This window comes from Sinohyriopsis cumingii, chromosome 7 (assembly GCF_028554795.1).
Source record: "Sinohyriopsis cumingii isolate HCF-2022 chromosome 7, ASM2855479v2, whole genome shotgun sequence".
Classification (NCBI taxonomy): domain Eukaryota; kingdom Metazoa; phylum Mollusca; class Bivalvia; order Unionida; family Unionidae; genus Sinohyriopsis; species Sinohyriopsis cumingii.
Genome location: NC_142967.1, coordinates 24,924,588 through 24,996,676, shown reverse-complemented (window position 1 = coordinate 24,996,676; position 72,089 = coordinate 24,924,588). Strand labels below are relative to the sequence as shown.

General features: G+C 37.5%; 1 protein-coding gene across 1 annotated transcript; it reads left to right on the top strand.

Moving 5' to 3' along the window:
* Positions 1-24,906: 24,906 nt before the first annotated feature.
* On the top strand, positions 24,907-65,356 carry LOC149794908 (mitoferrin-2-like). The gene is made up of 4 exons (XM_089964549.1): positions 24,907-25,181; positions 39,347-39,566; positions 56,519-56,575; positions 63,659-65,356. The coding sequence occupies exons 1-4, from the start codon at positions 25,059-25,061 to the stop codon at positions 64,213-64,215; spliced, it is 957 nt and encodes a 318-aa protein (XP_089820675.1). The 5' UTR covers positions 24,907-25,058; the 3' UTR covers positions 64,216-65,356.
* The last annotated feature ends 6,733 nt before the right edge of the window (positions 65,357-72,089 follow it).

Genomic DNA, 72,089 nt, shown 5'->3' with positions numbered 1-72,089 from the left:
CACTTGTGTGACCTTACCCCCTACTATAGAACTGGTTAGAACATTACCCAAAACATGTTGTACAGACACTTTTTTTTGTTCCACGTTAATGGTTATCATGTGCCTTTTATCCTTATGCTTAAGCCTTTGGCTTTTATGTATTTTTGTCTTTCGTATTCATGTTTGAAACATTCAATAAACGTGTTCTGAAAAAAGTATGTAAACTCGTGTCTTGTTTATTTTCGTGTCACAAGTGACATTTCTCACACTATGGCTACCTCTGCTGTCTCTGCTCCCTCTTCCTCTACTGTCAAAGTCATCGACGAACACTTAGATCGTGCCAGTTGGGAGGCTTTGTATCTTCGCCATCCCTTTAACATGCTCATTGCTGGACCTAGCGGTTCAGGCAAAACCGAATTCGTCAAACGTTTGATCGAACATAAACATCATTTGATCGATCGACCACCTCAACGGATCGTGTGGTGTTACAAAGAGTGGCAATCGGCGTACAGCCTCTTGCGAGAAAGTCAAGGCGATTCCATCGTGTTTGTGGAAGGCATTCCTAAAGAAGACGACGGCATCGTCTCTGACTCCCGTCAAACCCATCCTGTCATTTTCGACGACATGTTAGGAGAAGACGAAGAAGAAATTAAAATATGGTTCATGCCAGTGTCGTTTACATCACCCAAAATTTGTTTCAACAAAGTAAAGCCCATCGCACAATCAGTCTCAATGCGCATTACGTGGTCTTGTTTAAAGGCCCTCGAGATAAATCGCAAGTGCAAGTCTTAGCCAAACAGTTAGGAACGCCTTGGCTGACTCAGGCGTACGACGATGCCACTCAAGCGCCACACGCCTATTTACTCGTCGATTTGAAACCTACGAACCCCCGAGGATTTGCGATTTCGTACCCACTTGTTTCACCACTGGTGCCAAGGCGGAGGGCCTGTCCTGTACACGTCTCCGTCTTCGACTTAACTTCACTCCACAAAAAAATCTATAAAAACCTCAGACCTTTTTCGTCTGTCTCACACAACGTCAACATGACGTCCCTTCAGTCGCAACTTCCCGTCAAATTGATTCGTGCCTTGTATGGCATCAGTCGAGAAAAAAATCCACAAATACGAGCTCGTGTCTTAGAAGCTAGTCTCAAAGAAGTCTTACGATGGTTCACGGTGACGGCACGTCAATTACTCCAAGGAATCATTCAGATTCCTCATCAAACCAAACGCTTTTTCGATCGAAACAAAGGCGCTTTGACCCAACTGGCCGATCCCCGCATCGACACTCAAACCAAAAAGCAAATCATTTTGAAACCTGGAGGGAGCGGTACTCTAGGAGGGATCATCATTCGTTCTCTCTTAAGATGGGATCCTAATGCCCCCAAACTTCTCCCCAAGAAAAAAGTCAAACGAAGCTTCAAGACGAAAAAGACCAGACCCCCAACTTCTCCAGTGGCGGGACCCTCCTCTTACCAGACAGCCCCACCCCGGAAAAAGAAAAGAAGCCCCCAGAAAAAGAAACAGAGAAAAAGTCCCCAGAAAAAGAAAAGTCCACAGAAGAAAACTACTCGAAAGAGAGGCACTTCTTCTTCGGCCAGGACGCAAACTTACACTCGCAAACCACGACCTGCCACGGCGGTGACCGCGTCTCCGGTAGCCTCACGTTCATCCACTTCCCCGTTAATGACACAAAGAACTGAAGAGTACTTGGAGACGTTGATCACACCAAGAACTTCTCCGTTGATGACCCCAAAAAGAACTTCCCCAGTGGCAGGACCTTCCAATTTAGTGGCAGTGGCTGCTGCTCACAAAGTACCTTCTCCCAAAATCAAAGTCCAAGAAAGATCGGGCATGTTACAAAGTTTACTGGATTTGTCCAAGCAAGAACTGGCTCGATTTAGTCCGTTACGTACACATGCACGACGTGTCATGCCTGTCCTCAAACTGATACGACGTAAAGACAATCAGTGGCGACGCGTTCCAGTATAAATAAAAAAGGCCTGTGACCAAGTAGGGTATCAGTGTTTTTTTGGCACTTCTGAAGACTCAAAGATGTCACCCTCCAGAAAACATCCCTCTTCTAAACATCCCCAAGGAAAGAAAAGGAAAGGACTGCCTCCTCGTTTAGTCAAACATGGGGACATGTTATATGTCCTGTCCAAAGCTTCTCCACCTCTATGAAAAAAACTCATTCAATCGGCCTCCAATGAGGTCATCGATACCGTGTGCGAATGTTGTTTGAACGTCTTGAAAGGCACGATCCCTTTGTCCAAACACCAGAAACAATGCTTAAGCAAACATCGTCAAGTTCTTCGCCAAATGGTTCAAAAGAAAATTCCCATTCGTCAAAAGAACGTGGATGCATTTTACCCCTCTTGTTAGGTCCCTTGCTGTTAGGAGTCTTGGGAACCATGTTGGGAGGACTGGTGGGAGCAAGATAAAAAGACCCTCTGAAGTCCCAAGATCTCAGAATCGACCCCTGACAACCCCATGGAAGGACGAAAACTAGCTTTAGTGCCTTACAAACGATGGATGGAATACCATCGGTGGCAAGAACAACGCACCCCGCATTTACCTCCAAATCCCCATTTGAGCGAGATGTCCCAGTTACAACACGAATTGCAGTCCTTGATGGATCGCCAAGATTTGTCCGAAACAGAAAAATCTCAAAAGTACGGTCAACTCTTGCAACGACTGCAACTCTTTCACCAAAAAAGCTTTAGACGAAACAGCTCTACCCACTCTGAAAGATTTTAAGACCTTGATGAAAAGTCCAGCACCATCACAAGTACCAGTACCAGTACCACCACTACCAGTGACCAAGACAGAAAAAGGAAAAGAAGAAGAAGAGTTTCAAACTCCACCAGAAAAAGTACGCAAGTTAACAACACCACCTACCTCCAGAATTGGATGGATTAAAAAGATGATGGCCACCCCTTCTTCATCACAAGAGAAAAAGAAAGTGAAGACAGAAGTGAAGACAGAAGTGAAACAAGAACCGATATCCCCCTCTCAGACATCCTCCTCTTCGACACCTATTGCCGGTCGCACACGCAAAGCATTGCAATCCAAGAAAATACCCCAAGAGAAAAAGAGTAGCATCTTCCAAGAGTGGGTGCCTTATTAACACACAAACACACACAAAAAAAGAAAAAAATGAAAAAAGTCTTAGCCAGCATTTACTACGATCCCTCGCATCCTGCTGTATCGTGCTCCCAAAACTCGACTGAAAAGTCTCCGTTTACCTCAAGTGCAACGATGGTTACAAGAACAAGCTACCTACACTTTACACAAACCCATTCGACGCAAGTTTGCCAGAAGTCGCACCCGAGTGGAAGGCATCGATCATCAATGGCAAGCCGATTTAGCCGATGTCTCTCATTTGGCCAGCTACAATCGTGGCTACAAATATTTGTTTTGTGTCATCGACGTCTTTTCCAAATTTGCCTGGGTCGTGCCCTTGACTTCCAAATCGAGCAGCGAGTTAGTGCGAGCCTTGCAACGGGTGTTGAAACAAAGCGGTCGTCACCCTCTTCGATGGCAAACGGACAAAGGCACCGAATTTCTGAACCAAGCTTTCCCAAAAGAATTAAAGAAACGTGACATTCATTTTTTTACCACCGAGAATCCCGAAACCAAAGCCAGCATCGTGGAACGTTTTCAACGCACTTTGAAAGAACGCATGTGGAAATATTTTACGCATCACCATACTCTGAAGTACATCAACATCTTACCGCACCTGGTGCAAGCGTACAACCAATCTTACCATCGAAGCATCGGACGTGCCCCGCAAGACGTGACTCCCGAGAACGAAGTGTTGGTGTTTGAGCGCCTGTTTGGTACGTCCCCGACGAGGGCTGTCCCCAAGAAAAGTGGAGAGTTGGCCGTAGGAGATTGGGTGCGCATTTTCAAAACCAAACGCACTTTCGACAAAGGTTACTTACCTAACTGGACGACCGAATTGTTTCGTGTCACTGGACGAGTGCTAGGCCGTCATCCTGCCATCTATAAATTGGAAGACATGAACGGAGAAGTGCTCAAAGGAACGTTTTATTTTCCCGAGTTACAACGTGTCACCAAAAAAGAAGACGACGTGTACGACATCGAAATCATTCTCGAACGCAGAACCCGTAAAGTGGGCAAACGACGTGCCAAAGAAGTCAAAGTACGTTGGAAAGGATATCCACCCAGTTTTGATTCTTGGATCGACGCTTCGCAAGTCATCGACTATAAAAAGAAGTGACCATCATGCCCTTTCACACAGACGCAGCTACGTCGACCACTCCTTCACCTAGTTCTTCTCTGCAAGATTTACAAAAACAACCCTTGTGGGTGTGGTGTGGAGAACATGTGCCTAAAACGTAAATCGTCTTTTTCTGCCAAATCTTCGTGGTGTATTGTGTCATCGGGGCAGCCATTGCCAATTTGAGTTTGCAACAAGGAGACAAACAATTGTGGACCATTTTATTGAGCAGTTCCATCGGTTACCTGCTTCCCAATCCCTCCCTGAAATTCTCCTCGAACGGGAACCACGGAAACCAGTGCCAGTGTCAGTCACCACTCCAACAACAACAACAACAACCCCATTTTGGGCGGAGACACTCCTCTGACTTCCACTAACCCCTCGGACAGCCACAGAACTCTGGAATTATGAGTCACGAAAACCAATTTTACTTAACCTTACCCAGTGACAGTTCCATGGAGGTGTTTCCCAACAACACGTTGTGCTGTTACTCAGCCAAATTACCTCAGGCCATCCCATTAGATCACGAAGCCCATTTGGAAGTGGCTTTAGTGGAAATCATTCACCCGACCCAAGTCCTCAATGTCCTTCCCAGTCAAAATGTTTTTGATGTGGAAGTTCATGACGAACAATTGCAACAGTACTTGGATACCTATGGCAAATATGACAAGAAAGCCCCTGGCACAAAAAATCAAAAGTACACCACCTATCACTTGTTCATTCCTCCGGGCTATTATTTTAGTGGTCAACATTTGGTCAGCACCATAACCTCCAGGTTTAATGTCGTGTTTCTTAAAGCTTTGGAGAGTGTCAAAAAAAGTGTCACCATGGAATACCACAAAACAGCTCGTCGCTTTTTGATGAAATTTGACGGGAGTAAAATCCTGTCCATTTTTTTTTTGTTCTGAATTGTTTGACATGTTGGGCGGAGACATGGACATGAGAATGGCCATGATGAAGAAAACGAATTACCAATCGTTTACGATAACGAGTCTTTTAGCAAGTTATTTCGTGCCCCGGTAGAAATGAACCAAGGACTGAATTTGATGTTCGTGTATTCCGATGTGGTGGAGTACAACGTGGTGGGACACACCTATGTGCCGTTACTGCGTGTCATTCCTTTCAAAGTGGATTCTGCCACGACCGCTGACGAGGAAGGTGGAAACACTTATCACGTACACCGCGAATTTGTACATCCTCACTATTTGCCTGTCAGCAAGTCGTATTTGGACACGGTCAACATTGCTATGAAAGGAGATCTGGGACAAAATATTCCATTCACCAAAGGAAAAGTCACGGTGAAACTCCATTTTCGAAAACGGTTCTCTCACGACTCGTAAGTCATGTATCCAGTGTACCGAGGGGTTGCTCGACAGCGAGGACACGGTTTAGGAGATATGTTAAAATCGGCCTTTCGTTCGGTGGCCCTGGTGTTGAAACCGATGGTGACACGCGGATTGCACGCCTTCAAAGATGCGGCACTGACGCAAGGCAAAGAATTTCTCCAAAATGTCATCATCGACAAACAAAACCCTAAAGAAGCCTTCATGAGGGCAGGCAAAAATGTCTTGCTGCAAACGGGCAAAGACCTTTTGGGCCGCCGAGAAACACCTATAAATGCCCTTCACGCTACCGAGTCAGGCATTCAGCAAGGACAAGGCAGAAAGAGACGACGAAGAAAATACCCTTTCACCAGACTTGACACTTCTAAAGCGAGAAAGGCCAAGAAAAGAAGAACCGTTCGAGACTTAGACGTTTTCGATTATTGAGACACAGAACAAAATGATGCACCGAGAGTCTTGTGCTTGTTCCAAGTCTGAACTGGATCTCTTTGCCATGCCCACTACCATGATGACGATGCAAGGATCTCAGTGGGTCGAATTTCATCCCGTCTCCTCTTTGACGGAATCAGCTCCCATCGAGTTTGAAATCAAAGGACAACCCGAAGATTACATCGATCTGAATAGCAGTTACCTGTATTTGAAAGTGAAAGTGATCAAAACGGACAACACCAATCCAGGAGGCGATGCTAGAGTAGCTCCTGTCAACAATTTCATGCATTCCTCGTTCAGCGAAGTGGACTTGTACTTGAATAATAAACTGGTCAGTAGCAGCATGGATACTTACCCATATCGTGCCTACTTGGAAAATCTCTTGACGTACGGAAAAGAAGCCAAGAATACTCATCTGGATGCTTGCGTGGTATGGAAACCTGACACGGCAGGTGTAGGCACGTTTAGCGACACAGTCCTGACAGAAGATGACAATCCTCACAATGTGGGGTTTAACGACCGTCGTAAGAAAATTCTGCAAGGGCGAAGTTTAGAACTAATGGATCATTTGCATTTGGACATGTGGTTACAAGAAAAGTATTTGCTGAACGGGGTGGATATCCGTCTGAGACTGAATCGTAGCAGTGCCGCTTTCCATTTGATGGCCCATGCCAATGAATACAAAACTATCATTCAAGAAGCCCGACTTTACGTGCGTTGTGTGGAAGTGTTACCTAAAGTGGGAAACGACGTCAGTCAGACGTTGAGCAGAACGACCGCCAAGTATCCGATACGACGCGTAGAAGTGAAAACGTTCACCATTCCCGCTGGACAGCGATCTATGATCGAAGATCATCTGTTCCAAGGACAGTTACCCAAACGTTTGATTGGTGGTATCGTCAGGAATTCAGCCTTCAACGGAACCCACAATCAAAATCCTTTTGAGTTTCAGCATTACAATGTTTCCAAGATCGAAGTCAGTCGCGACGGCAAGACCTTGTGTACCCGACCCTTTGAGCCCAACTTTGGTGTCGCGAAGAATTATTTGAGATCGTACTTGTCTCTGTACGAAGCCACGGGACAGTTAGGAACCAACACCAGTCACGGCATTACGTACGAGGATTATGCAGGAGGCTATGCTTTGTGGGCTTTTGATTTCACTCCAGACCAAGGCAGCGACGAGGGACATTTCCACCCTATAAAATCCGGGCAGATTCGTGTGGAACTTCAGTTTGCAAATCCACCTCCAGATCACACAGTGAACGTCCTCCTGTATGCAGAATTCGACAATACCATAGAAATCAACAGTTTGAGAGAAGTCATTCTAGACTATTAGAAGCCATGGAAGACTGTTATCCCTCTTTGCCTAGTGGAGAAACTTTGAAGATGGATTGTGAGGAGACCGGGCAAGAAGAATCTCAAGACAAAGACGAAGAAGTTGTCATGATGAAGTCAAGATGGCCAGAACACAAGAAGCCCATTTAGTCTCCTGTTTTGCCAAACACTTGGTCGAAAACAATGACGGAATTGATCAAGAAAAATTGCTATGGATGTCAAAACGATCATCCCAGTCAAATTCAACACGATAAATGCCTAATGTTGAGTCAAGAAGAAAAATTGGACGAGTATCTGGACGAAGCTTGGAGTCTCATCTCGGACGAAGACGTGTTGCATCAGTGGTATAAAGACTTGCGTAAACATTCTTGTCCACCATTAAACACTCAAGAGATCCATCGTATCGAAGCTCTCCTGAATCAGAGTGAGGAGACGAAACGAAGAAACGGTTATTTGTCAGACATTTTCAAGCAAAAAGTCAGGATCGAATTGATGACATATTATTACATGTGAAGAAGAAGAAAAAAAAAACACACAAAACATGGATACCTGGGAACTTTATTACCTTTTGAACCACAGTTCGTACACGGCTTCTTGGAATCCTGTCGTCTGTGCTAAAGATGAACTCCCTCATCGCAAACCTCAAGACCATCTAGCTTACGTGATCAACACGGACGACAGTCATCTCCCAGGAACCCACTGGGTAGCCGTTTACTTTCCTCAAGAAGGATGTGTGGAATATTTCGATTCGTACGGATTGCCCCCTTTGGAAGACGATATCATCGACTTTATGAGAAGAAATGCTCAGACCACCCGATTCAATAATGTGAAATTACAAGGCACAGATTCCTTGGTGTGTGGACAGTACTGTGTGTATTTTCTGCATCATCGCAGCCTGGGCTATTCCTTAGAACATTTAGTGTCTCATTTTAATCCTCGTCATTCTTCTAGAAACGATGTGAAAGTAGATCGATGGTTTTGTGACCATTATGCTTATCTTTTGTCTCAAGCTAGGAAACGTAGTGTCCATCAATGGCCTAATGACTTCCAACAGTGGAAAACACAATTTCATTCACAACGTTGTCAGCCCTGTTTAAAGTAGACTGTAAATTGAAAATAATGTTTGTCATTTGAAGAAAAAATGTTTGATGTTATAATGTTGGATTATTGTTAAAATATGTTAGAGTAATTGTTGGTTAGTGTTAAGTGATTTTTGAATAAAAAATGTTGTATTTTGAAAAAAATGCCTTTGTCGTTTGTTTGGCTATAAAAATGTTTGATTGATGCTCTTTGACTTCTTACTATCCCTCTCATGTCACTCATTGAACGTTGCGGCTCGAAAACCGTGGAGGGATGTTTTCCTTCACGTCCGCGCTTTGACTTTAAGAACCGGGGCAGTTTTCCAGCCTAACCATCCATTGTCGACTCATCCTCCTACGAAGATGTGCTCCAAACTAGCTAAGCTAAACGAAGCCTACGTGAATTTGCATAGGGTCAGACACAGTCTGATACCGAAAGCTGAAGAGATAGAGAATGTGAGAATGCTAAAAGTCACTGAAGACCTGATAGAAGAGCTCTTCAGAGAAGAAGTGAACAGGGAGAAAGAAGAATGGACAGAGAAGTACAGACTTCAGAGACAGCAGCAACAGCAACATCAACAACAGCAGCAGCAGCAGCAGCAGGAACCTGAACCTGACAGAGGCTTTGTCGATTGTCGTATCGACACCAAAGAGTTCTTCTTCTCTTTCCGAAGAAGCAGACCTATCGTCAGAAAGTCTATCCTCAGAGGACGACGCATTCTTAGAAACTAAAAGATTGCCATAGCAAACAAAAAAAAAAAAAAAAAAAAAAAAAAAAAAAAAAAAAAAAAAAAAATCCCAGCCCTTTTCAGGGCTACCCAGTACTCTAGAAAAGAAATAACCATCGATTTGCCAATGTGTGTAGGTAGAGTAGTGTGAATATAAACACTAACTCTTTTTTTATAGTGTGAGTGTATGTGTTTGTGTATAAGATTGTGTGTTTGTAAGTGCTCACGTACGTTGGTGTGGATAGTAGATTAAGATCATGTCTTTTTTTGCTGTTAGAGGTGTAGGGAGAGTAGATTTGGGGTTTGATTGGATTTCTTTACGCATGTGAATAGTATATTGAAGTGATTAATGAAAAAAAATTTAGAATAGTAATGGGTAGTATAAAAAAGTGAGTGAGTGTTTCTTTTAGGTCCGCGCGTTGATTTGGTCATGATCTAGGTAAGATCAATTTTATGTTTTTTAGGGGATGTTTTCCTTCACGTCCACGCTTTTAGTATAAATTAAAAGTCACTCGTCAGTCCAGCTACCCTTGTTGATTGATCAACACCAGAATGAACACCAGACTAGCGAAACTGTTGGAACTTCATGTGCATTTGGAATATGCCAGGCGCCTGTTGAACGAACTGGCCGCGGAAGCCATTGTGGAAGAGGGAAGAATGAGAGAGGAGGAGGAGAGAAGAAACAAAGAAGAGGAGGAGAGAAGATACAAAGAAGAGGCGGAGAGAAGATACAAAGAAGAGGAGAGAAGAAACAAAGAAGAGGAGGAAAAGGAGAGAAGAAATTTCAGAATCCCAGAAACAGAAAATTGGGATTCTGAAGCTATTTATCCCGCCTCTGCTCTCTCCCCAAAAAAAGTAAAAAGCAACTGGAGAACAAGATGTGTATGTGGCGCCAGGCCTGGAAGGTGCCATCATTAACCAGGTGTCCATGAAGTTCCAAAAAAACCCAGCCCTTTTCAGGGCTACCCAATACTCTAGAAAAGAAATAACAATCAATTTGCCAATGTGTGTGTAGGTAGAGTAGTGTAAATATAAACACTGACTCTTTTTTTCATAGTGCGAGTGTATGTGTTTGTGTGTTTGTAACCGCTCACGTAAGTTTGTGTGAATAGTAGATTATGGGTTTGTTTATTGTTTCTTAGCGTATGTGGAGAGTATAGTTTGGGTTTTATTATATGAAATGAGAAAGTAAGGGGATGTTTTCCTTCACGTCCGCGCGTTTTAAGTAATGATCTAGGTAATATCAATTTTGTTTTAGGGGATGTTTTCCATCACGTCCGCGCTTTCACTATAAGAACTCACAAGGTTTGATGTTGGAACCATTCTACGGAATAAAGACAAGGAAGATGGTAGCTGTAACAGAATTATTTAACCAGTTGAAGGACATTTGGTATTGGATGGTGGATGGAGCTTATGCAGTGGAAAGGATTGAACGAGAATGGAAGCATGAAGTTACCCGAGATTTTGTCAGAAGACAAGTGACCAACCTGAAATTAGCTATGGATCTGGTGAAAGAGATGATAGAAGAAGAAGTAAAAAGACTAAGAGGCTTTATAGATCCAGAGTATGTAAAGACTGGTCACTTAAAGGAAGCCATGGATAATGTGATAGAAGTAAGGTGCTTTTTGGAAGACGTAATGGAATGGACAGAGTGGTCCTTTGTCAAAAAAGGCCTAGACCAGCTTAAGAAATCGGAAGAACTTATGAGAAAAGTAATGGAGGAAGAAGTAAAGAAGATCAAAGACAAGTGGAATAAAGAACGAAAGGATAAGGAAAACTTAAAGAAAAAAGATGCCTTTGACAAACTCAACAACAATTGGATCATAATACAGGAGAAATTCCGAGCAATAGGTCATCCAGACTGGATGCCAGAGAAGGAGAAGAAGAAGAAAGGAATACTGGTAAAAGTGAGAACTTGGTGGAAGCAGTGGAGGAAATAAAAGAAGATGATGATGAACCAAAGGCCCTTTTCAGGGCCACCCACATTTCTCGAAAAGAGAATGACTTTCAATTGCCTACCCCTTTTTTCATTTTTTATTTTTTTTTAATTTTAAAAAAAAAATCCCATGTTCAATTTCCCTTGACGCTATACAGTCCCACCCTGTTTAAATTCCTTTGACGCTATACAGTCCCCTATTCCCATGTTCAATTCCTCTTGAGGCTATATCGTCCCACGATTTTTCTCCATGTTAAATTTCCATTGAGGCTATATGTTCCCAGGGGGGGTCTGTAATGCTAATTCCCATTGAGGCTGTAGTATCCCCATTCACTACTGTCAATTATTACTCATTACTTCTCGTGGTATTCCATGTCTCGCAAAAACTGACTTTGTGTGTGTGATTACTGTGCTTGTTTGTATATTTTCTAACTTGGCGACTTCAAAATATCTGGAGCAAAAGTCTACTATCAAGACATAGTTGTAATTTTTCCACATACGTAAATCTGTTCCAACCATTTCCCATGGCGCAGTAGGTTGTGTAGACAACAATGGTTCTTGTTTATTTGACTTTCTGTTTTCCTGTCAAGTAGAACAATTCTAAACTGTGTCTGCAATTTATGCGTTCACGCCAGGCCAATACATAATGTCTTTTGCTCTTTGCTTTGTCTTCTCAATGCCCATATGACTTTTGCGCAACTCTTTTAGCATTTCTTTCTGAAGAGCATCTGGTATTACAATTGTCTCTCCTTTTTGAACTAATCTTTCCATTTATGAAAGTTCATCTCTGCAGTTCCAGACATTTCTGATTTCAAAAGGTACGAGATGTTTATCATTTTGTCATCCCTTTTGAATCATGTCTCGTAATTTGGTCATTTTATTGTCATGTTTAGTTGTATTCTATATTGCTTCTAACTGTGTATATGCAATCTGTACATGATCACGTGCACATAGCACTCTATTTCACTATCCATGTTCATCTCAGACGTGTTCTTCTATCTATATGCTCTCGACAACGTATCTGCTACAATTAATTCATTTCCTGGACAATACGTTAAATCAAAACTGTACTTCTGCAGTCTTAAAAGCATTCTTGAAGATTGATTCCAGAGACTTATGATCCTATTCAACCTGTACTTGGCGACCATAAGTATATTGATTAAATCTTTCAACACCAAATAACACAGCAAGCAGTTCCTTTTCGATCTGTGCATACATTGTTTCTGCATCTGTCAAAGACCTTGATGCAAATGCTATGGGTTTGCCTGACTGCATCAACACTGCTCCAAGTCCTGATTTTGATGCATCACAACTAACAACGACAGGCTTCTTAACATCAAAGTATTTCAACACAGGTTCTTTGCATATAAACTGTTTAATCTCTTCAAATGCATGATTCTGTGCAGTTTCCCAAACAAACTGTTTCACTTTTCAAAAGTGCTCTGATTGGCTTTGTCACTGTAGACATATTTGGGAGAAATTTCGCTAGGTTGTTGACTGTACCCAGTAATCTTTCAATTCCTTTCTTGTCCGTCGGAACGGGTATTTCTGTGATTGCTATTGCTTTTTGCTGGGTCAGGTTTAATACCTGATGATGTAAACACGTGTCCTACGTATCTCTCTTCTGTTAGTCCAAATAGTCATTTTTCCATATTCAGTGTCAGATTTATTTCCTGGCTTCTTTTTAAAACATTCTTCCTTTGAAGTTCAATAAACAATTATGTCATCTATTTCAGTCTCCACCTCAGGCAGGTTCTCAAACTACTGTGTCATACGTTTCTGGAACACTTCTTGAGCAGATTTAATACCCAAAGGCATTCTCAGATAGCAATATCTACCAAACGGGGTGTTAAATGTTGTCAATAACTCTGGCTTTCCTCATCCAGGGGTATTTGCCAGTAACCATGATTGACATCTAGCTTGGAGAAAACCTTAGCTCCAGCCATCCTTGTGGTTATATATTCAATTGTAGGAAGTTGATAATGCTCTCGTTTGATAGCTTGATTCAAGTTTCTCGGATCCAGACAAATTCGTAGTTTTCCCGACTTGGGTTTTTCAACAACTACTAATGAACTGGCCCATTCTGTTGGTTCATCTACTTTACGTATTACATTTTCCGTTCCATCTTTTCCAAAGTTGATTTAAGTGGTTCTCAATAAAGCTGTAAGAACCTTCCTTGGTGGATTGATGCCAGGTTTCGCACTTTTGTCAATTGCGATATATTTCTGTTTCAGGCATCCTAGACCTTTGAACACACTGGGAAATTATTTCACAGTATGATTGTCCTTATTCCTGTCAACATTGCATGTATTAAATGCAAATCCTGAGAGGCTTTGAACCCAAGAATAGGCGGTTGGTTTGTTTGTGTGATATAAAAATCAAATTCTTGATTCATGCAGTTTAATTTTCAGTTGCTCTGAGAATTAGTTTGTCAGCCGAGTAGCTTGTGAAATAGGTCTTGGTTGGTTTTGCTTCAACGTTTGTTGTTTCAAAAATGTGATTTGGAATGATGTCTACTTGTGAGCCAGTAGCAATTTTAAATTTGACATCAGTACCATTAAGAATAGGAGTGACGTAGCATTCTTTATCACTGATTTCAGTGTTTGCCTTTGTCACTGTTCCTACAAAAGATATTTCTTCCTCTTCACTTGAATATTCTTGCATGCTATGCACCTGTTTGGTCTTGCAGCATTTCAGAATATAATGCTGTTTTCGACACCTGTAGCAAGATTTTCCATAGGCTGGACACCTACCTTTTTGCATGTAATTTGCCACATTTACCACAGTTGAATAATCTGGAGTCTGATTTCATGTATATCATTTCCGCTTTATTTGTTTGTCCATTTTCTTTTTGTTTTTCTTCATTTTCAAACTATGAACTTCTGATGCAACTGCTTCATTTTGCATACTTTGAATCTACTATTTTGAATTTTTCGTCTGCTCTGCAGATAGCCAGTGCGTTCTGTAATGTCAGTTGAACTTCTCGCAAAGGTGTTTCTTTTACTTTTTTTCAGAATTAGTCCCACATACATTTTTATCTCTAATCATTTGATCCTGTCGATTTTCAAATTTTCAGTTCTTTGCAATCAATTTAAGTTCAGTTGCATATTGGTCAATTACTTCATTCTTTTGTTGGAATCTTGTACTGAATATGTTCCTTTCTACTGTAATTTTCTGCTTCGGACTGCAATAGTCCTCAAACTTCTTGATAAATGGAGCAATTGTTTCAGCTTTACTGGCCTCAAATGTAAATGTGTTGTAAATGTCTCTACCATCCTGACCAATAATATATCGGAAAGTATTGAATTTGTCTTTGTTTTCTTTGTCTACAAGCGCAACATCTAAGTAAAGCTCCATAGTCTGCTTCCACCTCCTCCAAGTTTCTGCTAGATGGTGTGAATTAAAGTCCATTTCGGGTGGCTGATTGAGATTTTCCATGTTGTCACAATTAACACATTAACTTGTGCATCCAAATTTTAGTATTGTTATGGAGACATACTTCTCTATGGTATAAATCCAACTTATTCCAAAATTTTCAATTCTGACACCATGTTATGCTTTGTTAAATAATATAAAACATGGTTTGGTCTAACTACTTTAATGGCCAGGTTCGACTGACTCCAAACGGAGAATACCCACGCATACTAGTTTCTCACGCTAATGTTATCATAAGGCACATAGGGTTGCCACTGAGTGAGAGCCTGGAGCTGACCTTAGGTGACCTGTAACTGTCAGACCATTTGTGGCAACAGAATGTTAATACCGTATATTAACGCACCTGATTTATTTCTTCGGCGAAGGGGATAAAGTCAAATGTTTCAGTTGTGGTGTGTCACTTCACGAGTGGGATCAACAAGACTCAGCTTACCTGGAACATGCTCGATGGACTCCAGATGTTACTACCTACCTTTAGTCGGACGACCTCAGTAATCTCTATATGGATACTCTACAAGAGAACATTCGTGGTTTGCCTGTGGAGTTGAGAGAACGCATTTACCGAGAGTTGGTCAAAATACAAGTGAAACGCAGACTCAAAATCATTTCTCCATTTTTAAACTATGCACTTTTCCAAAGCAAACGAAGATTGATGGGAGGACACTACTTCAGTCACAAATATTAACCAGGATATTGTCCACGACCTAGCGATTCTTGGAGGACACTGAATGATACTTTACAAGACAACATCCGTGGTTTACCTGTGGAGTTAAGAGGACGCATTTACCAAGAGCTGGTCAAAATACAAGTGAAACGCAAAGAAGAATTGCATCCGTCACGCCACCGATGTTGGAACCACTGGTACCTGAATGCTATAAGAGGACTGATTTAGATGAAAGTGTTCAAGTTGTCAGGCATTGTTAAACTGGACGTGGACGAGAAGGATTGTTTTGTTGTTACAGCTTCTTTTTACTACAAGGTAGATATACTGCAACGAATTCCAGAGGAAGAGTTAGATTAACAAAATATTTTACACAACGTAAACTTAGTTCAAGAGGAACCTTCTGAACGGTGGGTTGTGATGTGCAAGTTAGTGACTAAACCATTTAGGCTCGCCACTGGAATACGATCATCTCTGTGCATAGAGTACAATTAATTGCCTCCGACAAAAAGAGGTATAAAAATGGGCTACCATGCCACGGCCTTTATGAAAAGTGATACAACAGATTCCGTGGAAGAAAATCAATAAGAGTATTAAAACGGTGGAAGATTACCAACACTTATTACATGAACTGTGTCCATTGATTTGGGGTCGTAGTATGGTGTGTGTCTTAGTGATTTCATTTCTAGGATTTCTTTTACCAGCCGATTTCTTGTGGGCTCTTTTTGATCCGTACTTACCACCAAATAAAACATGAAAGTGGTCCCTTTAAATGTTCACGAGAGACTCACTCTGTTAAAAGCCTTGCTTTTTCATCTCGATACTTCTCGATTTCTACTGGGGAAAAAGATTCATCAACATTTAGGAACTGAAGTTGTGGACGACGACATGTATGTAGCTTGTGACTTACACCCTCACTGGACAGATGTACGTGACTGGAAAGGTTGGGGTTTCGAGGTATTGACCAAAGAAGTGGTCAATTATGCCCTAGAGTTGTTTCCTCAATTCAAACGTCCAGTGAAAAAATAACATTTAAACCTGTGTTAGTACCAGTGCCAGAAGAAGAACCCGTCACCGAGGAAAACCACTCCCTTCAGGACAGTTTTGTCATGGACATTTCCGAATAACCATTCATTGAAGACCCTGTGTGACTCTACCCGATGTAGGGACCGTAAGAACATTACACACTGTCCCTAGAACACCTTTGTTACCAAAAACATGTTGCACAGTGACTTGATTGTATTCCACTTTCATCGTTATAATGTTTATTTTATCACTGTACTTAACCATTTGTCTTTTATGTATTTTTGTCTTTTATGTTGTTCACTTAAAAAAAATCAATAAACGTGTCCTGAAAAAAATATAAAATCTCTCGATTTCTCTGTCTTCGTGTCAAGAATGACATTACCTACACTATGGCTACCTCTACTGTCTCCGCTCCCTCTTCCTCCACTTTCAAAGTCATTGACGAAAAGTTAGATCGTGCTGATTGGGAAGCTATGTTTCTTCTCCATCCATTTAACATGTTAATTTCCAGACCCAGTGGTTCAGGCAAAACCGAATTTGTCAAACGTTTGATCAAAATTAAGCATCTTTTGATCGATAGTCCACCTCAACGGATGGTGTGGTTTACAAAGATTGTCAATAGGCGTACGACCTCTTGCGAGAAAGTCAAAGCGATTCCATCTTGTTTGTGGAAAGCATTCCTGGTAAAGACGACAGGATCGTGTCTGGTCCCAGCGAAATGCATCTGGTCATTTTCTACGACATGTTAGGAGAAGAGGAAGAAGAAATTAAAATGTGGTTTACGTGCAAAGGGCACCATCGTAATGTCAGTATCAATTACATCACTCAAAGTTTGTTTCAACAAAGTAAAGCCCATAACACCATCTGTCTCAGTGCTCATTACGTGGTCTTGTTTAAAAGCTCTAGAGATATATCGCAAGTGCATGTCTTAGCCAAAAATTTAGGAACGCATTGGCTAACTCATGCTTACGAGAATGCCACTCAGACTCCACACGTCTATTTACTCGCCGATTGAAAACCCAACACCCCCGATTATTTGCGATTTCGTACCGATCTGTTTCACCTCTAGAGCCAAGACAGAGGGCCTGTGGTATACACGTCCCCATCGTCGACTGCACAACAAAACATTTAAAAACTTCAGATACTTTGGGCTTGTCTCATACAGCATCAATATGACGTCCCTTCAGTCTCATCTTCCCATCAAATTGATTCGTGCCTTGTATGGCATCAGTCTCGAAAAAATAAAATCCACAAGTACGTACTCGCGTCTTAGAAGCCAGTCTCAAAAAAGTCTTACGTTGGTTTACGGGGACAACAAGTCAATTACTGCAAGGCATCATATATACATTCCTCATCAGACCAACCGCGTTTTTGATATTAACAAGGTAGCATTGACGTAACTGGCTGATCTCCGCATCGACACTCAAACCAGAAAGCAAATAATTTTGAAACCTGGAGGTAGCGGTTCTCTAGTAGGTGTCATTAGTCGCTACCTCTTAAAATGGGATCCTAATACCCCCAATGTCCAGCTCAAGAAAAAAGCCACTCCCAAAAGAGCCAAACGAACCTAAAAAAAACAGAAAAGAACAACGGTGTCAAGACCAGGTCACAGCTCCAGAAATAGAAAAGCCCACAGAACAAAAAGAAAATTCCCCAGAAAAAGCAAAGCCACCACAAAACAGCTTCTACCTGCAAGAGAGACACTTCGGCCAAGACGCAACCTTACACAGTCGCAAACCACGACCTGCATCGACGATGACCAAGTCTCCAGTAGCCTCATGTTCTTCCACTCCTACATTGCTGTTGATGCCTACCAAGCCCAATTTGACACCCGTTCTTCCTAATTTGATGAAAGAATGGAAACCCACCTCTCCAAAAACTTGTCCTCCAGTGGTGACACCTTCCTCCTCTTTAGCTGCAGTAGCAGCTGCTCACAAAGTACATTCCCACAAAATCAAAGTCCAAGAGAGATCGGGCATTTTACAGAACTTACTGGATTTTTCCAAGCTAGAACTGTCCCGACTTATTCGTTTGCGAACCCCTCCACGACGTGTGATGCCTGTCATCAAGTTGATACGACTTATAGACAATTAGTGGCTACGCATTTTAGTATAAAAAAAGACCTGATTTAAAGAATGAGAATCAGTGTTTTTGCGAATCAAACAAAGATGTCACCCCCAGAAGCCATCCCTCCTCTAACCCCAAAGGAATGGAAAGGTAAGGACTTCTTCCTCGTTTAGTCAAACATTAGGACATGTTGTCCGTCCTGTCCAAAGCCCCTACACCCAAGCGAAAACAATTCATTCAAACATTCTCCAAACACGCGGTCGATATCGTATGTGAATGTTGTTGAATGTCTCAAAAAGCACGATACCTTTGTCTAAACATCAGAAAGAATGCTTAGTCAAGCATCGACAAGATCTTCGCCAAATGGTCAAAACGAAACTACCCATTCCTCAAACGAAAATAATTTGGTACAGCGCGGAGGAATTTTGCCCATGTTGGTACGACCCTTGCTGAAAGGAGGCCCCCTAGCAGCACGATAAAAAGGACCAAGAAGATAAAAGGGAGCTCAAGGGTTAAAAGATCTCAGATGTGACCTTTTGAAACTGGTGGAAGGACGGAAACTGACTTTAGTGCCTTACAAACGATGGATGGAATTCCATCGTTGGCAAGAACAACGGACCCCGCATTTGCCTCTCAATCTACATTAGACCTATATGTCCCAGTTACAACACAAATCGCAATCATTAATGGATGGCAACGATTTGTCAGAAACGGAAAATTCGCAAATGTACGGTCAACTTTTGCAATGCCTGCAACTCTTTCACCAGAAAGCTTTTGACGAAACAGCTCTACCAACTGTGAAAGATTTTAAGAGTCTGACGAAAAGTCCATCACCATCACCATCACCACCACTAAGCTCAGCGGTCTAGAAAGACTCATCCCCACGGATGCCTGAGAAGAAGAGGTACGAGAAGTCTTTAGAGCACCGTCAACAGCTCCCATCCCTAGTAAGATGGCAGAGTCCTTGTTGACCTCTTCCCCCACTACTCAACGAAAAGATCTCAAAGCTTGGGTTAAAAATATGACGTTCACTCCTCCTTCGCCAAAAGTGAAAAAGAAAGAAGAGAAACCAGAAGCGAAAACAGAAAAGAAGACCAAAGCCATCTCATTACCACCCAAACCTCCACCACTTCCCTCTACTTCTGTGGCACTTCGGACATGTAAAACCGTTTCCAAGCTACCATTTGGCCCCCACCCAAAGTAGCATCAGCGAAAAGTGGGTGACTTATTGAAATATGGCGAAGGTGTTAGCTAGCATTTAGTAAGATCCATTCCATTCTGCATGTTGTGGAGGAGTTCAGAAATTGTATTGTGCTGCCAAAACCCTCCTGAAAAAGTCCTTTTACCTCGAGTGCAACGAAAATGTTCTAAAAGTCGCACCCGATTGGAGGACATCGATCATCAATGGCAAGCCGATTTAGCCGATGTCTCTCATTTGGCCACCTACAATTATGGCTACAAATATTTTTTTAGTGTCATCGACGTCTTTACCAAATTAACATGAATCGAGCCATTGACCTCCAAATCGAGCAATGAATTAGTGCGAGCTCTCCACCTTGTGTTGAAACAAGGCGGTCGTCGCCCTCTTTGATGTCAAACTGACAAAAGCACCGAATTTCTGAAATAAACGTTCCAAAAAGAGGTCACAAAACATGACCTTCATTGTTTTCACTATAGAGAATCCCTAAACTAAAGCCAGTAGCGTGGAACGATTTCACTGCACCTTGAAAGAACGCATGTGGAAATATGTTGCAACACTATCAAGTACATCGAAGTCTTACTGCACCTGGTCAAAGCGTTCAGCCAATCTTACTAACGGAACATCGGATGTGCCCCCCCCCCCAAGAAGTGACTCCCGTCAACGAAGTGACGGTCTTTAAGCACATGTTTCGTACGTCCCCGACGGTGGCTGTCCCTAAGAAAGGTGGAGTATTGTCAGCAGGTGTGCATTGGCAAAGCAAACGTACTTCCGACAAAGGTTACTTACCCAACTGGACCACCGAATTATTTCGTATCACAGGACGAGTGCGAGGCCGTCATACTGTCGTTTATAAATTGGAAGACAAGAACAGGGAAGTGTTAAAAGGAACGTTTTACTTGCCGCAGTTACAACGCGTGACCGTAAAAGAAGACGAAGTGTACGACATTGAAAGCATTGTCGAAAGAAGAACCCGAAAAGTGGGAAAACACCGTGTCAAAGAAGTCAAAGTACATTGGATAGGATATCCGCCGAGTTTTGGCTCTTAGATCGACGCTTCGCAAGTCATCAACTATAAAAAGAAATGACCATCATGCCCTTCAACGCATCTTCAACCACCACAGTGACCACTCCTTCACTGAGTTCTTCTCTGCAAGATCTATAAAAGCAACCCTTGTGGGTGTGGTGTGAAGAACGTGTGCCTAAAACGCAAATCGTCTTTTTTGCCAAATCTTTGTGGTGTATTGTGTCATCGGCGCTTTCATTGCCAATCTGAGTTTGCAACAAGGAGACAAACAATTGTGGACCATTTTACTGAGCAGTTGTATCGGTTCCCTTCTCCCCAATCCTTCCCTGAAAATACCTAACGGTAACAACGGGCGCCTTGCGTCCTACTTCAGTCACCCTCCCAACAGTAGGGACGTCAAGGCTTTTCCAGAGTACGGACTGCGCTGTAATTCAGGCTGGCTTGCTCTTCATTTTACGGTTGCACTCAATGCACGGTGCAATCCATTTCGGGCACTGACTGCATGGTGCACATCCTTCAAACGATAATGTCTCCATAACTCATTTCCAGTGCTTCTGTCTTGTCAGTCCGGTGTTTATCAGCTCCCAGTCCTGGAGAGTCAGAGTTGGTGCCCTCACAGCCCCAACTGGCGGGATCCCGGTTGACGTACTGGACTGCTGCTACACCAGTTGCTGTTTTATGTAATTACTGTAACTTTTATATGATGAACGCTACGCTTTATATACTTCAAGCACGGACTTGAAGGAAAACATCCCCCTCACCAATAGCAGGGAGGGTGAACAGACCATTTTAGGAGCTTCTATTTTTGAACGAAAAGCTTTCTACGAAAAACAAAAATACAAAGTCAGTAACACTAAATCGAAGTCTCTAACCAACCGAGACTTTCTCTAATTGGGTTAGCTCATTTTGTTACTTTATTTTTGAAGTTTGTGTTTTCAAATTTGTATGCGTGTTCGTTTACCCGTCGGAAACGCAACTTTGTCGTCACCCTCCCTGCTGCTTGTCTCAACCGAAACTTTTATCAAGACCTACACGATATCGTGGCCTAGTATCATGTAAATATATCATGATAAATCCGTGTGGGGTAGTTTCGGCTTTTGAAAAGATGTTTTTGAACTTAATCATATCCATATCCCCTGAACACTAAGTCTGATGAATTTTCGCAGAGTATGTGTATCAACTCCATTAAGCACAACTAAAATAATGTATATATTTCTGATCACGTTAGGCATTTATGTATATTGCCGAGTTACATAAATCACGTCTGTCTTTTTGTGCCTGTCTCGAAAAAATATCCGGGCTGGATTGTAGTGTTTGTTCAGCGTCACATCATTGTATAATACGAGATTATTAATAAATCCATCGAGGTCATCTACAGATGGAACATCATCAATATTGGCGATCAACTCAATAATATCATTGCCATCCTCCCCAATAACTTCGCGTTTTTATTAAAATCTTTCAGTACATCGTAGCATCTCTTATCATCTACAGATGGTGCCACTAAATATAACTTATCTCACTTGAGCCATCTCATTATTAGATTAATCAGCAATTGCATCTTACCAGACCCAGATGGACCAATAATAATTGCTATGATAGAATTTGGTAGCGCTGGATGATGCTTGACTGGCTCTTGCTTTCATGTCCCTGAGAAATAAATGACATCCATGTTGTACAAATATAATAAATAATATGGATTTATTTTGTGTTCGTTGCAGAGCACCCACCCCCACCAGTGGATTAACAAAGTAATAACAAAAAAAAAAGAGTGCACTTACAGACAAGTGAATAAAATGTGGTAAAAGCAAATTAAGATTTATCTCCGGACACAAAGTGTCTGTTGGTGATATTGCTGTTTTACTGGGAAAATTACCATGAGCTCCATGGGCTAAACACCCAGGAGAAAAACATATTCCTGGATATAATTATTTTGGTCCGGGAACCAGACCATATATCTAACTTGACGACCGAGACTAACCAAAAGCTGGACAGTATCCAATAAATGAGATTGATCAAGCGTGCCACGTACATGATGTAGCATATAAAAACAATGATTTACAACAACGACATGTTGCAGATGTAAAGTTGATAAACTCGTTAAATTCCACCCAAAAAAAATCTCTCAGAGAAAAATCTTGCTAGATTCCTAGTAAAATCTGCGTTGAACGGTAAACTAGTGCTAGGGGCTAGTAATTAGTCGGCCGATTAATATGACAATAATGCAATCGATTTATTATAGCCCAAGAGGATATTGGAGGGGTAGAGCAGCGATTTGTCCACTCCCTGATGCAGCAAATGTCACACGTTCCGTTGCTGCAAATTGGTTAGCATGACAGGCAATATGGTAATTAATCTAGCACCACCTGAAACAATTCAGTATAAACATTTTGATATCAGCACTCCCAATGAAGTTCATCAAGCTGATATTTTGTTTTACCACACAATCCCGTTAAAACTGGTAGACGTCAATCACGCACATACAAATACGCGTTGACTGTTGTTGACGTTGCAAGTAGGTATAAAGAAGCAGAACCACTATCAACTAAAACAGCAGCTGAAATTGCATCTGCGTTTTGAACGAATTTATCAACGTTGTGGTCTACGATGGCCAGAGTTACTATAGGTTGATCCTGACAAGGAATTTCTTGGGGTAGTATCATCTCTGATGAAAAATAACATAACGTCAAAATCAGACGAGGACATAACGCAATTCATCGCGATCAGGCAAATGTTGAACGATTTAATCGAACGCTTGCTGAGCAATCGTTTGGATATCAGTAATCGAAGGAAATAATTCAGAAAGGCAAGAGATCTCATGAATGGGTTGCAAGACTACCAAGTGTAATAGATGCGTTAAATAATGAAATCACTCGTGCAACTGCCATGAAACCTACAAACGCAATCACAAAAAAACTTATATCAGTACAACGACGCGACTCTTTCTCAAAACAACCTGTACTAGGTAGTGTGACTGTAAGATATTTTTATGATCCTGGTAAACTTAAAGGTGGTATAAAAAAAGTGCAACTGATCATATTTGGAGTGAAAATAGAGAAAAAAGACGACATAGAGATGAAGGAAGAAGAGGAGGAGGAAAATGATGAGAAGTAAAAGAAGAACAATATAGTGGAACAGACAAGGTGTTGGTGGCAAAGAAAAAGACAAGACAGAAGAAAAAGAAGAAGAAGAAGAAACCCAAAGGCCCTTTTCAGGGCTCCTCCATTGTCTTGAAAAGATGGATATTCTCTCTTGCCTAAAAAAAATTAGTCGGTTTATTGTGTGTTAGATTTCTATATTTGTGTGTATGCCTCTAACCCTCTATCTAATGACGTCTCTATGTCTATGTCTCTATTTGTCCCTTGAGTAACGCGTATTCATGTCAGCCCCTTGCCCCACTGTTCCGCCCGACTGAGGTCAGCCACTTGCAACATTGTTACCATTGTTTTCCCAATGTCCAGTACCGTGACTTCACCCCTGTTTAATTTATCTTGTCCCTAGAAGGCCCAGTCCATTGTCACTCTACTATGATAAATTCCCATAATGCCCCCAAGTGGACCACAATGTTAAAATCCCCATATTGTCCTATAGTGCCGGGACATTTATTCCCCTCATATAAACCATATTGACCTATGGTGACCCCCTTCACTACTCACAGACAAAGATAACAGTAAAATACGTTATACTAGTGTGTCACGAATCAGTAACATTTCACTATAAAAATAAATTGTGATAAATACAACGCAAAGAAAGCACGATTTGTATTCACAAGAAATCGATAAAAGCCATGGATAAATATATGCATTACACTTTGACAGTGTTGAAAGTCATATATTCTGACCTGACTTATGATAAATTTTTAAACAAGCTTTCAGATATATAATTTCAAATAATGACTATATTTTCTACATTGAATATTGAAACTTTATTTTGGTTTACAAAATTAAATCTAAATGTTTTAGCTCTTATCTCTTTTTGTTCTGATTTCTGATATAACTATCATATGTGAATGTAAGAGCTAAAGATCAACCAGTTACACTATCTTACTAACTTTGCGAAAACAGTAACAAATACTAAATTAAATCAGGTATGTGTTACATGGCTTATCTTGTAATATTTCACATGGTCCGAATCAGCCCCTAATTTGGGCCGAATCAGCCGTTAAGTTTGGTCCAGTCAGCATTGGATCGAATCGGCCAGCATTCATCGTCGTCCTTGTAGGTCAACAATAATAATATGTCCTAAATCTTATATCACTGTAATAATCATCATCCTAATAATAATAATAATAATGATAACAATACTAATGACGTCTTATCAACATTAACGGATATGGAGTAGTAAATATAGTCAGTGGACATCACGTTCGATGTTCTGATTGGCTCTTGTAAGAAGGTCAACTAAAAAGAACGTTACGCCTTAACCTAAGATGGCGGTGATGATCATTTCGTAAGCAGGATTCACGTGGGAAGTGGTGTGGAGGACTTTTAATCGTTTATAACAAGCTGCGCCAGATATTTTGGATTGTTTTGGTTAAAGTAGAGCAGATTGATAAGGGTTGATACAAAATATGGACTGTGAAGACCCTTATGAAAGTCTGCCGCCCTCCACCACCGTATCAACACACATGCTGGCCGGCGCGGCAGCAGGGATTGGAGAACATTGCATTATGTACCCCGTTGACTGCGTGAAGGTAAAGTTTTGAAGTGCACGACATTCGTACACATAACTAAAGGCGATAATCAGAAGTTTGTAAAAGTTTTAGTCACATCATTTGTACAGTGTACACTCCATCACAGGGGCTCGTGTCGTTGCTTACAATTGACATGTCATACATGCACTATATAATAACTACAACGGAGGACACTTCTCTCCTTTCTCGCGCGACCCATTCAAGAATAAAACACAGATATTTCAAGTTCCTTTTCGCGTAGCGTAATAAATTTATTACCGATATTTAGCTCAGGCATTCGACTTTGCGTATCCAAAGTTTGGCTTGATATCTAGTCCTACAATGTTAGACATAGCACATGTTCAATGTTGGTTTTGTTTTAGTGCTATGTCTTACTATCCAAATAACGGCCTTGTATAGCGTGTTCCGATGTCGTTGACATCGGAATGAGTAATCAAAGTTTCAGGAATATCTCATAGCATATGAACACACTACACAGCGCTGTTAGTTATGCAGTAAGACCCAGACCCCCAACATAAATATCAGCGTCAAGGTCTTACATGTAGGACTAGCTTACTATCATATCTTAAAGAAATGCCAGGCCATTTTCCCACGCTACTGCTTGACACGTGATCGCGTGTGCTTAATATGCAAGTGAAATACTGCTGAATGGAATACTGCCTTCTCATTGGTTAAAAGAAAATGACATCCTGCATTTATTTATAACTTATTTTCAGTTGGCCAATGAGAGGGTAGTATTTCATTCAGTGCGTTCGTGCATATTAACCCTTTACCTCATGCAAGCGCCTTTGGACACCTCTACTCCATTCGCATGGAAGTGCCTTTTGACATCTCTACTCCATTTACAAGAAAGCGCCTTTTGACATCTGCTGTAAACATCAGCCATTTTAAGCCAGTTTTCGTAGTGCTGCCTTTGGGGAAGACACCCTATTAAATACTACATTCATTTCTGCAAATGACAATTACGTCAGATCACGTGGTCACTGTTTTTACTCTGGTTGATATCTGCTATTTAAAGTAACTGGTTTGTAATCACTCTCCAAAATGGAGGTCGCAGATTTCAATCAGTACTAACAAAGTTTTCACGATTATAATCACAACTATGAAAGCTTCAATAATTTAGGTAAAGGCTCTGATATTGATGTAGGCAGCAATTGGTTTTTTTATAAATTATCAAATTCAGATGACTTAGTAATGTAGACGCGGGCAAAAAACTTGTAAATTTTGAGTATGAGAAATGGCAGCTACGGTTGGTCACGTGGTCTCACTGACTTGACGGTGAACAAGTTCTCTCAAGATTTTAAAGCACATAAAAAATTCTTCCATGAAAAATAATTACACAGCTATAACAATCGGACTTTACTCTTAAATTTTTCCACACATAATATAAAATGGTTAAAATTGCTGTTAAACGTAACATACGCTACATTGCTTAACAGTTAACAGGTAGGCCTATGCGTATGGAGTCGAATAGGTAACAGGTGTTCTATTTATAGCGTGCTGTACTTTGAAACTATGCTCTATGAGGTAAAGGGTTAAGCATATTATTCTTAAATTGGTCATGCGAGAAAGCAGTGAAGTGTTCTTCCTTGTAGTTATTATATAGTACATGTATATCAGGTCAATTGTAAGCAACGATATGAGACCCATGCACTCTGCGATATCATCAACCTTTAAGCACTGTGCTTTAGACAGTATAAATAATAAGGACATAAGTCATATCCGAGTTATGTAAGATTCTCATACGACAGTGCCCAGTAACATAAAAGGTTTTAATCAGCATAAGTATACTAGGTGACATATCCTATCTCATGGTGATTAGTTAGTAGATATAATATCCAATATAGTAAATTGTGTACCGTTTTAGGGATTTTCATGATACATCTGTCATACCTTTCTGCTTCGTGTATCCTGGAGTTTCGACGACGGCAGCACTTTCACATACATGTGACAGGACCAGGATGTCAGATCAATAGATTTCAAAATTTTGATCAATAGATTGTTTTTTTTAAATCCGTAAGATGTATTACAGACATGCATTTTGCATTTTTTTAAGTGGTACTGAAAAAAGTGCTTACTTTGCCATATGTATTCTCTTTATATTGTAATAAAGCAAGTTTTGAACTAGTCTTATGATGTAAGACATCTTCTGTGACATTTATGTTGTTTGGGTCGATGTCTTACTGCCTAAATAAATGGGGTTGTGTCACATGTTCCCTAGTCAACTGGTGGGAATATGCAGTCATTTTTCAGGAATGTCTCACCATTAGCAGCCCTTATCAACACTTTGCCACAAATTGAAGTCCAGTTTCTTTAGTCAGACTATACTTTCACAAATGTCTTTTTCCTGTCAGATTAAAATTCGGGCACACGCATATGGACGCGGTTTCAAGTTCCACTGATGTACATTTCAGTTGGTTGAACTGTGAGATGAGCTGAGGAATGCCACCGTTGGTTTAGGTGGAAGCATGTTTCTTTAACAAAAGAAATAAAATTATACTAATATTAAAGAAAGCAATTAGATATCTTTGTTTCGTTAAAGAGACTTATCATCCTAACCAATTTTCGTATTTTGGGTTCACATCGCATTCAAGCCAGCTGAAATATAGGTCAGTGGAACTTGAAAACTAGTCCATTTGCTTGTGTCAAAAGTTGAATCCATTAGGAAAAAGACGACAGAGTAAGTATTGAACAGCTAATAATTAGTTGGTCATAAGTGAAAATGGTGCCAATCTGATGTCTAATTTTGCCACCATGGCAGTCTTCTTGAAAATCTTGTTATTGTTACTGTTCTTGAAAGGATGGTCAAATCAACATTGAGTTTTCACTGAAAGACTTTTATTATGTCTAGTTAGCAGGGTCTACAGTGGACCACAAGAACCTTGAAAAAACTCAAGTTTCATTTTGACCTTAAAATTTTGAAAGAAACATAAATATAAAACAAAACCTAAAAATGTGAGAAAATGGTGCACTGCTCACCCTAACTCCACAAAAAAATGCTTTTTGGCCACATTTTTTTCTCATTAGGCCAGCCTAGCAGTCAAGAAAGCTCATGACCTAAACAGATTAAAGACATCTGGTGATTTTATCATTAATCTGATCGACCCGTAATGGCAAATCGAAGGCAATATTTCTAGTAAGAGTGTAAGTTATACCCTTTTTAAAGTATTTGTGAACATTTTTACTAATACTTCTTGCTTTAATTTGTGTTACGAATAGAAATGAGTCAGGCATAAAATCCAAACCGGAAGATGCATTGCCAACATGGCAGAAGTAGCATATATAGTGACATCATTCTCAAGGAAATGTTACACTGCAGAAGTTTGTCTACTTTTGTACCAAAATTGGCACACCAGATGACAATTTCATAACCTTTAGAACACCAGATACTGTAAGTAATTTTGATAAGTCTGATCACCAGCTTAAGGGGTATAGACTTCTGGGCTGGACTGTTAGTGATTGTTAGTGCCAACCTATAGACTTGTAAACATGGATTAACCCCCCTTCATACACTTGAGGACACACGGTACTAATTAAACGGAAGAACTATGAACCAGTCTAGAAATGGGTGAACAAATAATTGAGTATTTATGGGTTTGGTGGTCCATAATTGGTTAATAATGAAAATTAAAATTTTAGTAAAAATATCTTTTGAGAGCTTACCCAATATGTAATTTTAAAAAAATATAGACACATTTCTACTGATGCAATTTTAGTATTTGTACAGGCTTGACTCCAGAGTACTCAATAATGAAAGTAGCAATTGATTCATTTGGTGCAGAATCAATAACGTGTTTCATGTACATGTAAATAAACAAAATGCCATGGCTCATATGGTGTTCTTCACACATAAGCTTGCACCAAGGTTAGATGTGCATGGAGAATTATAGGTCTCATCATCAGCACCCAGAAATTTTAAGTTATTGAATTTTGAATATGATGGTGTTTCCATATGTTTACTATTGGAGTTGAGTAAGTATCGTGAGTCCTTGAGGAGAGTTGGTAAGTATTATCTTGCTTTTTAATTTACTGCTCAGTTTTCATGTACAAGAATACAGTGTACATAACGTGCATTTACACTAGCTCATTCACCTGGAATATTTCTTTTTCTGAGGAAATCAAAGCAGGGTAAATTCATATTACAATTGGGATGATTTACTCCCAAATTATCATTTATAGGAAAAGCATGGGGTATACATATGGTCACTGACTTTTTAATTTACTTGAAGAAATATGAAATATCACTACATTTATTAAGTTAATAAACTATAAAAATGCTTTATATTTTGACATGCTTGCAGATTCCCCTTTGTTGATGAGAAAAGTGCTTATCTCCAATGTCAGAAATTTTGACCACATGCTGTTTTTATATTTCAACTTTTAATAAACTCCTGGCATTGTAATTTAGGGTTTATCGGCCGGGGGGGTGGGGGGGGGACATAAATATGTAATGAGACCATGTATGTAAATGCAAAAAGGATCAATCAATAAAAATGCAAATTTCAAACTACCTTGAGAATATCTAGCAATATTAAAACTCATTTCCAAATATATATTATGCCCACCATGGAGATAATCTTGTAACTGCCTTGTGTATTGAACCTCAAATAAAAAATTAAAACCTTGAAAGAAACAAAATCTTAAATTTTAAATTTTCATTTCATTTCTAACCCATGATCCAAAAATTAACGTAGTGCCAGTCTGATGTCATTGATGGCAGCCATGTTGAAATTTTTGTTTTGCTAGTTCTTAATGAAACACCACATTGACATCGGTTTTTTCCATCAGAAAATGTCTAATAATGTTTGGCTGGTTGTAAATGAAAACTGACCATCTTGAAAATCTTCTCACTACTCCTCCTGAATTGATGATTATATCAACTTTGAGTTTTCACTAAGACACTATGATGTCTGCTTGTAGGGCTTTGAAGAACCATGGCTTCCTGGTCAAAAAAGATGTGAAATTCATAAAGGAGAAGTGTCCAAAATACTTGAGATCATACTACACACTACCATCTTTCAAATGATTTAATTTCTTCTTTTTTTTGGACTTAAAATATGTTTGCATGTTGGTTATTTAAGTATTTAAGTACAGGTCCACAATTATTTATTCATTTTCAGTGTTTCCCTTTATGCACATTTGTGCGTCAGGGACGCACGCTGGAGAAAATTGACGCACACATTTTGTTGACGTGCATTTTTTTTTTACGCAAAGGATTCCCATAATGCGATCAGGATTTATTTAATATCCAATGCATTGGACGATGGGTGGCATCATGTATACTTCGAGCATTGACTGGTTCTCTGCTTTGTTTACTCCCCGTGTTGCGCTCCTCTATTTGTATAGCTGAGTGCAACGCAGGGAACGTACAAAATAAGGAACCAGACATGCATAGGCAATGTTATGACAGTAGCTTCCCCTAATCTCGCGAGCTCTCACATGATTTCCATCAAGCTCAGCGAGATGTCATATTGATGTTTAACCTCAATGTTTGTTGCATTAGAAAGTAATCTCCAGATTAACACATCGTGCACTAAGAATCATAAGCGAAGAAAGTGAAAGAAGCAAAACACAAAAGAGTAAGTATGGATCTAACTTTAATGAAAAATGGAGAAAATAATTCTGTTGACTGGAATATGGCACATCCATTAGGATTACCGGCGTGACTTCTGATCACATGATTGCGAAGACTGCAAAAGTGAATAATCCTTTTATGACAGGGTTTAAAAATTTTAAAAAGTCTGCCCTCGTTTGCCACAAGATATCTGGAGAACACATTATAACCCAAGACATTCTTTCACAACAAAGAAATCAGTAAACTTGTCGAGACAAATGCATTTATTTGGATTACACAGTCAGGGGGTCATTGCAGATTTTTTTGTTTTTTAACTTTGCTGCAGTAAATGAAAGATCTTAAAATTCAAGTGTAACTTATTAGAAACGAGATGAATCATTAGCCCCTTGATTTTTGGATAAATTTGTTCTAGGACGAAGTACAATGAAATCGATGATAGTGCACATTTTATGACAGGCAGTAAATTAACTGCCATTTGGTTAAAAAGATTTATTAGGCTTTTTGTATTGGCTTGTTTGTAATGTGTTGGTCTATAATGTTGCTTCAAAAAGATAATAAGGAGAGTACGATTTTAAAAGAATAATGATCTAATCAAATTATTCTTTGAATGGACAGTGCATTTGTTTGTTAGTTTATTTGTATGTTTAGAGAGAGAGAGAGTATGTTGTGCAAGTTGCAATATCCTATTTCAAGCTGAAAAGGTACGAGTCAGATGAAAAATTGTCAGTACATTTTTTATTTGACCCCCAGTTCTGACACCAAGGTTTTTTTTAACCCTCAGTTTTACACCCCTGGGGGATACACTGAATTTATTTATTGATTCACTTTATGATACTCTGCTGCTTGGCAGTCATTATTTTTCATAATTACAGTAGTTTTCTCTTCATCATGCAGGATTGTCTCTCTTTTAATAATACATTAACCCTCAACAAATTTATGACAGCTATATGGCTGATAGCTGCAAGTTATTATTTCTGTCTCCAGTGAAAGGATTTAGCTTTTCAGCAGTTTTACATCACTCAAAAATTGATTTTAATGTACCATCTGTTTCAACCATGAGAACTGCTCCCACTCCAGCCTCTTATTTCTCATGTCCATAGTTCTGCCACCATTTTCATCAGCATCCTTTACCAAAAGAGAGTCAATATATATTCATTTTCTTTGTTGTCTTCACTTTTGTTCTCACTTTCATCTATATACTGCCTTTAATTACCATTTAGTCATTTTCATCACAAGTCTATTTCCTGAAAAATGAAAACAGATTTTGATGACCTAATTTTACAAGTCAATGCGCTTTTCTGAACTTTTTTGAAAAGTGTCAAGTGCCCTATCATAAATCATGTGTACTTAAGTAGCTGTTGTTACTATTTATTATTGAATATCAATAATTTGGCAGTATTGTCCAGATTGAACTCTCAGAAAATTTTTATAACTTTATGATTTACATGTGCATTTTAGCCCTTTTAAATGAAGCACTGTTGCAACAAAAAAAAGTATAATTTGTTGAATGATTGAAGGTGCTTACATAAACAATCAAGTGATGTCAGAATATCCATCAGAGGATAATCTGTTAATTAGTTGCACTGACTTTCATGTCTGTTTATTTAAATCTAGCCTTTAACTATTCCACAGGTCATCCATGGCTAACCAAAATATAAAAAGGGGAAGCATCAAAGGGTAAATTTGGAATGTCATGATTATGTGGTACATGTAGAAACATCGCATCCTTTCAGAATTTTAAGTGTATTTGGCCCAGATCCCTGAGATTACTGCTGAATGGATGGTCATATCAGAATGGGATTTTTCAAAGACTTATGATATCCACTTTTTCCTGTCAGCATTGGTTGTCGTAAAAATGACACTTATGATGTTTAGTTGGTCCTTAATGGTGCTGATCAGACATTGTTTTCTGAGGGTCTGTGGTGTTTAAATTATCAGCCTCTAAAGACCAAATTCTGTGTACCCTACCAAGATTCTACAAAATAGTCGGCCTGTTTAGTCATATTCAAAAATATTTGCGAGGGATTTTACATGTCAGAAACATGTACAACTCCTACCACAAGTGGTTAACAACAGGTTCCTAAGTAAACAGTCTGTAAAGTCCTTGAACAGTTTTTTTGTGTCTTACCACATTCAACCAACCACTGTAAATTATTATTTATACTATGATGAACTGGGTGAATGCTTTGCCTGTCTCAGGGTTACCTTAAGTAAACATTTTGCGAAACCCTTCTCTGTTAACTTGTTTCTCATAAGGAGTGCCTCTTAGTGCGTCATTCACAGATAGTCACAAGTACAGATTCAGCACTTTACTCTTTAGTCATATGAGAAGCTGTTGCAGGCATAGGCACTCATTTTTGTTAGCTAAAACAAAAAGGACACACTACAAATTAACATCAAGTGACATGGTTCATAATATTGCATTCCCCACACCCCAGCCATTCCATGGTCATTATTTTATCCCAGCAGCTTGTTCAGTATAAAGTGGTCAAAGTTTCCTTTGCCGTTACATACCATTTTTGATATTTAGACATCAGTCTTTGGGTGTAAGGTCAGAGCCAAATGCCTATCAAAAGGTTGGGATTTGCCGACACTGTGTGTCAGTATAGGGTAACCATTTACTTGTGGTCCTAGTAAACTTAAATGCCCTTACTTTGGAATATACCTGCATGAAATTGATAGGAAGATGAATTATTTTCTCAGAAATTGTGAGGATAATATTCGTTATGTCTTTAATTTGTTGACAGATGAGATGAAATTACAGCATTGATGAAATTTGATTGGCACATTGTGCCCATCGTTCATACCAGTCTTTACAAATGGTAAATACGCTTCCTTTTTTATTAAACCTTCTTAAGGCTGGAAAAAGTTCTTTTTAAAAAAAAGAGGAAAATTCATTAAAAATCTTACTTTTTTACTTTTCTAATATTTTTCATTGATAGTATCATCATTATCGTGACAATTACTAACATTATTTTTTTTTTGGTTATTGAATTATTAACAAAGAACTCACCCATAGCAGGAAACTTAGGCCAGTATACCATTCAGCACACCTTGAAATAATCCCTGTACTCTTTCAGTATGGAGGTATGGAATCAGCCAAGTTGTGACAATGTTTGGTCCTTACATTCAAGACATTTTTCCTCAGAAAAGGTCTTGTAATGTCCATACCCAATATTTTCATAAAATGTTATGTACCATGAGTGCCCTGGAACAAGCATTGTTATATTTTGAATGTACATCAAGAAAATATTACGTGTTTTTAAATATGCACTGCCTAGAAAACCCTAATTGGCTGATACTAGTTTAGATGACAATAATTTTTAAAGTTATGAAGTATATCAGATTATTGGAGCTGGGAAAAGTGTTAATGGAGATACCAGTGGGTGATTTTGAGCCCCAAAATGGCATTAAATACAAGTCCAATGTACATGCTTTATGGACAAAAATAGACAGCAACCAGTCAATCACCCTTTCAGCATATATAGAAAAGGCAGAATACCAAGCCAAATTAAAACACAAGTTAAAAGTACAATTTAATTTTAATTTCTTTTCTCCAACAATTTAGCCCTGTGGGATAATGTGCTACAAACTATATTTCCCTCTCTGGATTAAGATAAACAGAATAAATAGGAATGAAAATAAGATGTACAGATATTCTATCAAAGTACGTCTGTCTGGTGGTAAAAGTGAGTCCTGCATCTGATCAAAGGGAGCAGCCTTAACGCTTTTATGTGACCTAAAATGTTTGAATACAAACCACAGTCAGCAGGTAATCTGTTTAAGGTATTTTTGTTATTTTGTCATGGATGAGAATGGCATAGAAATACGTAAGCCGGTCATGTAGTGTGAATTGTATCAATATGTGGCACTTTACCCCCTACTCTGTTCCATTTCCTGAGCATGTTCGTGGCAAACAAAATTTCAAGGGACTCACCCAAAACTGGTGCCAATTGCACAAAATTTTTAATTGATGACATGATGAATACCATTGGTAATGTCACCAATCTGAAGTGCACCACCATGTAAAACACACAGGAATATCAGAAAAATCTGCAGTATCTTCCTTCTCAGACAGCATTTTCGTGGTGAGGGGGAGCTCAGCCATTTAATTAACTAAATCCAGGTGGAATTTGTGTATCTCATTTTAAACCATAGCCATCAATCATGATTTGTCTTCCCCCAGTGCTAAAAAAAACCAATTTCATGCAGAGGCCCAGGGCAGGTGACTTTAATAAAATTCACAAGACGTGACTTAGATTCCACAAGCACATATTCCAATTTCCAAATGTTCAAAATTGCACTATATTATGTTTTTTATATTATTATTTGTCACAACAGTGTTGCAGTGCAGTATTCAAATATGAAATGATAACAAAATCATTAAATTTCCTTGTGTTTATTCAGATCTCAAAATATTTTGTATAATGAAGTGTTTTTCTTCAGTTATAATTTCTCCATCATTGTCATCCTTACTCATTGGGTCAGTTATGTTTCTTTTGATTGTCATCCTTACTCATTGAGTCAGTTGTGTTTCTGTTGATTGTCATCCTTACTCATTGGGTCAATTGTGTTTCTGTTCATTTTCATCCTTACTCATTGGGTCAGTTGTGTATCTGTTCATTGGCATATGAAGCATGTCTTGATTTATCTCATTACATTTTTGATGTTGTTCATAGGTCCTGATTAGTTCGGTTAATCATTGTTGCATTTAATATCTTTATTTCTTAGCAGAATAGCATGAATAGGAGTTAAAAACAGCACTGAGAATTGAAGCTATTTCTTTTAGCTTGACTTTCTGATTCATATTTTGCACATTCATTTAGTTTGCATTAGTTCAAGAAACTAGGCATGAGCAGATTAACCACTTTTATAGGGGCCCCGAGTGGTCTAAAGAGCTCTCCGTTACGGATCACTGCCATCTCACCTTTGTCTGCGTGGGTTCGAGTCTCGGATTCTGCAAATGTTGGTATGTGAGAAAGCTTGCCAGTAGCTTCTCGTAGGTCGGTGGTTCTTTCCAGGGTTTTTCCGGGTTCTTCCTCCACCATTAATACTGGCCGCCATGTATAGCCTATCGTGTGCTGAAAAATGGCATTCAACCCTACAACAACAACTACTTTTATACCATCAGAAAGCAGATTCCGTCAATGTGGATCGGTGGTTTTTCTGGGGTTTTCCTGGGTTATTCCTCTTCCATTTATATGGCTGCCATGTGTAGCCTATTTTGTGCTGAAAAATGGCATTAAACCCTACAGCAGCATCCATCAGAAAGGTGCCAAATTCAAAAGCCATGTTACAAAATTATGCAGAAATAATGAGGAAAATAAAAGATTTTTATTATTTTCTGTATAAAAAAGGCCACATTAATTGACGATTAAATTCAAAAAGAGGATTAACTGATTAATCTCAAACATAACCCAATAGTTAGAAAGAAACTCCAAACCCACCCCCAGCAAAAATGATAAGGACAGTCCCTTGTGTTTTTAATACAGTTCTTGACATTGAGCTCTGATTCACATTCTGCTGAAGAGGGGCTCACTATTAATGATTTCCATCAATTTAACAATTTCTGCATGTTCATTTTCCGGGTGCTGCAAAAATATCTAAATGCTATTCAATCAGTGTTGTAAATAAAATGGGGGGGGAGAGAGCCAGTGGTCATTTTTTATATCAGTAATCACAGTAGGTTCAAGTATTGTAATTAGTTCATATTATTGTACTGTGAATTTTGGGTACGTTGCAGTTGCAGAAAACTTTGCAAATAGAATAAGCAGCTGCCAGCTCTTTTACATAATTTATTAAAATGCACAGCAATTACCTCGGCTCCATTTCAGTGAAAAACATTTGGCACTTTCACTTGTGGCTAATCCCCGAGCTAAGATTAACTGCCAAATAATGCCACATGTACCACTTAATACATCTAACCAGTGATGCACTAGTGGGCAGATTTGCTAACACTTTTTTGTGGAGTCAAGCAGCCTGTAATGAAACTTTAAGGCACAAGATGGGTCTGAATAGATTTAGAGGTGTCTTGGGCATGATGGTTTCAATTTTTAAGATCTGACATTGCATAATGTGCCTTTAGTTATTAGTCCATGTAGTTTGTTAGTCAGTTGAGCAAACAACAATGCATTATACGAAGGCAGTTCAGGGTCTATGTTTGTTTTTGGACCTGTCATTGGTTATCAGTGGAAATGTCCTTGTTCTTAGCTTGCAGAGAGATGCAACTCGTGTCGAAAAGTTTATTTCAAAATTATAATTAAACAGTACATTGGTTGGAAAGCAAATTAAAGGTCATGTATTGAAGCAGCTCGCCAAGAGAAAATTTAAAGAGTTATTGGAAATTGGCTTATTTTGGATCATGGTTTTGGATGCAGTTAATAAGGCATGTGTACTAAGTTTAAATAAATAGTTAGTAGCATTACGTACACGTAGTCTTAATGTATTGTATACATATATAACATACATGTATATAATTTATATGCATATATAACTGTACATGTATATAATTTATATGCATATGTAACTACATGTATATAATTTACATGCATTTTTAACTGTTCTTGCTAAAATTTGAATATATTGAATGTTTGATATATGTGGCAACAATTTAAAGTTTGATGAATGAACTAGAGGATTGGTTTTTTTTATTTTTTTAAAAATCAAGCAGATTTTGCCAGCTTAATGGAGAATGTTGTTACCTTTTTGAAAAACAGAAGTTGGGACATTCATTTACATCAGTCTTTAGAAATAGTACAGTTGTACATTTTAGCTGTAGATCAATTTTACAAGTCTTCCTTTTTGACATATACATGTAAGACCAAAATACATGTCCATTGTTGATGAAAATTTGCCTTGGTAAAGAAAGGGATATGGTGTATTTTAAGTTCACTAATTAGACCAAGATGTCACGATCAGTAGTATACAATTATTTCAGTAGTTTGATATTAAAGGTTATTTTATAGACCATGATTTATATTTATAATGTGTCTGAATGGAGTCACGTACAAGTTCTTTGTCCTGCTTTAGTAACCCCTTTCTATGCTGTAAATGTTTTGTACAGGTCTACATAGATGAAGTTTAAAGGCTGCTCAGGTGTTGATGGCTGTAATTGTGTTAATGTTTTACAGCATAGACACAAACAGTGTTAATGGCTGCAATTGTGCTAATGTTTTACGCCATGGACACAAAGGCACATTAATGGTTGTAATTGTTTTAATGTTTTACTGCATGGGCACAAACACAGGTGTTGATGGCTGTAATTTGTTTTAGTGTTTTACAGCATGGGCAGTTTAGTACCATGCAATCTGAGTATAGTTTCTTGCTCAACAGCTAAAGGTTTACCAACCAATGTAAGATATCAGCCTAGGGCTATATAAATTAAAGGTCTTTGTACATACAAGAATGCCCAAATGGTGAATTTTGTCAAGTGCACAGCTCTTAATAGCATTTGATGAAAAAGATCCAAGTCTTTACTATGGCCAGAAAAACTTTTATGCTGTAAAACAAATTCATGCTGGCAAATTTCACAGAAATTTGTTGAGATACTTGATTGTGATTGTTTTAACTTTTTTGTTTTACATCAGCAGTTTTGCAGGTGTCGGAGCTGTTGCAAGAAGTCCAATGACATTTATCCTCACTGTTATTACCTAACATTGTAACTTAGGTAGCTATAGTACTGTTGATAACCCACTTTCTGTTGCAGTCGGTTAACTTTTGAATGAAATGTGGACGTTGTCAGACATCCATACCAACCAGGGCAACATGAAGGTTGACTTAGTGTACCCCTGGTAAAGGCACTTAGCTCCCAATTTCTCAGTATATAGCCAGTAACATGTTAAAAGTATCCTTAAAAGCAATCAATAAAATATATATGTTGAATAGACAGGTAAATTCTGGATCACAGCATTGGTATTATGCATTGTTCAGCATTTATTTAGAACAATATTCCATAAAGGAGAAAGATCATTGATTTATGTTTAAGAAAATGGGAAGTTATAAAACAAACGGCTTATCTGGGTCATTGAGTTATGGTACATGTTGTTGTACCCCAGTATAATCCAGTTTGCCTATATATCATAGTACACTTTAATGTATCCCAGGATAATGCACCTACCAATATTTTATGGTACATGATAATGTACCCTACTATAATCCAATCTGCATATATATTATGGTACATGTTCTTGTACCCCAGTATAATTAAGTCAGACTATATATTCTTGTACACTTTAATGTCTCCTTTGAACAACATCATAGTGTGAAACCACTGCACCCATATGTACATTGTCGTTGTGTCTTGTGATGATGGCAATCCTATCTGTGTACCTTGTGATCATAGCCATTGTGTCACTTTGTATCCTGTGACATTTATAACATATGATTATGATGATAATAAAAGATTATACACTGTAGAAAATTTTCTTATTATAAATAAATATCCAGGTTTTATAATTGGAATATTTGAGCACTTTTCATTATGCATTATATGATCATTATTTCATGTTTTAAACAAGATGATGTACTATACAAGTTCATTTTTTGTATAAAATGGAAAATGGTCAAGATTTTTGTTTTTCTTTTATTTCAGACACGTATGCAGAGTATTGTTCCTGACCCCAAAGCTAACTACCGAAGTGTTGCAGATGCATTGTTAAAAATAGTCCGCCATGAAGGCATTTGGAACACCATGCGAGGTGTCAATGTTGTCGTCGGGAGTGCAGGGCCAGCCCATGCCATGTACTTTGCCTGCTATGAAAAGCTGAAGACAGTGCTCAGTGGGGGCAAACAGGGAAATCATCTAGCACATGGTGACTTTTGTTAAATTTGCTTTTATTTATTTTCTTCAAAAAGGGAGCAGAATTTTCTTGACAGTTTGTTTCTAAAATTTCTGATAAGTTCGATAGTATGTGTACATATAAAAATGTTGGAAGATGTCATGTTTACCCAGACACAAATGTCATTGAGTGTATGACCATCAGTCATGAAACCATTTTGATTACATTAATTATAGTCTGAGTTCCTGTGGTCATACCAGCTGTTTTTATTGTTCTACTGGCTGAAATTTGTATTTCTTCTTCCAAAATGTTTCCCAGTCACGTTAAATCATAGGAAAGACTGAAATTAGTATTTCTTTTCTATACTGTGAAATGGACAGATCAAGATCATTTCGCCTCCCCAAAACCAGCTGGATTTTGTGTTATATTTATTCATCCATTGAGGATTACGTTATTTTCAGACTTATTACATCTTATTCTTCAGGTGATATATTTTTTTAAAAAAAACATTTTGACCTATTTACATGAATTTTCTTCACCTGTGTGGACTCAGTATCTGCACTCTCTGACAGCATGGTTCTTATGACTACATTCTTTTAAAAAAGTGACATTTGTGTTTGCACGTGCTGTAATCCATACATTACCTTGTACATCATCAGCTACATGCAGCATGTGCTCTGATTGGTCAGATACTTCATGGTCAACAGTATTAGTGTTATTATTTTTTTCTTTATTATTTTGTTGTTTCAGAACATGTTTACTGCAACAGGCAACAACAAAGTTGATTAGTTCTGACTAACTTTTCCTGTCCTTTTTGGTTTTTGTTTTGCCCTAGCCAAGAATTTCAACGCTATGGTCCCCCTGCATGCCCTAGCATGGCCTATGGGCATGCAAGTCTGGGCAGTCTGTCAGTGAATAGAATGAGCTCTATGGTCTATCCCACCTCTGTTGGATGCCATACTGGTTACCATTCATAGTCATTTAACTGGCCCACAATCCATACCAATAAGTGGATGTATGGTTTTTATGGTATACCGTACCATTCCTCTTCAAGTAGAGTCATGGACTGTGTGATTGGGGGTGGGTTGCTTATTGATAGATCTGTCCATTCGTCATTAATGCTTTACCAGTAATTCCACCTTCTATGCTACTGGCTGTACAACTGCTCCAGTACAGTCAGATTTTGATTTAAAAAAGCCGGCCCTACCAGTCCAACTGCATCCTACAGATATGGCTTGCCTTTTACACAGGGCTTACCCTCGGAAATGTACTAAGACAGCCTTGCCTTATCAATACCTCTGGGTATGTATTATACAGATGTGGATCTTAATCAGACCAAGATAACCCACAAACTGTGAAGATAAACCTGATGATAGCTAACACTCAGCTCTCACCATGGAGAGGACTGCGTATTGCTTTAAAGCAGCTATAGAGGAAATTTATTTGGTTTTCTTGAACTTGGGATGCACCTCCCCTTTCCCTTTCTATTCTGGCATACAGGGTCAAGGCCTCAGGAAATATTGATGGTGATGAAGTTGGCCCCTTCCATGTCCTCTCTCGCAGTCAGGAAAATCCGGAAAATTACCAGGAGACTTCTGACAAGATTGGTGATCCAGGCAATTCCAAAGCCTTTTCTCTGAGAGTCAAATACAAGCATAATTTATATCTCTATAATAAAAAAAAACAGAAAAAAGAGCTGGTAACATCTCATTTTGATGCCTTTTGTACAGATCTCCCGGTGTTAGACAAGAATTTAGCCATAGTCAATATAACTTCGACTACATACTTTAATGTGGATAAAGGACCAATGCATGCCACTTTGAAGCTTTTTCATAATGCTGTGGCCATGTCTTCATTGTTGGATTTGGCGTTGCCGGTGATTTTCCAGCTGATGGAGAAGGTTGGCAGTGAACACACGTGGGAGTCAATGGCTATAATATCCAAGGTGATTAACTGGGTGGCCCACCATGCAATGGAGGTTGCATTGATGGCTTCTGGTAACCTAGATCTTGTGTGACAAGATGCATGGTTTACCTCACTCAAGAGGGGCCCCAAGTGGCCGAGTTGTCTAAAGCGCTGTCCGTTACAGATCACTGCCATCTCACCTTTGTCTGCATTGGTTTGAGTATCGGATTTGGCTAATGTGGGTATGTGAGAAGGCTTGCCAGTAGCTTCAACACAGAAGAATAAAAAGGAATATTTAGATTCTTGTGAATAAAAGCTGGAAACTACACCGTTATGTTTACCAGACATCACATGCCAATTTCAGTATGTCTCGTGGCGGGAAATATGATTGCCATCATCATAAAATGGAAATTAATTTCCAAAAATTATGTAAAGTTGACCGATATCAACAAGCCATTGAGCTGCATAGGGCTTGGAACTTAAGTTTGTGCAAATGTACTTGTGGTAAACAAATTACACATACTTCACAAACTTTTCAGTTGAACATAATATTTATCATTGATGCAGCAAACTTTTAATTACGTTTTTCAGCTTTACAATAGCAGTTATTGATATTTTGTTACACCTTACTGAAAACTGGTAAATCTTACGGAAAAAAATCAACTGCCTTACTGAAACGGACTCATCAGGGTAGGCAGGTCTGCCTTTAGATCGCCTCTACTCTTTGGTGGTAAGAAGGAGGAAGCACGGAGACAGCCCTGGAACTGCCCTTCCATCTGTCTACACAATAATCACATTATAAATCATCTTTATTTCTTGTTCAAAGATGGGATGACAGGAGATGATGGGATATGGGATCATTTGTTTCTCAGCCCCCCCCCCCCCCAATATCCCTACGTATACATGAAGACAATCTACTGATCAGTCTTGCAGACAGTAATCACAGGGGATTAAGAAACCATGTTTCTCTGCCCCAAGCCTCTACTACAGGCACACCAACATCAGAAGTACTGGATCTTATTTCAAAGAGCACTGGAATTTAATTAAAACTTGTTTTCATTAGGAATGGTGATAGGACTATTTGGTATTAAATTTACAATACTGGAAGTTATTTTAAATTTTTTTGCTTTGTATTCTAGAGAAATAAATCATTTGTTGAGTTTTTAAAAAGTTGTTGGTTTTCATTCTTTTTCTGTTACTTATTTTAATACCATAGAGCGTAACAATGCACAGATGCAACTGCCTGGGGTTGGGGAGCCCATTTACTTCTGGACTTCATCGTTGTCAGCGACCATTTGAGTCTGGAGGCCTTAGGTCTTCACATCATTGTCTTGGAGAAGAATGTGATGATCAGAGCCTTTTGCTTGGAGCAACTATCTTAATAAAAAGTCCTGCTTGTCATGGCAGAGAAATCGATGGTAGTTACATATCTCCTCAAACAGGGCAGTACCAAATCACCCCAACTCCACATTTTGGTCTGTTACTTTCATTGTTGGTGAGCACAAAGCAATATTGACATCCAGATCTGGTATATTCCTGGCAGAATCAGTGTCTTGGCTGATTCTCTATCAGGGAGAGGACAGGTTCTCCATTACAGAATGGTTCCTCCATCTGTTGATCTTTCATCTGATTTATGAACTGGGGTTGGCATCCGATGATCAATCTATTTGCTACCAGATGGAATCACAAACAGCCCACTTTCATCTCACCAGTGCCAGATCTTGAGGCATGGTCTGTTGATGCTCTTTCTTTCAGCTGGGAAGGTCTGTGGGCCTATGCCTACCTCCTAACAATCTTTGTTTCTAAGGTTATACAAAGGGGCCAGAAATGCAAAATGATTCTGATTGCCCTTCTCTGCTGGGACAAATCCTGCATCAGTGATCTGGCTATAGATCTACCCAGGAAGTTTCATACCAGGCCAAATCTTCTCCAATCTGATTAAAATCAGATCTCCATTGTTTAACATGAAGATCTGACAGCGACTGTTTAGGGGTCATGTTCTGGTAACCTGTGTTATTACCATAATCGCTAATTTTATCATTCAATCAGATGAAGTCTTCCATCATTGCATTTGGAGACAGAACAGTGTGGATATAGATCATGAATGTGTACTGAACGATTTGATTCACTTTGAGATTATTGAATGCTGCATTTCCATTGACTAATTCAAAAAGTCAGAACATGACCCTTAAGCGTTTGTCATTAGATCCTCGCGTAGGACAGCAGATTTTATCAGATAGAATCTTATAAAACAGTTTCAGACCCATGTGTTTCATCCTTGCCTGGAATGCTGTCTCCTTCACACTTGGCTCTTGTCAGGACAAACTTGCAGCATAAACAAATCAACCCTTTGGTCATGGAATGAATTGCACAAGCTAGAAGGCTCTCCACTTTATAGGCCTGTGAAAGGAAGTGGTGCATTTTCAGGAAGTGGTGCAAGTTCAGAAACATAGTACCTTTCAGTGCCTCTGTCCACAAGTAGCTGACATTTTCTTGGTCTGTTCAAGAAGAAAAAGTTAGCTTTGATTACTATTAAAGGCTACAGCTGTATGATATCAGACACATTCCATTTTCATGACGGGGAGAATCTTGGTCTTGATAAAGACCTCTCTGAGTTGTAGTCCAACTTTGACTTACATAGGCCTAAGTCACTCACTTTTGTCCCTAAGTGAAATCCTTTCTGGGTTCTGACTTGGCTGAATTCAAACAAGTTTGAGCCCTTAGTCAGGAATTCATTGCAGTTCATCTCATACAAAACCTGATCCCAGATAGCAATGGCTTTAGCATGGAGAGTTAGTGAATACATGCCCTGTCTGTTGACCTAGCCTGTCTTTAGTTGTGATCAGATGGCTAGGCAGTCTTTATTGTGCATCCTGGATTCGTTGCAGGAACAGATAGTCATCAGTGGGCAATCAAAAAGTTGTCATATGTCCCCTCTTTTTTGTATTGACACATCCCAAGAGGCTCTCGAACAGGACCTGATACATGTGCTCAGACTTAATCTAATATTAAATGAGCCAATTTGTAGGAAATCTGGGAAAGAGGATATAACCCCTCAAACCCCCTTATCATGACTGAAGTGGATCAGATGTCTTGGAAACTCTTAATCACACGTATTTGGACAGTCTTTTTTATGGAACACAGAAAATCACTTACACCAGAGTCTTATGCACACAGTTGCTGGGCAGCAAATCAAAGGCTTGCCAGCCTTGCTCAACCACCTGCTGAATGTGTAAATATGTTGATCAGCTAATGTGCTGATATTTACGAAGACAGAATTCGGTGGCTGAAAGGCCCCCAGACGTACAAGTTGTCACTATATTAGCCAAATGTAAGAAAGTGTGTAATGCCTGGCTTAGTGTTTGGAATAAGGTCCTTCCTTGAATTTACAAAATTTAGCTGCACTTTGATGGACAAGCAAAAGCTATATGTCAGTGGTATGAAGAATGTGGAAATTCAGACTCTCTGTCGACCACAGGCTCTTCTCATCTGGACATTTAACCACTTTATGTATGCCCAATATGCTTATGGGACTGAAACTTTTGCTGGTGTGACTCTGATTTGTGCTAAAATAGGAATCCTGGATTCCTAGTTTTTAAAATCTTATGAAGACCTCTGGTGGGTAATAGTTCCTACATACTCTGACTTGTTGCCTCATAAAAATCTCTGCTCCAAGAGTAATATCTACAAGTCTTGTCTTTAACCATAATGTTTCTGTCAGAGATATTGTTGGGGCAGTCAGTAGGCATGCATGGTCAACCTTTTCAGGTTTTTATCTTCGAGACTTGGCTCCATAATGACACTTTCTGGGTCTGGTAAGCACAGTTTTTAGTCGCACAAGTTGCTACCAGACCCAGCACAGCCTCTAGATGAACACCCTGAGCAGCTTTTGCTGGATTTGCCTGTGAGTTGTATGTGTTAAAAAGATCCATTTTTTATTCCTCCCAGACATAATCACATCACCACCAGTTGTACTGCTCTCAGTTTTGAGAGTAGGTTAACTTTCATAGTATTCAGAGGTTAACTGGGGTATAAGTTTGATGCTTAACATTCTGTCTGCCCATTACCTATTTTCCTAATTGCTTCAGTGGCCTAGTGGTTAGAGCATCCGCCTTGGATTCAAGCCCCGGCCGAGTCATACCAAAGACTTATAAAATTGTACTAGCAGCTGCCTCACTTGGCACTCAGCATTAAGAGGTTAGTGTTAGGACAGGTCGGCCTGGTGTCAGGATAATGTGACTGCATGGGACATGATGCTACATGTCTGCGGCATGATGCCTCAGTGCTAGACTTCACTATAAACTGCCACATTATAGGTATCATAGTGATTTGACTGAAAAATTGTTAAAGGTACTTTCAAAATCCAAATCACATGCACGCAAACACACCTATTTTCCAAACATTAATGTGATCGGGGAACTTTTTTGAAGGAGAAAGCAATTCTTTTAGTAAATTATGTTCTAGAATACTTTAGTTTAATACCCTTACAACCTCCCCACAATGCATTTCACTCAGCTTTAAACTTGTGTCACCTGTTGGTTGTAAGGGGAGGTAATGGGCAAGAGTTATGAACCTTTCCCCTATAGACACAAAGAAGAATTTTTGTTTTTTTAGGGAGGGCTGAATTCGGGAGGTAGTAGTGATTATATTCCTAATGTTATTGTGATTTGGAAAGCATTCTAAGAGAAACATAATTTATATATAAAAAGATTTTACTTTCTCTGTGATCAGCTTGATTTAGCTACTGGTATTGTATGTAAAACCATTCTAGTTGTGAACCAGAGAGCCAGACTCGTTTCACTTTCAATACATACTGCATTAGGAATCATATTATTGTTTCTTTTCTAGGTAGATGTCTTAAAATTTTCAATACATACTACATTAGTAATCAAACTATTTTTCCTTTTTTATTAGGGATAAAAATGATTTTTAAATTTTTAACTTTAAAAATACCTTGCACCATGCAAATTTGAATGTTGACAATTAATTATTTTGGATAGTATGACTTCCTGTTAGATCTTAGCAAATTTTCAATGTTTTCGTCTGACATTTTTCAAAACCACTTAAAAATTCTTGCGGCTTCATTGACATGATGGTGAACGAGTTCTCTCTCGATGTTAAAGCACATTAAATATTTTTCTTTGAAAAATAATTCCACAGCTATAACAGTCGGACTTTACTCTTAAATTTTTCCACATATAATAGATGTCTACCTAAAACGTAAAATGGTTAAAACTGCTGTTAAACGTAACACCACTACATTGCTTAACAATTCACAGGCATGCCTATGCATATACGGTCAGCTAGGTAACAGGTGTTCTGTTTATAGCGTGCTCCACTTTGTCACTATGCTCTATGAGGTAAAGGGTTAATGTGGTTTTTTTTTCTTCTTTTTTAAGTTATTGTCATTCCTTTGTTATTTAAACAAAAAAATATTCTTGATGCATCATCACGTGCTTCCTGTGGTATTATTTCACCAAGCCCCAAGTCAGCACTGCCAACGTCATAAATGAAACAAGGTGGAACGTATAACAATAAAATATAATAAATTTATTCAGTAATTCCTGTGACAATTTCTCAATCTCAGTTTCTTTTAAACAAATAAATTCAATGACCATTCACCTGTTGTTAGATATCATCGCACAGATTTAATGGTCGTAAGAGAGAGAGTGTTTCCTTTTAGATGTTGACCTGGTTACTCATCTGCCACTCCTCATGTCTTTGGTACTCTGGTACCCTTGTTGACATACTTTCCCTGCACTTCCAGTGCTCACAAAAACGTGCACCTTACGGCTTTTCCTTGTTCCCACTCTTTGGTATCGAGCCTCCAACTTCACCCAGAAAGCTTACTGTAGAATGAGAAGTGGCATATATTCTTATCTCCTTAATCTATTCATATGGAAAAAGTCACCACTCTCTTAGAGACAAGTCATCAGAATAAATTAACAGGCCACTCACGCAATCACTTCTATATATTCCATAAACGCTTTGTTCTATGCTAATGGTGCTATAATATTATTATTAACAAGTTCTAATATGTGCATACACATCCAAAATTGTTAACTTCTCAATATAGTAAATTTTTATCATCAATAGCAGTCATATGCATTTTCCACCCTACAAGTTATAAAAGACACATATAAATACCATATATATGTGTGCATGAGTCCAACAATGACTAACTCTGAATAATTCGCAACTACATGTATATAGTTATATACTTGCAAGCAAGAACAAGTTCTACACAATTCTCTAATGATTTCAGTTATGCATTACAATACAACCTAGTAGTTAATGACACAATTCAGTTAGATTTAAATCCAACTATCTGCTGTATGTAATGATGTATCAATCATACAAATTCCTATTTATCAGACATGATTTTTCTCCATTTTAAAGCAGAATTCCTCTTTTCTCCTGACCTGAATCAGATTTTTCTTGATATAATCCATTTTTTATATCTCCAATCCCTTTTTTATAAACGGTCTGTCAACTCCCATTCTGCAACGACCCTTGTAAATTATTCATTCCATATATTAGTTAGCACACAACTCTCATAAAGAGTATTCTGATTGGTCAAAGGTTTAAATTCTTCCAGTGAATCTTCGTGTAATGGAAACTGGTGTAAATTCATCCAATGAATATTTGTGTAATGGAAGCTGATGGCAATGGAAAGAAGAAGCACGCTTGCAAAACATGGCGTCCCAAGTTGTTGAGAGATACCATGACACAAAAAGTTTAGAGAAAGGTTTAAAAAATGTATGGAAATGGGAATGGCTGGAGCGAAAAGTTGATGGAAATTTAATTGGTCAGTTTATAAAAAAACTGAACTCTTGAGGACTGGCATTTTGTGACCTCTGCAATAAGGATCTGAATTACGGTATTTGTGGTTGGAAGAATTCGGAACAACACCTACAAAGGAAGCTGCATATAGAAACATTGAAGCTCAGAAGGCATCTGGATCAAGTGCAGTTAATTACTATAAGAAGAAAGATTTCTTGCACGAGAGAACAGATGTAGTCCTCTGTCAGAATATGTGCACTACATTTCACCAATACAAGCACCAGCTTGAAAGGAAAAAGACTCTCACCTAGAAGAAAAAGAAATGATTTTACAGTGAGCCAAAAATGTTAGTAGTGACAAAAAGGAAGGCCAAAGAAATCTTTGCCAAAGCCACATTAAGAGCTCGAGTGGAGTATCAACAGGTTGTGTCCATTAGACAAAGAGACAAGTGAATGCATGGGATTATTTGTATATAGTTGATATACTTGGGTGTTTATTTTATAGATTTGTTAATAAAAGAGAAGTATAATATATTTGCTGCAAAAATTGAAAATTATTGTGACTTAATTATGATGTGAACACTGACATCCACATGAAATAATTTTAGTGTCAATAGTATTGGAGAACAAATTCATGTGACTATAAATATTGTGAAATTATTGAAGTTAAGTTGAACATTTTTGGTAAGTTTATTAGTCTTTCAGATGATTATTTTGGTTTATTTTATGATCATAAGTTGCACCAGGAGCAGTTTTTTATGAGTGTAAAATGTGTTTTTGGTCGGGAGCTTGAGGCATCTGCACATTTTCCGACATGACAAGAATAATCTTAAGAGTTTTAAAATTGACATCCCTCTCCCTCCTTCATGGCACATAATACACAACAAATAGATAACACTTTATTTTGTCCAATTTGACTTAATTACTCACACAAAGCAAACATTAATCCTGACTGTTTCCTTCAAAAGGGTTTAATCTTTTTATTAATAGAATAATTAAAGTAAATAAATACATCTTGCCTACCACTAAAATATTCCTCTAATGACAGTAGTGGTTGACATTAGTCGTTGTTGTTGTTGTTGTGGGGTTTAACGCCATTTTTCAGCACATGATAGGCTATACATGGCGGCCAGTATTAATGGTGGAGGAAGAACCCGGGAAAACACTGGAAAGAACCACCGACCCACGAGAAGCTACTGGCAAGCTTTCTCACATACCCACATTGGCTGAATCCTAGACTCGAACCGCCGCAGACAGAGGTGAGATGGCAGTGATCCGTAACGAAGAGCGCTTTAGACCACTCGGCCACTCGGGGCCCCCTGACATTAGTCAAGTAATTTTCAAAAATTATTCATCTCTGCATAAACACAAGTTAACATTTCTTGTTTTATTCATACCAATATTTAATATTTTCAGATAATGTATGTAGAGAAGTACAGCTCCTAATCAACATTTGGTAGTACTAGAGGAAAGTGCCATAGGATCAACAGTCACATTGCATAGCAATAACAATGGAGGAGACCATTGTTAGTAGCAAATATATCCAGATGCCATTTTACAGGAGCAGGTTTTCTAACTAATGTACCTTGATCAAATATATTGTCGACTTCTACAACTGGTCATGATACGTATTAATTTAATGTCAGGATGAAATTATAGGACAGATAATAAGACAGTTAAATACAAGCTGATACATGACTCGGGGGAACGGGTAAAAAAAAGAAAAGTTTAAATGTATTGAAACTATTCACTTCCAGTTTTGTCGCAGCATCACCCCACATGCAAGATTCTACTAATTACTGCTCTCTCCCTAAAGTAAATAAATTTTAATCAGATATTTGTAATTGATATATGTTTGTTATTAAAATAAAGATGATTTGTCAATATAATTTGCATATAACTAATTTTGCAATTTTCAGAATATTTCGCTTTTGTGAGAAATTAATGTTGCAGTCTCAGAATCAAGAAAGGATTGAAGGTATATTTAGAGTTATGTGTCTAGTTTCATGGTTGTTAATTTTTTTAGCCAATCACAAGTTTCAATACAAGAGAAGGTGGAAAAGGGTGGTGTCTCAGCATAAATTATAAGGCCAAAAAATGGCAGTGGGATATATTTGCTACGGAGTCTCCCCTTATTGGCTATTGGTATTTCTGTGTAATGGCCTACAAATTTTCAGTACACACTACAGTAAGAATAAAAATATTTTTTCTTTCCTGTGCAGAAGCTTGACATTTCCTGGGCTGTCCAATAGATTAAGTTTACCATCACCATTTTTTGTTCTGACTCTATGGGCACATATATGAAATGGGGATGTCAGTCTGATTAAAAAAAATTGATCTCAGAGATGTGCATCTTAAACCATTGTGAACATCTAAACATATCTAGATCATCATGAATATCTAACATATCTAGACCATCGTGTACATCTAACATATCTAGACCATTGCGTACATCTAACATATCTAGACCATTGTGTACATCTGACATATCTAGACCATTGTGTACATCTAACATCTAGACCATCATGAACATCTAACATATCCAGACCATTGTGACATCTAAACATATCTAGATCATCATGAATATCTAACATATCTAGACCATCGTGTACATCTAACATATCTAGACCATTGCGTACATCTAACATATCTAGACCATTGTGTACATCTGACATATCTAGACCATTGTGTACATCTAACATCTAGACCATTGTGTACATCTAACATGTCTGGACCATTGTGTACATCTAACATATCTAGACCATTGTGAACATCTAACATATCTAGACCATCGTGTACATCTAACATATCTAGACCATCGTGTACATCTAACATATCTAGACCATCGTGTACATCTAACATATCTAGACCATCGTGTACATCTAACATATCCAGACCATTGTGAATATCTAACATATCTAGACCATGAACATCTAACATATCCAGACCATTGTGAATATCTAACATATCTAGACCATGAACATCTAACATATCCAGACCATTGTGAATATCTAACATATCTAGACCATCATGAACATCTAACATATCCAGACCATCGTGAATATCTAACATATCTAGACCATCATGAACATCTAACATATCTAGACCATCATGAACATCTAACATATCTAGACCATTGTGAATATCTAACATATCTAGACCATCATGAACATCTAACATATCCAGACCATTGTGAATATCTAACATATCTAGACCATCATGAACATCTAACATATCTAGACCATCATGAACATCTAACATATCTAGACCATCATGAACATCTAACATATCCAGACCATTGTGAATATCTAACATATCTAGACCATGAACATCTAACATATCTAGACCATTGTGAATATCTAACATATCTAGACCATCATGAACATCTAACATATCTAGACCATCATGAACATCTAACATATCCAGACCATTGTGAATATCTAACATATCTAGACCATCATGAACATCTAACATATCTAGACCATCATGAACATCTAACATATCTAGACCATCATGAACATCTAACATATCCAGACCATCGTGAATATCTAACATATCTAGACCATCATGAACATCTAACATATCCAGACCATCGTGAATATCTAACATATCCAGACCATTGTGAATATCTAACATATCTAGACCATGAACATCTAACATATCTAGACCATTGTGAATATCTAACATATCTAGACCATTGTGAATATCTAACATATCTAGACCATCATGAACATCTAACATATCCAGACCATTGTGAATATCTAACATAACTAGACCATCATGAACATCTAACATATCTAGACCATCATGAACATCTAACATATCTAGACCATCATGAACATCTAACATATCCAGACCATCGTGAATATCTAACATATCTAGACCATCATGAACATCTAACATATCCAGACCATCGTGAATATCTAACATATCCAGACCATTGTGAACATCTAACATATCTAGACCATTGTGAATATCTAACATATCTAGACCATCATGAACATCTAACATATCCAGACCATTGTGAATATCTAACATATCTAGACCATGAACATCTAACATATCTAGACCATCATGAACATCTAACATATCCAGACCATTGTGAATATCTAACATATCTAGACCATCATGAACATCTAACATATCTAGACCATCATGAACATCTAACATATCTAGACCATCATGAACATCTAACATATCTAGACCATCATGAACATCTAACATATCTAGACCATCATGAACATCTAACATATCCAGACCATTGTGAATATCTAACATATCTAGACCATGAACATCTAACATATCCAGACCATTGTGAACATCTAACATATCCAGACCATTGTGAACATCTAACATATCTAGACCATCATGAACATCTAACATATCTAGACCATCATGAACATCTAACATATCCAGACCATTGTGAATATCTAACATATCTAGACCATCATGAACATCTAACATATCCAGACCATTATGAATATCTAACATATCTAGACCATCATGAACATCTAACATATCCAGACCATTGTGAATATCTAACATATATAAACCATCATGAACATCTAACATATCTAGACCATCATGAACATCTAACATATCTAGACCATTGCGTACATCTAACATATCCAGCCAATTGTGAATATCTAACATATATAAACCATCATGAACATCTAACATATCTAGACCATCGTGTACATCTAACATATCCAGACCATTGTGAATATCTAACATATCTAGACCATGAACATCTAACATATCCAGACCATTGTGAATATCTAACATATCTAGACCATGAACATCTAACATATCCAGACCATTGTGAATATCTAACATATCTAGACCATCATGAACATCTAACATATCTAGACCATTGTGAATATCTAACATATCTAGACCATCATGAACATCTAACATATCCAGACCATTGTGAATATCTAACATATCTAGACCATCACGAACATCTAACATATCTAGACCATCATGAACATCTAACATATCTAGACCATCATGAACATCTAACATATCCAGACCATTGTGAATATCTAACATATCTAGACCATCATGAACATCTAACATATCTAGACCATTGTGAATATCTAACATATCTAGACCATCATGAACATCTAACATATCCAGACCATTGTGAATATCTAACATATCTAGACCATCATGAACATCTAACATATCCAGACCATTGTGAATATCTAACATATCTAGACCATTGTGTACATCTGACATATCTAGACCATCATGAACATCTGACATATCTAGACCATTGTGTACATCTAACATATCTAGACCATCATGAACATCTAACATATCCAGACCATTGTGAATATCTAACATATCTAGACCATTGTGTACATCTGACATATCTAGACCATTGTGTACATCTAACATATCTAGACCATCATGAACATCTAACATATATAAACATTGTGAACATCTAGCATATATAAACATTGTGAACAGCTACGTTTTTGTCAAAGAGAAAAAAACATTAATAAATGAAACAGTTTATTGTAAAATTTGAAAACATACCATACTCCTTCAGGGTTTAAATATTCACATTAGTGGTATCCATATAGACTTCATTAAGTTAAATCCCAAGAATGATCATTTTGCATGCTAAATTTCTTTGCAAGTATAATGTCTCCATTCCCAACAAATAAGATTTTGTTTAAAGTGCATGTACTCTTCTGGTACTTAGGCGGCAATTGTTTTTGATCTTTTTCCATGCTAGATGTACTTTAAATTGCTGTTGATTTAGTCAGCAAGTTCAAAAATGTCACTGGCTGAGAAATTTACATGCATAACCACCTGGCATTCCTTTCATTATATGGTACGGTATTCATAATACTCATGGGGTAGGCTCGTTTCCTTTGCTGATCTGATCTGGAATTCCAAATCTTGGCCTTAAACAAGTTTCAGCTTGGATTGACTGAATACAACTGTAGCATATTTAATTAGCATGTAAATACCACTACAAAGCCATGTGATTCTTTTAATAATGGAAGTGGCAACAAAAACTAGAAGGAATTGCTTACTTAGAGGTATTAATTGATAATAGAATATGGGACTGCACTTGTACATGAGTAAGATCAGTCATCCGGTAAGTGAACAATACAGATTTACAATCGCAAAAAACACCTCTGTCTGTCTGTCTCTCTCTTTCTCTCTCTCAATGGGGCATACATTTTATTTGATCATTAGGTACAATAAGAAAATTGTGATGGAATATGTCTTTGTCATGGTTATGTATCTTTTAACATATCTGTAATCAAATTTAAACAGCGTATATTACAAACAACATACATTACTGGTGCATGCTGCTTTAGTGCAGTTACATCTGATCTATGTTAATTTTTAATACTGACAATCATGGAATTGTTTAAAATGCTCATTGTGGGATGCTATATTTTTTCATACACGATTTCTTCCCCAAAATGAAATATTCTTTACACATTATTTTCATACTCTAAGAGAATTATTTTCCATGCGAAAATTATGATAAAGCAATTCAGATGACATTTCCATATGCAGTTCGATTCATAGTATAAGACAAAGCTATGATTTTCTGGTCAAAAAGTATCGTCTTATAGGCCGGCAAATACGTTACTAGTTTCTTCTCTTTACACTGCTCATCGCAATATGGAACTGATATTATTTCATAAACCAGTCCCATTTTATATGTCACTACCTTTCAAGGTTTTGTACTTTAAAGCATTTCACAATTTGACCCACAAAATGACATCAAGAGGATGCAAAAAGGCGATATATTATCTCGCCCTCAAAAAATTGAGGGTTATTTTTGACATTCAAAACCATCAACTTCCACAATTATTGTGTCAGGTATATTAGACAATTTAATTCAGCAATGCATGGGCCTGGCACATGCATGTAAGTGCTGTTTTTTGTTTTTACCCAGTTAAATGCAATTTTGACCTGTAAATTTATTTCTTTACTAAACTGAATTTTAAAATACCCAATTTACAAAAATATAGGCAATTAACAAAGCAAATCAGCACAATGCTTATATGGCCAGTGACTTGTTCACATCAATGTGTAAAATGCCGAGATGCTGTTTGCTAAGTTCATAGTTAAACATAATTTCCTGTTTACAGTAGCAGGTTGTTTTTCAGATTTATTCAAAATAATGTCCCTGACTTAAGAATTGCACAAAAATTTTCTTACAGACAGATGAAAAGTACTTGCATAATGACCCAAGCTCTGGGTCCTCATTTTGACAAGAAAGTTGAAGACGTGCTGCCTTGAAAAATTTGTCTTATTGAAAATCCTTACTTTTTTAAATCAAAACTCCTGACCAGATTTTTGCAAATTTCCTAATTTGTCCTAATCTGACTTAATGTCACAAGTATGAAAAAACACCAATACATTGTGTGAGTGTTCATTGTTTCATGTAAAAAATATAATGGAATCTTATTTTACCAAATTCCAACTAGCATTGACAATTGAAAGTACCAGGTGCATTAGGACACAATAGAGATATATTACGCAGGAAAAATCATATTTATCAATTATCTGGACAGTGAGAAAAGTAATTATTGGATTAATCATGGTAGTTTACATAGGGTTGTGTAACTATTAACTCTTTACCTTCTGCTAATGCGTAAAAGTTGCCTGTATCCATATACAAGTTGCTAACAATACTCTCTGAAACAGATGCCAAAAACCAGCAGTGCAGTGAGAAACCTGAGCTGAAGTGGCCACAAAAATGAAGGCATTTCGTGGAGTACATGTCATTTTTATTATAATGCAAATTTCATGATAAACTTTACTGAGTATTTCAGTTTTTATTTGTCATTATGTTAAAAAGGTTGCTTGTGACAAGATTGATACAGAAAACATATCATGTACACTAACTTGTGTAACTCTCACTCAGGTAGCCATTATGAGGTTTTTGGGGTTTAGCCTACAAACAACTTCAAGAAGGCAGGCATCTAAGCTGGTTTCATTGGAAAAGCACGTAGTATTTACAGAAGATGAAGATTTTAGTTATAAACCAGGTGAACAATATCACATTCACATGATTAAAGTGATGCAACTGCATTTGTTCAACATAAGTCAAAGTCACCTGTTTTCATGGATAAGTAAATATGCGTGGAAATAAATTGTGAATTAAACAGCTAGAGATAGATGCCATCACAAACGTAACTGCAATTTTAAAGAGAGACAAGTGGGTTTGATGTTGCTCACCTTGCTCATATAACTTTGAAAAGGACCAACAGTTATCCTTTTACATGAACAGTTTTTTTGTTTTCTATTTGTATACAGGGACTGCAGGCTGTATGGCCACACTTCTTCATGATGCCGTGATGAATCCCGCAGAAGGTGGGTGATCTTTAGTGCAAAGATAATATATTTGTGATTTAAATTTACCAATAGATGTGTTTACCAGTCGACCCTTAAAGTTTTCTATACAACCACCATATTATGTTGTGATGTCTGTCAGTTACCAATTTTATTCTGACACAATGAGTTGACCAGCATCTTAGTAACCCAACACTGGATGGCTCTCACCTATGAGTTATTAACTTTACAACATGTCTATTAGATTTCAGGGTAAAGAAACGGAAAGGTGTGAGTGAGTGTGAAAGAAGGCATGGTTTTCTCATAGTAACATTGGTGGTGGGGTCATGGGTTATCTGACACTTAAGCAGAAGTTATGGTATTTCTACAAATACCTTTTAATTTATTTCTTTTGTTCATTTCTAATCTTTTGCGGTACATCATATTACTGCAAGTGGTTGTTACGTTTATAGACTATTTATCACATGATAGTTCTTCTCACTGGATTGATACTTGATCATGTCAGATCGGACAGTTTTGGGTTAATCCAGGCATGTCAGGTCTTGTAGGACGCTTAAAGTAATTTTAAGCAAAATATGTTTCAAACAGAATAAATAGTTAAAACATTTGATAATTAGGATATCTGATGTTTGATAATTAGTATATCTATTTATAACCCAGAACATCTAAAGCTGACTGTGCAGCCGCTTCCAACAGTCTGAATATCTTTCTTTTCCTTGGAATACATGCATTTATACACATCAGGACCTCAGTTTAGTCCTTTAGCATTTATACACATCTCAGTTTAGTCCTGTTTTAGCATGTATACTCTCAATCATATCCTTTTTTGTATTTATTTCTCCCCAGCTTTGTTTTCATTTATCCATGCCCTTTATATATTTATTTGTCAGGTTGTGAATACATCAGTTCTTGATCAGTGCTTCTTGTGCTTCTAGTAATAACTAATGTCAGGGTAAGTATTCCCTTTGGTTCCAGTTCATTGTTGTATTGTTATCTTTACTTTCACTTTCATCATTCAATAATGCCTCAAGATATTGGCAAATGAGTGCGAAAAGGCAATGTGAGACACTGATACTACCTGTTTTGCATGTGCTGCATGTGTACACACAGATGTTGCCTCATTTGTAGTCTGTGACCTGACATGTTTTGGCTCTTGGCAGTAGGTCATAGGGCCTGTAGGACCAGAAAGATGGGTTGAGCTTCTGTTGCTCAGCAGGATTCACTCCATTTCCAAGAGGTGGCTATGGCCATTCCCAGTCTACTAAAGTTATTTGATTCATCAGTAGGAAGTCACCTGCTCCTACTTAGGGGGCTCTCTGATGAGGTATATTTGACACTTTCTGGTGCTGATCTCCTTTTGGTCTTGGGTTGCCAATCATGGAACACTGAGTGCTAGTCACCAAAAATGAACTTCTGATTGACATAAACGTTGCTTGGATTGATCTAGAGGAAGGGATTTATTTTGATAATCCTTTTCTCCATTTCTTTTCACACCCTATGGGAAACAGACATCGAGTCTGGAGAGCCAGTCTAAGGGAAGGGATTGGGTTGATACCACTTCCTTTTTGATGTTCTCATTCAGTTCCATGGAGCTTGGGAACTCATACTACCAAGCAGTGAGTCATCCATGTCTACTTTTCCGACCATGTCTTTGTGCTGATTTCCTTCTACAGGGACAGAGGTTCAAAGAACTAGTCCTGAGCATATACAGTATGACAAACACCCCACCTACCCAACCTGGGTCAGGAAGTTCCCATCTCCTATGAAGGTGACAAGACAAAACTGACTTGCCTCACCTTGTTAGAGGAGAGGGGATGACAGACGGTCAATGTTTATTGATACAGACCAATTACTGGAAGTACCTGTCACACCTGGTCCTTCTCATCAGCTGGGTTCACGTTCTTTGTCCAGCACACCAGGTCAGGTGATGGAGGAGGAAGAGACATGGAATTTTGATAAGGCTGTAAGTGAGGTTTGCCACCTGCTTTGTCAAGACAAGACTTGTGTCCCAAGTCTTTGGGATCATCCTTTCTCTGGCGTCTTTCTTCAGTCTGTTGGAAGAGGAGCATCAAGACACTGTTGGAGACTGTAGCCAGGACATAGAGAATTGTGCTGTCACTGTTGCTTGTTGAATGTTAATGGTGCTTCCTGCAGAGCTTTTATATACTGGCCACCATGTATTGCCTTTTTCGTGCTGAAAAATGGCGTTAAACCTTCCTACAACAACACCAACCTCAGGAGGGACGCATCCCTGGAGACATCCAAGGTTTGCTGAATAACAGCAAAAGCCTCCTCCATGCCACTCTTTGAATGCAGGTATGCTTTTGGAGGATTGATACTTATAGTGGCCTCATAGGATTGAAGTGATCAGCAACACTGATCTCTGTCCACACCAATTCACCCGGTTAACATTTTCAGCACTAACACTAGGTAACTTTCAAGTTGTTTAATGTAGGCAACATATTTTGAATGACTTATAAATTTTTTATTTCATGTAATAGGAGTACATACATGGTATCATTGTAAAGAAGACTAATTCAGGTCTGTGAAAATATGTTTGCAAGCAAGTTTAGTCACACACAGGTTAATATACAGGTAAATGAAAAGGTTAGTTAAAGGTAAATTTCATTTTATTCAATCTAAAATGTTAAATAAAGCCTTTAAAGAGTAATAATGTGGTCTCTTTGATCCAATGTCATGTTCCTACAAATCATGGCTTGAATAATTTCAATATTCTACCCATTTCAGGGAAATCCACATGTGGGTAACATGATTTTGTACAGGTGTTAAAAAACTGAAATTTACAAGGTTTTAAGTTCTTCTTCATGGAAATTAATGTGCGTAAAAACATATGCTTCAGCTATGATCACACCAGACTAATTTATTGAAAGTCCAGACAGTTTTTGACTAACTAATCATTTATTTATTTTGCCAATAAAATGCAGGTGGTGTTTTACCTGGACACATGTCACATGACATGATTTCTTAGAAATTGGATCCAGCAAACTAGAATTTCTCACTTTTTGACAAATGCAATTCATTCTCTGTCAGAAATAATAACTTCCATTAAATTTATATAAAGGCTATAAAAAAGAGTTGGTATTTCAGATAATATGACATGTCCAAGCACCTTTGTGTTTATTTTGGTCAGTCTCTTGCTTTCGGTGTTCATTCATATTTGAAAATCAATGCCATTTCCAAAATTACATAGTCGCTATAAAATATCTTAAAATATTCAAGACCCATCAAATCCTGGTGGTGGGCATATGAATTTGGAAAATGTGTGAATATTTCAATCCAAGTGAGATTTAATCCACTAATGAAATTCAGGTATAGTACACATCAATGTTGTTTCTGCCACTTTGTCTGGAACAATTTTATGCTCTTCCTTTTGGTGTAGCTTTTGTTCCAAGAGACTTAAGTGGACTGATGGTCTCATTTGAGGACCAGAACCTCATTCCTTCCTTAAAATCATATTTTTTTTTTTTTTGCTGCTACTCTGGAAAGGAAAGTCATATCAACATGGTATTGTCACCGGGAGACTTCCTTATGAGTTCTTGCTGCTCCCAGATGAAATAGTGATGATTTGACCACCAATATAGCCACCACAGTGGCCATCTTGAAATTCTTGTTATTGCTACTCATCATAAACAGACGTGCGCTTTTCACAGAAGACTTCTTGTGATGTCTGCTTGGTTGTAACAGAAATTTATGTAATCTGACATCCAGTATGGCCATCATGAGAGCTACCTTAAAATCTTATTATCACTACTCATCCTAAATGGAAAGTCTTATTGACATGTCTAATTGCATCTACATGAAAATGATGCCAATCTGACACCCTGTGTGGTCACCATGGTGGCCATTTTGAAAATCTTGTTATTGATACTTTTTCTGAATGGATGGTCAGATTCACATTGGATTTTCACCAAAAGACTTCTAATGATGTCTAGTTGTTCCTTTTTGAAAATCAAGTTAATGTTAATACAGTATGGCCACCACAGTGGCTATTTTGAAAATTCCCATATTATTTTCCAAAAGTAATAGGGGTGATTTCAATGCTCAACAGGTAAAGAGAAGAAAAAATTGGTCTTGTCTCAAATTCCTGAACATTCTTGTCAGTTAGTCGAGCACCGGTCCCTTGAAGAGACTCATTTTCTGTAAGGGTGGGTCTGAACCTCTCTCTTCCCATTTTTTGCTTGTTTAATTTTTATTTTCTAATGGTGGTAATACCCAACCCACCCCACCTAAAAAGTTATATTCCTCTTCCTACATTTTTGTATGGCATACCCCTAAGATATTCAATGAATTCAGTTATGTACTATTAAGTGCATAACATTGCTTTTCTCATTATGTGGTGTTTTTGTTGTTTGCAGTTGTATACCCCATGTTCTGTGTCTATGTAAATAAATTAATATCAAGCTGCCCAATTACTGGCTGAATTTAGTCTTGTATGCATGTGCTTGCAAGTTAAGTGAAATCTAATGGCAAGATTCAGCTTGTAATCTTTCAGACCTGGTTACATATTAATCATATAATAAGAAATCTACAGAGAAAATAAATTTCTCCTCAGTTTCAGTTCTAGTTTTAATCAAAATGATGTTTCACCAGTTAGTTTAAGCTTGCTGTGTTTGATATTTATGATTAAACTTAAGAAATGAACTAGAAAGAACAGGTCACCCGTCAGATATATATTTGCTCAGGCTATTGTCTATTTCTTAGGTCCATGATCAGGTAGTATAGTTCATTTTCTTTATTCTTTCTTTATTCAGACCAATCATTGTAGAACTGAATAAAATGTTTCAAATAACTGATATTTTTATTTAAAAAATATAGATTGTTTTAAAATCATTTATGTCCGCATTTATGTAACATTTGTCAGTTCTGGCAAGTACTATTTCATGTCATAGTCAAACAGGCACATGCCTTTCATTGTACTTTATACTGTGCATCACTTAGACATTGACTACTGACTATTGAGCATGCTCAAGAACATGAAGACCTGTCACATTGATATGCTAATCATGTGACTACCTGTCAGATTGATATGCTAGTCAATGTCTGCTTTGATACTGCATATATGCTCAGTGTTAATGTATAAAATTATTCCATGAGATGTAAATTTGAACAAAACTCACATAGTTAGACCACCATATAAGTCGGATAAACTACAGACTGCACACATCTGAGTCTATGTGGTTTGTTAGGAGTAATCATTAGAACAAAGAACATAGACATTGATCTGCCAACACATTATGCAATGGCAGATCAGGGTCTATGTTGTTTTCAGTTGTACATGACTTATAAGCAAGACACAATAAACCCAGAAAACAACAGCAGCTGAAATCAGCCTTGGACATCTACTGTACAAATTTAAATCTCGGCCAGCATTGTGTAGAATAAATTCATATTGTTTGAGTGTGCATAACGTATTTAAAGGACATATCACTTAAGGAACATCAGTACATAATGTGTATTAGCTGTAATTCATTATGATAAGCATTGTTATCCCTATACCCAGGCATCAGGGACATTATGATTCCAAGTCAGTATATCTCTCTTTGTCACCTTAACTAGTTAGTGGATAAACACAAACTTGGTACATTAGATGTTCTTAAACATGTAGTAAGAGCGGTTTAGTATTGGGCATCTTCCACTTGGTTTCCTGAAAGGCAGTGAGAAGTTGATAAGTTTAGATTACATTGACATTTTGAAATTATTAAAACCATCAGTGGACAGAGAACATGCTACACAGTGCAGGGCTCTAAGTAGATCTAATATATTATTCATAGAATGGCTAGTAACTTAAAAATGAAGTCACCATTTGCAATTATTTGGTTGCCAGATTACGCTTCGCGAACTATAGCTTGAACTATTAGTGTTGATTCTGAAATAGATCACATGAGAAGTGTTCTCCCTTGTAATCTTTTATAGTAATTGTATCATACTTGGGCTTATAGAGTTGCTTACAATTGACCAATCACAAACTGATTCTGTTGATATAAGACAATTAGGTACAATTTGTAAATGTCTGCAAATTTTTGTTTGAAAAAAATAATTAGGTAGTACAAAATGTACAAACATTTATTACAAGCCATTTAAATGCTGTGTGTGTGCTACATGTTATGCTTGCTTGCCTAGAGTTATTTAGGTTAAAACTCGGACTATAATAATTAATAAGTTGTCATATTAGATTCCACACATCCTATCCATTCATCCATTCTGTAACCATATCTCTTAAACCACTTGGTATAAATACACAGCCTATCCACTGATGCATTTGTCCATCATTCTGTAGCCATATCTTTTAAACCACTTGGTAACTGCTCTGGTGGCCTATAGGTTAGAGCATCCACCTTGGATGCGAGAGGTCATGGGTTCAATCCCCAGCTAAGTCATACTAAAGACTTAAAGAAATGGTACTGACAGCTGCCTCACTTGGTGCTCAGCATTAAGAGGTTAGTGTTAGGACTGGTCGGCCTGGTGTCAGGACAATGTGACTGTGTGGGACATCATGCTACATGTCTGCGGCATGATGCCCTAGTGCTAGACATATCTATAAACTGACACACTGCAGACATCGTAGTGATAAGACTGAAAAATTGTTAAAGCTGCATTAAAAATCCAAGTCACACACACACACACAAACCACTTGGTACAAATCACATGACCAAATCACATGACCTATCTATTGATCCATTCATGCATCATTCTGTAACCATGTTTCTTGAACTACTTGGTACAAATTGCACAACCTATCTATTGATCCATTCGTCCATCATTCTGTAACCATGTCTCTTAAACCACTTGGTACAAATTCATCAGACTGTAATAGGATATTGATTTTTTGGTCCCAATTATGGAGTCTCTTGAAAGAGATCAAAGGTAGAATAAATACAAAATTACAGTTACTTTTTAAATATTTTTCCCCAAATATTTTAAGTAACTTAATAGAACGAGTACTCATAATACATGTACATATATTCTTCTGGAGATTTTTTGGTAGCTATAATTATTAAGGTAATGATTTTGTTTTGCTTTTAGCTTTCCTTTCTTCTTTTTTCATATTTGTATTGCTGCCTTTTGATGAATCGGTGTCTGCAGTTGTCAAGCAGAGGATGCAGATGTACGGCAGCCCTTACAAAACCTGTCTTCAATGTGCTACCTCAGTTTACCGTGAGGAAGGACTGAGAGCATTTTACCGTAGTTACACAACACAGTTGAGCATGAATATTCCCTTTCAAAGTGTACATTTCATGATTTATGAATTCTCCCAGGATCTCCTCAATAGAGACAGAAATTATGACCCCAAAACCCATATGGTATCAGGAGCAGTGGCAGGAGCCTTTGCTGCAACTTTGACTATGCCCCTGGATGTTTGTAAGACTTTACTAAACACACAGGAGCACTGCGCTCGGACCCATGTGTCGTACATCAATGGCATGATGGCTGCAGTTAGGACCATATATGAATTTCAAGGATTTTCTGGCTTCTTCCGAGGACTTCAAGCAAGAGTTGTATTTCAGATGCCCGCAACTGCCATATCATGGTCAGTGTACGAGTTCTTCAAATATTTGTTGGCGAAAAACAATCCAGACAACGGTTACCTTAAGGTGGGGGGAATTTCAGTTCAGGCCGCAAGCAGTGCAACATCGAGATGAGAGAATAATTGAAGTATGCAATTGAAATATATTGTCTGCAGAAATGTGATATCAAAGTTAATGCCATATTTTTAAAATTGTGTCCAAAAGTTTGTTTGAATTTTGAATGGAGAGAGGGATAGGAATCTAATACATTGCCTGTGAAACATGGTTGAGATATACAGATCCAAAGGTGTTGTTATTATAATCATTGGCTTAAGTGTGTTTGTCCAGTTTCTGAAATACTATTGTATCTAAATTCTTCAAACTTGATGGGTCTATTTATATTGGAGTGTACAACTCACCATGGACAAAAGTAGCTCACAGTGACCTACTTTTCATGCTATGGTGATTATGTTATGTTTTTGCATTTAGTTCAGTTTCATTACATACAGTTGTAAAACTTAAAATGATTTAATACATTTTTGGTATTACTCAGCAAATGTAGGACATAGTGACCCACTTAACAATCTAGTGATTACATAAAGTTTTGCATTTTGCTTAATTTCTTTAATATATGTATATGTACAGTCGCAAAATGTGATGTGTTTATCTTGGATTGTACTACATACCATGGACAAAGTCACGATGACCTACTTTTCATGCCACAATGAATAAGTTAAGTATTTTGTTTCTTAGACACCTTTATGTGTACATTTATGAACCGTGAAGGTATATTTCTCATGGGAAATTAGTATGTACATCAGTCCCCTATATAATGACCAAATGGGGGGTATATCTTGTGGGCACACTGGCAGTTTAGGGGTGGGAGAACGTCCCCCTGACTTACAAAATGTGCAACTCTATTCAAGGTTCCTAATGACCACATATAAAAGATGAAAGTACCTATGTTTTTTTACTCTAGCAAGTTTTAAAGGTTTTTGGGTTATGCCACTTTGGAGCAAGAATGAAATTGCATTAAGTAGAATTCTTGTGTTGATAAGTAAAATAATTTTTAATGAATATCACCTTATGTTGCACATCTGAACTTAATATTATATTTCTTGTATTTGATAATGGAAACAAGAAATATGAATCTAAAGCCTTTTGTTAGTCATGTTTTTGTTTTGCTGGTCCCATATCTGAATCATGTTAATAATCCATATTTTACTACATTCCTCTTCAAGACTGTTCTACAAAATTGTGCAAAATTATTTTCATTCATATTTATTACTGGCAAACATTTACACCTGCTACACTAAAGCAGTGCTCTCATCTGTTACGGTTCTTTTTAGATGGAATCATGAATGGATTCTGGTGCATTATGGAAAATAGGATGAAGAATATATATTACACAGGCTTCAGTAATTTCATACCTTTTTTGACTGTGAAAAGTTTCTGTTTCTAGAGTCCTTAATTGTACTGTACTTGTTTTTTCCATGAAGTTTACATCAGGTCACATTTATGTTGATTATTTTATGTTGATTATAATGGTTATCTATTGTAGCACAGAACGAAGATGTTTTCCAGGTGTGAGAAATAAATAAGTGAATTGTTTTGCACATCATATAATTGCATTTTGAGGTGTGCATTCTCCACATTTGTGTCAGTTGTAAATGCAGATAAGTTGGATACTAACTGTGTCCCATCTCTTTGCACTGGCAACTATTTTTTAACCTTTGCTGTTGAGCTAATTTAGAAGGCATGTGCTTGCTGACTTTGTATACCATAATATGCTTGTGCCGTGCTTTTTGTTAAGCTATCATTACTTGAAAAGGGAGACATTGTAATCACTTCACTATAATTGTTAGTAGTGTCATCAGTTTGGTAACTTTTTGTTTCATGTTTGTCCTTAATCCCCTGATATATTTCATCATATTTGGTTTGAATCATTTTGAAGATAAGAAAATTCATTCTTTGACATTTGCCCCTTTGACCTTGTGGTCAAGGTACCAATCATAGAAGATTTTACATTAAGGTTAGGTTAGAGTTGTTTCATTAGCTTGCATTTCTCAGAGCCCACTTTACAGATGTAATTTATACATGTGATGAATCATAATAAAGCTCAGATGTTTCATTCTGTATCACCCCTTTGACCTTGAGGTCAGGATCATAAAAAATATGCTTTAAAGCTGAGCTAAATAATTTTTCCTTTTAATGATCATGCAGCTAAGACAATTCATTCTGCAACATGCTTGCTTAGATTTTTAACATGAAGTCAAGGTCACATCTATAACAGCAATGCTTCAGTTGTGGACATGGCGTGTGGGCCCACACATTGTTCTTCATGGGATAACTTCATTTCTTTTATTCATTTTTGAAAAAAATCAGTTTGCAAAAGTGTTTTGAAGTTTCTTTGCAACATTCATCTAAAATGGTCACATTGGCCATTCAGTTGTGTGCATTTGTTTTGCATTTATGGCATTGCCTTCATCACTATCATACCAGCATCATCATCACTATTATCATCATAATTGTCATCATCATCCTCAGCATGGTTATACTCATCATCATGATGATCATCTGTTTTGATGTTTGATTGTATTATTTTGGTTTTAAAGATGAATATCAAGTACACTGGACTCCTGTCAAAATGAGTAGAAATTAAAAGTTGTTTTTTTTCTGATATGGTTTTTCTGTCATCGTGGTATATTTCTATTTTTGGTTGTGTATCAGGTTTCATGAATTTTATTGCTACAACTCAAAAAGTTTAAAGGTCCAGTAACAGTAACCCTTCTTTGACATGGTAGAAACTTTTACAAATAAATAAATTTACCATATATATACTCAAGTATAAGTCGAGTCCAACTGTGAACAGCATAGATCCTTACCTGCTGTGGCATACTGTGCCAGCAAATTGGGATCTGTTTTGTTCTACATGTTAATCTAACCAAATTTCAAAATTCAAGATCTACCGTGCATTAACTGGGTCTGCATAGATTTTAGTTAGACCTGATTTATAAGTGAGGACATACAGTAAGTACCAGTCAGAGCCACAACAATTTTTATGCACAAAATGCAGCAATTTCATGATAATGTTTGATGAATGAGGATTAATAATGCAGGCAGATTTTTTTTGTATTCTCATTTCTTCCTGGGCAAAATATGAAAGGAAAAAAAAATCAAATTTAATATGTGTGTTTTGTTTTATATGTATTCATGTTTATTCATTGCTGTCTTTTTTATATCATCTTTTCAAAAGTTGAGTGTTTTGCGACTTGAAGAGGAAATTCAGTAAAGAGATGAGTGTCAACTTGAGTTATGCACACTTTTCATTATTGTGTGGTTGAAGTGTTAATGCATGTATAATATTTCTGTATAATTATCTTAATTGGAAGCAAGATGTCCATAGTGACATAAGACTTGTTTAGTAGTTTAGTGACACTTTGCATGTTATGACCTCTTTACATGATCTTTTGATTAAATTTGCACCTATCACATGAATAGAATGCTATTGAAAAATAATAGGTTGCATTATTCTCAGAAAACTTTATGCAGGTGATAGAAGTTAGTATTAAAGGTATGATTTTTGGGGGGAATATGTTGATTTGAGGGAGGATTTTTTTTTTCTTAAGATATCTTCTCTAAAATGTCCATTTCTGACTTCAGTTGGAGACCAAAATGTTGTTGAGTTTCATGTGGATGTAGTCATAACAGTGTACATTCAGACCGGTGTAGAATTTATTTTATTACACATGCGGTTTTAGTTGATGCTGATAGGGTTTTTATGGTAGCATGCATATTTATGAGTCATTGTAATGTTGGCCTATGTTGCATTCAGAAATATTAAAAAGGACTAAATAGCAGTATTCTTGGTGGAATTAAAATCACAGGATTCTTGATGGAAATTTGAAAATAACTTTGAGGCATTTGATGTTTGTGATCTACTTCAGTTGATTGTACATACACCTTCAAAAGATTTTAAGGATCAGAACTTACAGTATTACAAACCTGTCCACCTTGGACATGCAGCTGAGTTTGAAATGTGTCTTTATGATCATTAGAGCATGAAAAATGTATCATTGATCATTATAGCATGAAATTTGTATCTATGATCATTAGAGTATGAAAAATGTATCTATGATCATTAGAGCATGAAAAGTGTATCTATGATCATTAGAGCATGAAAGTTATCTGATCGTTAGAGTATGAAAAGTGAATATATGTTCATTAGAGTATGAAAAGTGTATCTATGATCATTAGAGCATAAAAACTGATTCACTCCTTTTGACAGCAGTATGTGGTTTGACTAAGCCAAAGGCATGCCTGCTATAGTCCTTGTCATACTGGTCATGTAGGTGTTCAGTACCGACTATTTCAATAATGGGCGTTATTTTTTAGAATGTGATTACATGCACGTTTAAATGGTGATTATTCACTTTATTTTGATTGTTATTCATCAATATTTCTAGGAGGTCATTATAGACATACTTGAAATGTGTTAAAGTATATGGACATTTTTGGACAAGCTTAACCAAAAGGTGTAACGTAGAACAAAAATCCATTGAATGTTACACACTTTTGAATAAGGTTCATACTACCCTGCTGTTGATTATCATTCAGCCCAACATCTTTTCTTGACCCAGGTTAGAACCTGGCCAGCAATTTAAAAGTCAGTATTGATCAATAATTATCATCTGAAAGCTTTTTAATGACAGTCAATGTACAGAGCATTCACCAGTCACATTGAATAGACTTTAGTTAAAAATATATATGTTAAATTTTAAAACAACTACAAAACTATTTAAGATAAGTAAAAGCAAAAGTCGGAGAATATTTTGATTTTAATAGCAACTCCCATGAATTATCCTTTCCAGACAGTTTATAACAGTCACTTTTTAAAACTCACTATAGAATATGCTTTCTGATCTGAAGTAATAGAGATTTTTTATGGTTGAATTTTTTCAAAATGTGAATTCTCTGGTTTAAAATCATAATGAGTCTCTTTAAAGTGAATCTTGTATTCATTTCTTGTTTTTTGTCATGTACTGTATTTGTAACTTGTATACATGTATAAGATGTTTAAACAACTTCATTGTCCCCCTTACATCAGATTTAATTCTATTACACTCCATGTAAGTAATTTTAACAATAAGTTTTGATTTCTGTGATTCACACATGTCCACTTAGAGAAGAAAACTTGGACTTTAGGTTTTGTTAAGAAATTTGTTTATATCACAGTTTTGTTAAGTTTGAAATATATCTGGGTGAAGGGTTTCTTGTTTCTGTAGCTTTGATTATTATCAAGTGTTTTGCCTTCCTTAAAGTCGTAAGCATCTCGCATGAATAGTTCAAATGGATTATTGTGGTGAGAACGAGTTATGTCAGCAAGTGGACTTCTACATAGCTCAACTGTAAATAGCTCAAAAAGAACTTTTTAGTTTTGACTGACTGATATATATCAATTATTCTCATGTATTGTAAATTGTAATGCTAGTAGCATTTTGAAATTTTTGTACATGATTTGTTTTAGTTAATATGGCATCTGTTTGACAAGAAGATTATTTTGAATTAAGATGGAAACCAAAATCAACAGCCACTTCTGTGTCCTTGTGAAATTATGAATATATGCATGTAAAAATATTGTGACTTACTGGTAGTGTAAAATAGTACCAGTCCAAGTCGGTGTAATATTTAGGATAAAGTCATCCATCCTAGTGCAGAAAATTCTAAAAAGGTCACGAGCATCCAACAAATATTAATTGTTAATGTGTTCAGTTTTTTGTACATTTTAAGACTAGAAAATTGGATGTCATTGGAACTGTGTCAGTTTAATGTTATGACATATATTTGAATGCATTTACACCCATCAACATCCTTCTACGGTCAAAACACAATAAAGATTGAAACTTGCTGTGTTAAATGGCTGACTTCAGAGATCGCAATTCTTGAATAGCCATACCTGGAAATATTTATCTTATTTGCAAATGATGTTTTTCAATTGTCATGTGTTATGTGAGCTAACAGACTGCTACATAATATTTTTTATGTATATAATTATAGTAAAGTAGTACATAACATATATATATATATATCCCTGTGTTTTACATTGAAACAACTCCAGACATTTTCTGTACAAACACTAAAAGTATTAGAAATCCTCGGGAGTGTGCAAGTGGTTGCATTTTAATCTGGAATAAGTGTGTTGTGTTAGCAAGTGGACTTCTACATAACACTGATCAGTTTGAGGATTGCATGGAATACAAGTGGACATCTACCTAACACCGATCAATTTGAGGATTGCATGGAATACAAGTGGACTTCTACATAACACTGATCATTTTGAGGATTGCATGGAATACAAGTGGACTTCTACATAACACTGATCAGTTTGAGGATTGCATGGAATACAAGTGGACATCTACATAATATCAATCAGTTTAAGGATTGTATGGAGTACAAGTGGACATCTATTTAATATCAATCAATTTAAGGTTTTCATGGAAAACAAGTGGACTTCTACATAACATCCGTCAATTTGAAAATTGCATGGAATACAAGTGGACATCTATATAACATCGATCAATTTGAGGATTGCATGGAATACAAGTGGACTTCTACATAATATCAATCAATTTAAGGATTGCATGGAATACAAGTGGACTTCTGCATAACATCCATCAATTTGAGGATTGCATGGAATACATGTGGACATTGACATAACATTGATCAGTTTGAGGATTGCATGGAATACAAGTGGACTTCTACATAGTGCTATCAATTTCAGGCTTGCATGGAATACATAACTGGACATTGATGGAGATACCTTTTTCTAAGCTTTCACAGGGAGACCGATTAAGCTGTCATAAAGTGCAGAAATAATTAGAATAGATGAATTGGGTAGAGGGATAAATATTGTACCCTGAATTTTTTAATCTGTGTGGGAATATCTGTGAGAATTTATTATGACTACCTTATGCAGAAATATTGCTTAATCATGAGTGTCAGACATCAAGGATGGTGTGAAAGTGAAAAAAATTTGAACAGGTCTGATACCTATGTGCAGGTCAACATTATGTTAAAGAATATGATTTCAGATAATATTTGTTCATACTGTGCAGATGTCCTAATTTTACAGATTTTATTATTGATGAAAAATGCACAAGTTTACTATTAGTTTCGCAGATCAAATCCAACCTTAAAACGTGAAGATGGATGTATTATGATGTTTGACCTGAGGTGAATCTGACCTTGCACAGCACAGTAGTTTCCGTGAATGTCTCTCCAGTGTGAAGAGAGGACTCTTGCACTGGGTAGCATTAAAAGTTACACTGTTATAATTGTTCCTGAGATTTTTAATATGTCACAAAACTTGTTGAAAATGGCAACTTAATTACATTTGTTATTGTTGAAATGGTAAATACTGAAATTTGTTCTTCCTGCCTTAATGTTTAATGAAATTCTAACTAGACAGAATTTTTAAAAGACAGCTCATGTTGTCCTTTATAGAAAGTTGTGTGTGTGTGAATTTTTTTAAAATGACCTTTACAAAGTTTTTTTTTTATCCCTTTGCTAACAAGGTTGGAAGAGGATATGATATTGTACCTGATTGCTCATGTGTTTATTTGTTCATTAGCTTCTCAATATTTTGTTCCTTAATATCTCAGACTCCATTTTACATACACATAAAAGAAATTGGTATGTGAATGCATGTTTGAAAAGTAGTCATACCAGAAAAGCTCGAAAAGCTCACTGTGATTTGATTTGCATGCTTGAGCGACTTTTAAATTTTAAGCTGTTCATTTATTTACACTTACATTATTTTACTTCATACTTCGTTATCTTAGACCCAATTTCATATTTGCTGCCAAATTTTCAGCTATTTGTTGATTACACTCACCAATTACGTTTAACAAAAGTAGGTCACTAACCAAATTTTCAGGCTTGAGTGACTCTGATACTTTTCGCTATAGCAGTCTATATATTGTTGGCTACCCAGATTTATTCTCATAAAA

Bases quoted from the DNA above. Each gene is read 5' to 3' on its own strand.
- LOC149794908 (XM_089964549.1), top strand. From the start codon at position 25,059: ATGGACTGTGAAGACCCTTATGAAAGTCTGCCGCCCTCCACCACCGTA. The intron at 39,567-56,518 runs GTGACTTTTGTT...ATTTGTATACAG, and splicing joins GGGAAATCATCTAGCACATG to GGACTGCAGGCTGTATGGCC. The intron at 56,576-63,658 runs GTGGGTGATCTT...CGGTGTCTGCAG, and splicing joins CGTGATGAATCCCGCAGAAG to TTGTCAAGCAGAGGATGCAG.